At 45.8% G+C, this 72,089-nt stretch overlaps 1 protein-coding gene across 2 annotated transcripts; it reads left to right on the forward strand.

The window, feature by feature from the left end:
- The first annotated feature begins 2,608 nt into the window (after window positions 1–2,608).
- LOC148517670 (protein NDNF-like) lies at window positions 2,609–36,336 on the forward strand. 2 transcript variants are annotated; one of them, XM_088478342.1, is made up of 4 exons: window positions 2,609–2,738; window positions 15,453–15,666; window positions 29,920–30,020; window positions 32,778–36,336. In XM_088478342.1, the coding sequence occupies exons 2-4, from the start codon at window positions 15,491–15,493 to the stop codon at window positions 34,154–34,156; spliced, it is 1,656 nt and encodes a 551-aa protein (XP_088334468.1). In that variant the 5' UTR covers window positions 2,609–2,738; window positions 15,453–15,490; the 3' UTR covers window positions 34,157–36,336. The 2 variants fall into 2 exon arrangements, with proteins under 2 accessions (XP_088334468.1, XP_088334469.1); XM_088478343.1 differs by having other exon boundaries at window positions 2,609–2,729.
- Window positions 36,337–72,089: the final 35,753 nt, after the last annotated feature.

Consider the following 72,089-nt stretch of genomic DNA (forward strand, 5'->3'; position numbering starts at 1 on the left):
GTATATAGGGTCTGATTCAGAGCCACTCGTTAGATGTGTTTGCTCGCACAATGTGTATGCAAATTGCGTAGGCACTGTGCAATCGCACAGCAATGCATTAGCACGCCCAGGATTTCTTAGAGAGCGATCACATAGTGTATGCAGACACCCATCAGCCTGTTTTAAGACGCCCACTTGTGCACGTCATTCCAGGAAGTGTATGCAACCATCGGTACATCGGATGCTATCACAGCGCTTGAGGTTGACCATACCCTGCCGCAAGCACTGCAAGCACTTCAGTGTAGAAACAAGTCAGGTGACGTGTACTATGATGCTGTCTTATAATTATGCACACCTCTAACACGCCGTTGAGATGCTCAGGCCCCTTTCAGACATAAGACCCGGGAAATTTACTGCTCAGACCCGGGAATTTCTCCTGTGCAAAGTCCCGGGTATTTGGTCGAGACCCCCCTTACACACTACAGTGTCTAACCGGGAAATTCCCAGGTAGACCCCTTTCAGACATAAGACAGGTTTTTCAGATTACCTGCCTCTCCTCTGCCGTCTGCCCCATCTAGCCTATCCCCTCTCCGGCTGCCGCTGATGATGTCAGCAAAATGAAGCAGGCAGCCAGCAAATCTCAATGCAGCCATTTTTTAACATTTTATTTTATTATTAAATTATTTGTTTTATTACCTATTTACCCTTGTGGTCCAGCTGGAGTGCGGGCGGTCCGCTGTGGTAGAAACCCGTCGGCGGTCTCCAGCGCCGGCAGGTGTCCCCGGCATCCAGCTGGGGTCCTCTGTGTCTGAGGACCTGGTCAAGGTCGCTCACTCGATCTACAGCAACACAGCCACCGATGCGGGGGGTTGTGAGCGGCAGCGCTGAGCGTCCTATAGGACGCTCTGCGCTGCCCACTCAATGTAAAAGATGCTTGGTGCAGCCCGGGAGTAAATTCCCGGGTAGCACCATTCAGATATGAGCAGGGTAATTTCCCGGGACTTAACTCCCGGGAAATTCCCTGGTCAATTGGAGGGTCGGCTACGAATAGGTACCTTTCAGACATACACGAGATTCCGGGAATCTCAGTATGTCTGAATGGGGTATTAGTGTATTAATCAGATGACTCCTGCTCATTTTAAATAAGTTAAAACAAAATGCTGAGACTACTAGTGTTCTTCAATACTTACCTCTCGGGAGTCCAGTGTTGGCAGTGCACCATTCCACAAATCACCGGGAAAATAGCGTTTTCCCTGCACAGTAGAAAATCTCTGTGAAAATGGCCACCACGACATTTTCCCGGAGACCTTTATTGCGGCAAAAAGAAATGATAGATTCAGGGCCATAGCTAGGTATTTGAAGGCCCCATGGCAAAAGTTTGTAAGGGCCCTTATGTACCACCCAATGGGGAAAAATGTATATAACACTTGTAACTTTGCAAAGAAAATGGGACCCCCTCAGCTCTGGGCCCCATAGCAGCCACACCCCTTGCACCTATGATTGTTACGCCCATGGATAGATCGCTCAGATGTATCATTAAACACATGGACAAACAGGGGAAAGGAGCCCATCCTTGAAGTGATCGCTAAAGCCGGACACGCTACTGCACACGCAGCGTCTGCTGACCACACACGTGTGTGCGCCCATTACCGAGGAGGGATCCTACAGATCCCCCTCCAGGTAAATGTTGCGGAAAGTAGCCTAGATGGCGTTAGCTGCCAGGGCCAAGCTTGGCAAATTCGGCAATAAAGCAGCCCCTATAGAAACCTACGGGGACTGATTTTGCGGTTGAAAATGCTGAACTGAAGACACATAACAGGGAAACTTAATATTTGAGGGTAACCCTGAAAACTGTTTTTCCGGGAGATATCCAGCAAATAATAATTGATAATAGGCCCCTTAGTGACGTTACACATATTTTGCAAAGTGGGGTTTTGCTTTCAAGTACAGTTATAAAACTAATTGGCACTTTACCTTGGTACGAGTGATTCCCCTGGTCTAGTGTGTGTGTAGGAGCATTGAAGTCGCCTTAGGCAGCTGCCTCACAAAGATTTTATGTTGATTGAAACCACTCACCTCACTTTCCATATAGTGTGTATACATTAGTATACAAATGCTTTGTCTTCTGCAGGCTGTACACCCTCCAGCATCTAGTGAACTAGCTTTAGCTCAAATACAACTGTTTAATGTACATAAACATCAAACACACATTTTTTAACCCAGTGCTGTTCAGCAGCCACTGAGCTGATACCTATATTTATCCCTATAATGTCACCTACCACATAATTATCAGCAAGTTCTACCACTGGCCTGAGTGATACCGTGTGTAGGAAATGGTCCTTTTATTAGAAGGAAACGCGTCTAGAAGTCGGTATGAGCTGAAAAGCTACATTTTTTTTTTAATTAACCCAAGACAGCATTATTGACTGGGCCAGTCCTAACTTACTAATACTTGGGTTAAATTGTATCTACAAGGTACAACACATACTTATTATACAGGCAGGCATTCCTGTTTTTATCATATGTAGATTTTCTGATTGCATGCAAACCTGCAGGTGTGTCTGCTTGGGGTGCGGCCGCGTCAGGAGTACATTGCTACATTGCTGTGTGTGCCTCCTGCTCATACAGATGTAGCAGGTAAATAGGCCACACAGGGATATCACCTGGAGATCTGTCACACTTCCAGAGTGTAAGGAGTCGGGAACCCAGTGTTCTGAGCAGGCCAACTGGCCACCAAACCGTCTTCTCAGGTAATATTGGTAAGTATTGGCTGCTTTAAGAAGAAGTTTGCTAATTATATTCTGAACTTTTTGCAAGATATCGCCTTAACATTGCTGACCTTACACAATATATTGTGATGTGTGAGGTGTGTGACGCAAGCACATCATGGCGCTTGTTATCGAAAATAAATGTGTCCCATTTATTTTATATTTAAATCTATCTGTCTATCTATCTAGTGCAGAATAAATATATGTGCATCATGTAGTACAGATGTGTCCTCACTTAACTATATTTTTTTCTGTATATACAGTACACATGGCTTTTTTTGTGATACCTTATTACGAGGTTTGCAGCCTATCACAGACTTGTGACCCTGTATCACCTGCACCTAATCTCACTTCTCCAATCAGTTTATATCCAGCCAGAAGGATACTGTAGTTTAGTGAGGACACAACTATACTGTACTCTACATTGGGGAAGATCTTTTAAGGTGCCATCCACTAGAAGACATGGAAACGACTGCACGATTACGACATTGTAATCGTGCAGTCGTTTGTCAGTCTGTGATGAGCCTGCACTGACTGAGCAGTCATTCAGTGTAGGAACATCAATCATCTGCAAACATGCTGAACTTGACATTATCGTCAGGTTGTCCAGTATGTTTGCCCGATGATAGATGTCTAAACGACCAGCGGGAGCACGCATCGCTGGTCGTTTTAGACATTTTTGCAAACGATTTATGAACGATTGAACGATAACGATATCGTTCAATTAAATCATCTAGTGGATGGGCACCTTTATACTTTATAGATAGATTCAATTAACTAGACTGACAAACCAATGAATTAGACCACTTACCAAAGCTTGGTACACACTAGATGATATATTGGACGATTTGTAATTTCGGGGCGAATCAGAATGACAAATCGTCCACATCATCCAGTGTGTACGCACTATTGCGTTCGTCGTATCTTCAGATCGACCTGCGGTATAAGCCAATCTGAGGATCTGACAGGCGACACCATGATTGTGGATGCGGCGGAGGAACGATATGACAGGCGGTTGTACACCAGATCGTGCAGTGTGTAAGGACCGCCCGATATATCTGCCGTCATTGTCTGCACACATCGTCTAGTGTGTACCCAGCTTAAGAGGCGTAACTCACAGTGGCAATACAATAATTTGGGTCTGGGGCAACCAGGTGCCATAGGTGCTAATACTGCTGCCTCACAGCCCTGGGGTCACATGTTCCATTTCAACGAGGGCCCAATCTGTGTAGAGTTTGCATAGGTTTCCTCCCACAGTGTAAAACTTACTGATCGTTTAATTGTCTGCTGACTAAAATGGACCCTTGTGCATTTGTGTGTTCAGGGATTTAGGGGTCTTATGTACTAAGCCTTAGAGGGAGATAAAGTGACAGGAGCTGATTGGTTGGTACTTTATCCCCATCCACTTTATCTCTCTCCAAGGCTTAGCACATAGACCCGTATGACTGTGAACTCTAATTCGGTCATTAATGATGTGAATGATAAATATTCTTTGCATGGCGCTGCATAATATAGTGACCCCTGGTATAAACAAACAACAATAAATCATCTCCCAGTAAAGTCCACCTGGCCGTCTCGCCATCCGTGCATGCATGGACCATTTTCTGCCAAAGGCCACAATCATACTTGAAAGCTTGAGAGGGCATAGATATCTCCACGCCAATATGCACTGCTTAGTAACCTGCAGCTGTAATAAATGTACTTGCACTGCAAGCTGTGACAGGACCACCAGGGGTGTATTCGCTGACGGCAAGGGTTGGGAACCAGCGGGTGGTCCCCTGTCACACCGCAACACCTGAATGATGCATATTGCAAAAGACCTAATCAGAGCTGATAGTGTGAAAGGCAGCGTGCATGTGTCTAGCAACAGAAAATCCATTTACGCTCTTATCAGGAGTCTTTTGTCACATCACTGACTGATGAGATGGGCTCTCCATTAGCGCTGTGTTATCATGGCAACTGTAACTGTAGCAACAGACACACAAAAAAGCAATACATTTGTCTATAAAATACTCAGAAAATTACACAGGAACTTTCCAATTATTGTAAGATATTTGTAGGAGCTTATATTAGTATTATACATGTCTGAATATTGATTCTCTGTACAAGCCTAAAGGTGGGTACACACCTAGCAGGTATATCTGTAGATGATGGTCGATTATACACACTGAACGACCATCATCTTCCAGGCAGCCGCGGGTCCCGCTGGCCAGGGGGCGGGTAGGGGGCGACTGACCCTGCATGTGAACGGGCGGTTGGTAGACCGCCCATACACACAGCACGATGGACAGATATATCTGTCCATCGGCTGTGCAGCACAGCCGACGCAATATGTCTGTGAACAACGTCGTTCATAGACATATCTCTGGTGCACACGGACACTGACGGGCACCAGATATATTATCCGATCAATTGATCGGCCAATGTATCTGTCAGTGTGTACCCAGCTTAAGGGGACTATTTACTAAGCCTTGGAAGGAAATAAAGTGAAAGGAGATAAAGTACCAGCCAATCAGCTCCTAACTGCCATGCCAGAGGCTGTGTTTGAAAAATGACAATTATCTCCATCCAAGGCTTAGTAAATAGACCCCTAAAAACATTTATCTCTATCATCTCACCATCTCACGCCTTCATCCTACGCTATTTCAACATAAATTCAGTCCATACTTGCTACTCTATCGAAATGTCTGGGAGAATATGGAATTCCGGGGAATTCTCTCAAACTCCTGATGAAGCATGGCACCATACCAGATCCTGCCCTCTTGCCTAGTGAAGTGGGCAGCCGCTTGATTTGCTGTGAATTGCGTCAACATGGTCCTACCCCCCAGCTGCATGATGACGCGATTGCGCTTATAGCTTACTTGTTGGAGAGGTCACATGACATCAGCTGGAGGCAGAGCATAGTAATAGCTTGATCAGGTGAAAGTTTTGAGTAAATTAGTGATGGGCATCAATGGCTCGACCAGTGTCGTGCATGTGCAGACTGTGGCCATCGGTTTCCGTCAATATTTTCTCAACATTGGGCACCGCCATTGATGGCAAAAACATTTGCCATCAGCCATAGACAATGAATGGTTGCAAAACCATTGATGTTCGATGACTATCCCTAGAGTAAATTTATGTTAGGACTGGCAAGGAAGGTAAGTCTTTGATTCGAGTTGGTTAATAATCTGTACTGCAATATAAAGTATAAAACTAGTACAACTAGGTCCCAACCCATGACCTTTTCATCTCTAACTACCTGAATATCCTAGCCATTACTGAAACCTGGATTTCCCACTTTGACACCACTTCTCCTGCTGCTCACTCCTCTGGAGGCCTCACATTCTCTCACGGGGGTTGCCATGGTGGTGGTGTTGGGGTTCTTCTATCCCCCAGCTACTCCTACCAACTAATACCCTCAAAACCATCCCTTACATTTTCTACATTTGAGGTTCATGCCATATGCCTCTTCCAACCAGTACACCTGCGAGTAGCTGTCATTTACCGTCACCCTGGCCCTCCTTCCAAAGTCCTAGACAACTTTGCTGCATGGCTCCCACACTTTGTCTCCTTAGATCTTCCCTTTATTATCTTAGGTGATGTCAATATCCCTACAGAATCCTCTGCCTCTAAACTTCTTAACCTTACATCTTCATTTGGTCTCTCCCAATGGACCTCCTCACCCATGCGGGTGGCCACTCTCTTGATCTGATTTTCACTAACCGTTGTGATATTACTGATTACTCCAACTCCCCATTCCCCCTCTCTGACAATCACCTTCTCTCTTTTAACCTATCACTCTCTCCTCTGCCTCCAAAGGCTACCATTACTAAGCGTAACATTAATGATATTGACTCAGTTTCCTTATCCTCCCTACTTGACTCTCTTCTCTCCCCTATTCTCTCTCTCTCTCTCCTGTCCTGAACAAGCTGCTTCCCTATACAATGCCTCCCTTACTTCTGCACGGGACTCTGTTGCTCCGGCGATCACTACTCGCCCTCGCAGATCCACACCATAACCCTGGCATACCAAATGCACCAGATACCTGCAAAAGTGTTCACGAAACGCCGAGCGACAGTGGAGGAAATCTCGTTCGAAGGCTGACTCTCTCCATTTTAAATTTATTTTCTCATCCTACAGTGCTGCCTTTTCCCTCTCTAAACAGTCATATTTCAAGAATCTCAACTCGTCCCAGCCCTCTAACCCCCGCCACTTTTAACACCCACCTCTATCCATTCCCTTCTCACCCCCCTCCACACACCTACCACTCTGACCGCTCCTTCTCTGTCTCCTCTTCCCATCCGTTTCCACTAACTGTAGGTGTTCCCCAAGGTTCTGTTCTTGGACCATTCCTATTTTTCCTCTATACATCTTCTTTAGGTGAACTCATCAGCTTTTTGCCTCCAATATCATCTCTAAGCTGATGATACTCAGATCTACCTTTCCTCCCCTGACCTCTCCCACTCTCTCCTCACCTGTATCTCCAACTGTCTCTCTGCTATCTCTTCCTGGATGTCCCAGAGCTTTTTTTAAACTTAATATGTCTAAGACTAAGCTGTCACGGCCAGGGTTTCTCGGCCTGGTGGTTGGAGGGTATTACCTGTGAGGTCACTATGGCGGGGGGTGTCTGGCAGTGATGCTGGTGTTTGGCGAGGGGCTTTGGCTGCACGTGGTTCTGTGTGGGCACATTGTCATTCAGGGCTGATAAGGCCTGGCGGTGTTTCCATTCCGTTTGGCATGGGCGCCGCCATCTTGCCTTCTGACCATGTGATTCAACTGCCCAATCCTGGTGAGTCATGTGTTCCCTCCAGCCAGTCATAGCGCGGCACGGGGTATTTATGAAGGTCCAGAGCCTTCCTTCATTGCCAGAGCAACGTGTATCTCAGCCTAGCTGAGAGGGAGTTCTCTGTGCTCACCTCTTGTTACCTGTGTATACGCTACCTGCCAGCCTACTTGTCAACTCCAAAAACCTGCTGGACTACCCTGCATCCTCCACTGCCCTTTCCCCTGCCTGAATGCCTGAGCCTGCTGACATCCTGCACCCTGCCTCCATTTCACTCCCAGCTGGACTCATCACCACTGCCTGTATTTATTTCAGCTCACTAACTTGCATACTGGACTGTTCTTATCTGCCGCTTTCTGGACATTCTTCCATTATCCTCACTACAGTAATCAAGTGCACTTTAGTGCTAAACCTGGACTTTTTGCTTTTGCCATTCCCATGTCTTCTAAGCCACTCATTAACAATTCTACCTTTTTATTTAAATCTGCTTCTGTGTTTGCTCCTGACACCACCCCGTGCCCACAACTAAACCAGAACATTACAGTTTGCACTGGCCACATGGATCCGGCCACGGAACAGGAGTCTGGAGTGGATTTATTCCGGTGCATTTCTGGTCGTCTAGAAAACCTGGAAACTATGCAGCATCAAATTGCTCAATTTCTGCAAGCGATGTCTAAGCGACAGGATAAATTGCAAACTTCCTTATCCACCCCTGGAGTACCAGCAACTACATCCGCTTCAGCGTCTGGGAATACAGGAGGTAGGTCACCTCCCCGCTTACATCTCCCTAAACTCTGTCGCGGATTCCTAAATCAGTGTGATATACACTTCACTTTACAGCCTGATAACTTTTTAACTGCAAGAGCCAAAGTGGCTTACATCGTCTCTCTGCTATCCGGCCTGGCCTTGGATTGGGCTTCACCACTCTGGGAGCGTTCAGATCCGCTGCTGGATAACTACGCAGGCTTTGTGTCATCATTTAGGAGGATTTTTGATGAACCTGGGCGTACTGTATCAGCATTGTCTAGCATCATGACACTGAGAAGGAATCCTTCCTGTCAGCCAATATGCCGTGCAGTTTCAAATCTTGGCATCAGAGCTCAGATGGAATGAGGAAGCCCTCACCTCAGCCTTTTGGCATGGCCTGTCAGATCGACTAAAGGATGACCTAGTCACCCGTGAGCTTCCTACTAACCTAAACGACATGATTGCACTTTGTAATAAAATTGACCTGCGCTTTAGAGAACGTCAGGCTGAAAAGCACAGAAATGAACGGCAAAGGTCATTTACCCCTTCCTTTCCTACCCATCCTATTCCTTCCCCTACAGATGAAGAGCCAATGCAGATGAGTCATACCCACTTCTCCAAAGAAGAACGTCAGAGAAGATTACAGAAAAGCCTCTGTCTGTACTGCGGAGAATCAGGTCTCCTGGTGGTCTCTTGCCCCCGTAAACCGGGAAATGCCAAATCCTAACTGACCCTGGGGACATCAAGTTAGGAGTTATGAGCCTGTCCCCAAATACTAAAGATTTCAAAATTACCTTAGCTTTGGATCTCAAACTTATACCTGTCTTTCCTACTGCTCTACTTGACTCTGGAGCAGCCCGAAATTTCATGACTTCCAGTTTAATCGACAAACTACAGATTCCTTGTACATCTCTCAATCACACAATTTCCCTGACCTCTGTAGATGGACGTCCTCTAACTAATGGAATAGTCACCAAAGAGACTCAACCAGTACTAGTCCGAATTGGGGCACTTCATTCTGAGTCTTTAACGTTCTTAGTGATAACAGAGGATTCTCAAGAAATCATCCTAGGTCTACCCTGGTTACACTAGCATAATTCCAGGATAGACTGGTGTTCCATGCAGATTCTTTTGTGGGGTACAGACTGTCAGAAATCCTGTCTTCCCAAGATACGACCTGTAAGAAAGACAGCTCCATTAATATCCTCAGCCATTCCTAAGGAATACCAGATGTTCGCTGATGTGTTTTATGAGCAACAAGCAAATATCTTACCTCCTCATACAGAATGGGATTGTCCAATCGATCTAATACCTGACAAGATACCTCTTTGTGGTCGTACCTATCCGTTATCCTTGCCTGAGACTCAAGCCATGTCCGAATACATCCGGGACAACCTGGCGAAGGGGTTTATTCATCCTTCCACCTCACCTGCTGGAGCTGGGTTCTTTTTCATTGGCAAGAAGGACGGTGGCCTGAGACCTTGTATAGATTACTGGGGTCTTAATGACATAACAGTAAAGAATCAATACCTTCTTCCCCTGATTACAGAGTTGTTCGATGAGGTAAAGGGCTCCATCATATTTTCAAAGCTAGATCTAAGAGGGGCTTATAATCTCATCCATATTCGTGCTGGCGATGAATGGATGACCGCCTTTAATACCAGGGATGGACATTTCGAATACTTGATGATGCCCTTTGGATTATGCAACGCCCCTGCTGTTTTTCAGAGTTTTGTTAATGAGATTTTTCGGGACCTGTTATACGTCTCTGTTGTTGTCTACCTGGACGATATACTAATTTTTTCATCTTCTGTAGTTAAACATCAAGAACATGTGAAGGAAGTTTTAACTTATCTGAGAAAGAACCACCTTTACTGCAAGTTGGAGAAATGTGTCTTCAGTGTACCCAGTGTGCCTTTCCTTGGCTATGTCATCTCTGGTTCCAGTCTGGAAATGGATCCCAAGAAGGTACAGGCGATTTTGGATTGGACCCGACCTCAGACTTTGAAAGCCATCCAGAGATTGCTGGGGTTCGCCAACTACTATAGACGCTTCATCAAGGGATTCTTGTCATTACTGGCTCCCATTACAGCCCTGACCCATAAAGGTGCCAATCCTGCCCTATGGTCACCTGAGGTAGTGTTTGCTTTCCAGCTCCTAAAACAAGCCTTTATTTCTGCTCCAGTATTTCGACAGCCAGATCTGGATAGGCCTTTGTTATTGGAAGTGGATGCGTCATCAGAAGCTGTGGGAGCAGTCCTATCCCCAGCTTTATGAGGACAATCGAGTTCATCCCTGTGGGTTTTTCTCCAAGAAATTCTCGCCTGCCAAAAGAAATTACGCCATGGGCAAACAAGAACTCCTGGCAGTGAAGTTGGCATTAAAAGAATGGAGATACCTGCTGGAAGGAGCAAAGTTTGCCTTCACTGTGTTTACTGACCATAGAAACCTCCTTTTTCTCAAGAATCTTCAATGTGTAAGTCCTCGTCTGGTCCGATGGGCAACATTTTTTGCCAGGTTCCAGTTCACCCTGACCTTCCGGTCTGGGTCACTTAATCAAAAGGCAGATGCCCTATCTAGATCTCTCCTCTGTGACAACAAATTAGAGAATCAACACAATACCCCTGTCTTGGAGTCAAGAGTGTTCGCCACCTTACAGGTCCAGCCTCCTACTGGGAAATCTTTCGTGGCCCCGGAGTTAAGGAAGCAGCGCCTCACTTGGGCACATTCCTCTCGCTTTGCAGGGCACTCAGGCACCCGGAAGACCTTGGAGTTTTTAAAAAGAAACTATTGGTGGCCATCCATGAATGTGGACGTATTGGAATTAATTTCTTCATGCTCCTCTTGTGCCCAGCATAAATCTTCTCGACAGGCTCCGGCTGGTGAATTGTTGCCACTACCCACTCCATCACGTCCATGGACGCATCTCTCCACGGACTTTGTCACAGATCTGCCAAACTCTCAAGGGTTCACTACTATCTGGGTCATAGTGGACCGATTCTCAAAGATGGTCCATTTCATACCCCTAAAGAAACTGCCTACTGCTCCTGACTTGGCTCACATATTCGTTCAACACATATTCCGTCTCCATGGTCTTCCTGTTGAGATAGTCTCTGACCATGATGTTCAGTTTACTGCAAGGTTTTGGAAGGCCTTATGTTCTGTACTTCAGGTGAAACTAAATTTTTCCACGGCTTACCACCCGCAAAGCAATGGCTCCACTGAGAGGGGTTAATCAAGACCTAGAGACCTTCCTGAGGATTTTTATGACATTGTCTCAAGATAATTGGGCTGTATTGCTGCCATGGGCCGAGTTCGCACATAATGCCTCCTACCACTCTTCAACAAATCAAACTCCATTTCAGATCATTTATGGTCTTCACCCCCGCGTTCCTGAATTTCAAAGTCTGCCTGTCTTTGATGTCCCAGCCGTACAAGACACGGTGCAGGATTTTGCTGCCATCTGGACTCAAGTGCGTGCTGACTTGGTGAAGGCGTCCTCCCATTATAAAATCCAGGCCAATAAAAAGCGTAGGAAGGTACCACGCATGCAAGTTGGAGACCAAGTCTGGTTGTCCACCCGGAACCTTCGTCTTCGAGTCCCATCTATGAAATTTTCCCCACGCTTCATCGGTCCCTTCACCATCATAGAAGTCATTAACCCTGTGGCTTATCGCCTACAGTTGCCCCCATACCTGAAAATCCACAACTCCTTTCACATTGCCTTACTCAAACCCCTGGTGCTGAACAAGTTCCACAGAGTTCTGCCTGCTTCTCCCCAAGTCCAGACGGAAAGAGGAGTTGAGTTTGAGGTCTCCCAGGTCCTGGATTCCCATCTTCGCAGAGGTCGTTTGCAATATCTGCTGGATTGGAGGGGTTATGGTTCGGAGGAGCGCTGTTGGACTGATGCCCGAGATGTCCATGCTCCTGCACTCATCAGGAAGTTCCATTCTGCCCAACCCGGAGAAGCCTGGTGAGTGTCCTGAGGCCACCCAAAAAGGGGGGGGTACTGTCACGGCCAGGGTTTCTCGGCATGGTGGTCGGCGGGTATTACCTGTGAGGTCACTATGGCGGAGAATGTCTGGCAGTGGCGCTGGTGTTTGGCGAGGGGCTTTGGCTGCACGTGGTTCTGTGCAGTCATTCAGGGCTGATAAGGCCTGGTGGTGTTTCCGTTCCGTTTGGCATGGGCGCCGCCATCTTGCCTTCTGACCATGTGATTCAACTGACCAATCCTGGTGAGTCATGTGTTCCCTCCAGCCAGTCATAGCACAGCACGGGGTATTTAGGAAGGTCCAGAGCCTTCCTTCATTGCCAGTGCAACGTGATCTCAGCCTAGCTGAGAGGGAGTTCTCTGTGCTCACCTCTTGTTACCTGTGTAAACGCTACCTGCCAGCCTGCTTGTCAGCTCCAGGAAACCTGCTGACTACCCTGCATCCTCCACTACCTTTCCCCCTGCCTGAGTGCCTGAGCCTGCTGACACCCTGCACCCTGCCTCCATTTCACTCCCAGCTGGACTCATCACCACTGCCTGTATTTATATCAGCTCACTAACCTGCATACCGGACTGTTCTTATCTGCCACTTTCTGGACATTCTTCCATTATCCTCACTACAGTAATCAAGTGCACTTACTTTAGTGCTAAATCTGGACTTTTTGCTTTTGCCATTCCCATGTCTTCTAAGCCACCCATTAAAAATTCTACCTTTCATTTAAATCTACTTCTGTGTTTGCTCCTGTCACCACCCCGTGCCCACAACTAAACCAGAACATTACACTAAGCTATCTTCCCACCCTCCCGCATAACCTCGCTTTCCACAATTTCATTATTTATTAATGGCACAACTATTTCCTTTAGCACCCAAGTGCGCTGTCTTGGAGTTATCCTTTACCTCTCCCTTTGCTTCAAACCACACATTCAGCACCTATCACAGTCCTGCCACTTCCATCTCAAAAATATTTCCAGGATCAGACCCTTTCTCACCCTGGAAGGCTACTTAGGCCCTCATACTCACTGGTCATCTCCAGATTGGACTATTGTAACCTCCTCTTAACTGGCCTCCCAGACTCCCACCTCTCTACACTCCAATCTGTTCTCAATGCTGCTGCTCGGCTTATCTTCCTCTCCAAATACTCTACATCTGCCTACCCTCTCCTACAAGCCCTACACTGGCTCCCCTTCAGAACCCAATTCAAGGTTCTTACACTCACTTACAAAGCCCTCACCCAATCCTCTCCCATTTACATCTCTGACCTCATCTCACTTCACACTCCTGCCTGCCCACTTTGCTCAAGAAATGCATGTCGCCTCTCATGCCAACTGATTACTTCCTCCCTCTCCCGCCTCCAAGATTTTGTCGGTGCTGCTCCCTACCTCTGGAACTCTCTCCCTCTCCCTATCAGACTCTCCACCTCTCTACAAATCTTCAAACGGGCTCTCAAAACTCACTACTACATCAAAGCCTTTCAGCTCTCATCCTAACCTGCAACTCCATGCTTCTTCCTGTCCAAGCCATCTGTGTCACCCCTGTCTGTCTGCCACTCCCCTTTTAGAATGTGTGTGTTATAACTGCTATTGCAGCAATGTATATAAACTATATCCTTGTCCTGCACTGTTCTGTACAGTAAGTCGCTACTTTTGTATTTGCTCATTTATTTATGTACTTTGTTAGGTGCTGCGGAACCCTTGTGGCACCATATAAATAAAGGATAATAATAGTACAAGGTATCTTGAAGTAGCTTTAAATTCCAGATTGGTAATTAAGTTGTTTCAGAATATATATATATATATATATATATATATATAATTTATTATTTTATTTATTTTCTTGTTATTGAAGTGCACTATGTAGTTTCATACCTCCCAACTGTCTTGCATTCAGCGGGACAGTCCCGTTCTTTTGGGACTGTCCCGCTGTCCCACCCGCGGGCCGCAGCATACAACGCCATCTTTGAAAGGCATTGGCTGCAGGGCCATGCTCCAGATTGCTTTGTATTCTGGAGCTTGGTTAATCTGACCGCATTGCATCCCCCATAGAAATCTATGGGGGTTGCGGCTGCTGTTGGAAATGTTGGGACAGCAGCAGATAGATATTTTCTGCAGTCCATTTAGAATATATTTGGGGATACTTAATATTTGTGGCTAGCACCCGTTTTCGGGGAATATGCCATGAATAATTAATGATAAATAGGCCCCAAAATGAGAGCGTGAGGACATTGAGGTGTGTTGGCCGTGAGAGAAATTTAAGGGAAAGTGATTGCATTTACCATGTACTGTAAAATACAATTACAGATGCGAATATACTGTAACATTAAGGGGCATATTTGCCAAAGTTATTTTGTGCAAAATCCCCTGAAAGCTGGCATTTTAGAGGGACCCCTGCAAAAGAGTAGTAACCCCTTCCATTATTTGGCGCCTTCTCTCCATTCCCACCCGCAAAAGCAGCCCCCATAAGTTTCTATATTGCATTTATTTTTAGAAAGAGATCCCCCCAGCCCCCCCTTATGCATGTACAGTCCGCGCCTACCCAGTTTGCACGCCATGCCCAAACCATGCGCGAGGGCAGGGGTAAATGCAAGGGCTTTGCGAGTTGCGATGGGGGCAAACCTCGGCTTTGTGTCCCGGCGCTAGGCTGAAAAAAAAAAAACATTGCGGGGCTCTGTGCCATCAATGGTGGAGAACTATTGGATCTCCACCACCGATGCCAAAACCATCTAGCATCAGTGGTTAATCATCAATTGTTGGTAATCATCGATGGCCATCCCTACCAGTGATACCACTCAGTACATACAGACCCGTAGTGTGTGTGTCCCAGTTAAAGGGTAATAGATAAATTACTTTCTATTCGATTTCTGAACATTTATTTTTCCATTTAGAGAGTGACAGCTGTGAGGCAGTAGAACACAGGATGGAAAACTGCAATTTTTGTTCTTGAATTCATCTACAGTGCCTGAGGGCAGCCCACATTATACATGCAACTTCAAACTTGTAATCACAATGTCTGCCATTTTTGTGCATACATTATAGATGGCTGCCTTTCATGTTCCTCTGCAAAACAAGACACTGCTATTCTGAGATGCAGAGAAATGTGCCCATCCCTGCAATATATTATATCGGCTCTCAGTACACCGCAGGTAAAAGGTTCTTCGCACAAAAGCTCAGAGCTACAGTAACAGCTGTCATTTGTCATTTTCAGAGGACACTGGCCTGTATGCCGGGTGTTACCTGCACATCATGGAGAAGCTGATTCTGATCCTATCCCTCGCGGTTTACCCGTCATCCCAGAGTCAAGTAGGCCGTATGGGTCATGCTTTCCTCCCATTAGACTCTAATCACATTACCGACGTCAGGAGGGAGCTTCCTGTGGGACACAGAGTGGACGGGTTCTTAGCTGTGTATAAGCCGCTCAGGTAAGGATTGTAGGGAAAACGTACGTTATTGTTGCACGTCACTAGGAAGATCCACCACTTCTAGAGTTGTGAGATAATAAGCCATTTAGAACCAGACACATCAGAGCTGGACCATCCATTGGGAAACTAGGCTCCTACCAAAGGCCCAGTGGGCACAAAAGAGGACCAGATTACTCTGACCCATTTTTAGGTGTGTTTTTTTTTTTTTTACAAGGGAAAACCAGTATCTAGCCTAAGACCTCATGGGGTTTAAATCAGACACTGAGCCACATAATGATTTATATGCTATGTGACTATATGACTGTATCACAGCATACCTTCCCCAACCCCCCCCCCCCTGAACCAGAGCAGGGCAGCTCTGCATCAGCGATACCGGCAACGGGGATACTGGCTGCAGGGTGCATGGGCCGTGGGGCAGTGACGGCGCTGCCCTCCCAGGGTCCTGCACCCTAGGCGACGGCACCGTTCACACATCCCTAATTATGGCCCTGCTCCAAAATGTCCCGATTTGAGTGGGATAGACCAGATTTGAGAGCTCTGTCCTAATGTCACGATCAGGGCTGCGTTTTGGAGGGAAATGTCCATTTACTTCTGGCCTGCTTAGTGATAGGAGGGAGACCAGACACAGATAAGGGGCAGCCTAGTGGTATGGCCCTCCGCTATATGACCCCTCCACTCCAATGTTTGGAGATTATGATCCCAGTTATTTCAGATATACATAGCATCATATTTGTTAAACCTTTGAAACTATGTCATAGAACACTTGTCTGTTGAGCAGGTGGATTTGTATAAGGACAGAGCACTCCGCAGAGGAATAGAACATTGTATTAACATATTACTATATTTATATTATAATTATATAAGACAACTTCACAATCTGTGGAGGCACAAGTATCTACCCAACATGAGCTGAGCACACTACATGTGATCATACAATTCTGTGACACCATTGACAGACGCAGAACACTACATCTAACGTGACATGAACATAACGCAATTCCGTTATACTCTATATGGCATAAGGCAGTACAACACTATATCTACCCTACACAACATGACCACTGTACAGGACCATAATGTATTTCTGTTATACTCTATACGGCATAAGGCAGTACAACACTATATCTACCCTACACAACATGACCACTGTACAGGACCATAATGTATTTCTGTTATACTCTATACGGAATAAGGCAGTACAACACTATATCTACCCTACACAACATGACCACTGTACAGGACCATAATGTATTTCTGTTATACTCTATACGGAATAAGGCAGTACAACACTATATCTACCCTACACAACATGACCACTGTACAGGACCATAATGTATTTCTGTTATACTCTATACAGACATAGGGGGTGATTCAGCACTGGACGGAATCGCAAAGCTGCACGCAAGCATCCTTGCAATTATGTTAATGCAACAGGAAGCATCATGCGTTAATGATTCGATCTGCGTCCACGGATTCAGCATCGGATTATATGCATGATCCCTGGCAAGCTGAGTGATCATGGGGTCCCTCCCCCCCAACGGCAGAAACACACCTCCATTTTGCGAAATGAAGGCCGTAGCCACCCAGGGCCATCTCTTCCATTGGGCTTGTTGGGCAGTTGCCCAAGGGCCCGAAGCTTGTAGGGGCCCGCCAACCTGCCCCCCCCTGCAGCCGCTGCCAGTTGGTAAATTTTTTATAAGCCGGCCGCCGGTGCACTGTATTCTGAACTAACCTCCCTCACCCAATCCCCCACCCTAGGGCGATGAGTGCTCACCTCAGTCCCAGTTTCACTTCATATGCCGGCTTCAGACCATTCAGAGTCTCTCTGCATGTGTGGGAGGTCTGATGGGCATGCAGGAGGGTTTAATTTTATTGACCATTTAAATTTTTTTCCCGTGTGTGGGTGGGTAGGGGCCCCAGTGCATTGCTTTGCCCACGGCCCACATTGCTGTTAAGACAACCCTGTAGCCACCCCCAAACAGCAGCAGACTGTTAGTCTGCTACCACTCTCCATGCGAATATGCAAAACCTTTACTGCACATGCTCTCGGCGCCTGCACAGATTGCTGACCATTGGGAATCTGCATTCAGCAGTGCACTGCTCAGTAAGGCCCATAATACTCTATAGCTATATAGCACAAACTAACTAAAAATGCTCATCGATAATCTGTAACAGATAAATCTAATAGATGTCAGTGGACAATCCAAGAGTATTGGAAAACAGTGATTGTTATGAGGTTCGGAAACAGCAATTTTGGAACTGCTGCTGTATATACTGTATCTTGGATTTTCATATTTCTCTGTAAGTGACCACTAAAAAGTGAAACAAATATCACCAGCCCATTTCCCCTATCATATTCAGCCAGACTTGATGTCTACAGCACAAGAAAAAAAATGACCATGCCCAGATATGGGTTACCGTACAAGGTCCAAATAGGATTGTCGAAGTATAATAACTGTGATCACTCCAGGTCGGGTCATCATAAATCACATAGGGACCTGTCCACATACAAGAAATATTGTTCATAATTAATATTTGCATAGATCTCTGTATATATTTATAATCGAATGGATCCATGACACACGTTAAGCTTAGAGCTCAAATAACTAATATTTCATATTCTTGTCATCTGTGTGAAATTGTAATTGCTGTTGATTTTATTATTATGATTCTATGATTTTTTTTTTTTAAGAATTCATTACTAAACTGTGTTCTGTGGTTGTCATAAAAGCTGCTGTAAATCCCCATTAGAATAGACACTGACTTTAGTGACCTCACAGAGAAGGGGAAGTAATGTTATTTTCTATTAAGGATATAATAAATTAGTTGAGCTTTTCTGCTTCTGTATTTTTCCTTTTTATTTTAAGAAACTTGTTCGCATTCTCATGTGTCATATTATTACATCTTGTTTATAGCTATACTGCAATAATTGTGACATATTTTCATTATTTCGAAATCTGTTTAATAAAGTTCTGTGTTTGTGTTCTTAAAGGATCATGTTGTAGATAGCTTAGTTATTATAGATGCTGTATAACTAAAAATGAAGGAAATTGTTTGGTTTACAACAGCTGATTAAATTAAGTTGTGATGGTATTTTGAGTTAAGGGAGCAACTGAAGGCTTTTGCAAACTGTTAGCCTTGGAAACCAATCTTAGATTCAGCAGTATTGGTGAGTGTGTGGTATAACCGGGGTTTTTTAATCCTTTTTAGACAGACTAAGTGGCTTTGTTGTGATTAACCTTTTGTCGCACAGAGAGCCGTAACTAGACTTTTTGATGCCCTGTGCCAGAAAGAGCATTGGCGCCCCCCTCATTTTTCAAAGGGACATAATGCACCCAAAAAAGGGCCATGGCTTCATGGGGAAGGGCCAGGGAAGAGATAGGAGAGGTCAGGAGATGCTGGGGATGAAATAAGAGGAAGCTACAAGCAAGAATGATAATAAACAGAAACTTGACAGGCCCAGACAGCGCCCCCTGACCTGTGGAGCCCTGTGCGATGGCACCGGCCGCACTACCCTAGCTACGGCCCTGGTTGCACACAGATTACAAAGGCTCAGATGAGTGGTGTATGTGATATTACATAATAAGAAACATTTGTGTACATGGGCCCCTCCAGGGGCGGCTGGCGGCCGGCAGCAGACTGACGTGCTGACCGGTGACCACAGCTTCAATAGGCTCCGGGCACTAGTCTGTGCCCTGAGTCTACTGAGCATGTGCAGAGCGATTTCTTCACTGCGCATGCACAAAATGCCGGAATGTCAGCGACTGCCATTTTCCGGCATGTTATGCAGAGTTGAGACACCCGACGCAGGACCTCTGAGAGGTAAGTATTAGATAATATGAGTGCAGGGTGTGCGGTGTGGGCCCCCCTGGACCCAGGGGCCCATGTGCCCCACATACCCTGCGCCCATTATAGATACGCCTCTGGGCCCTTCTGTCACAGATATGACACTTTCTTACTTTTACATATAGGTTTTAACAGAGAGGTTTAGGTACTCATTTGTAATTTGACACATTTAGCGCCCCTATCATACACAAAGAATTCCTGCCAGAAATATGGCCTATGTGCATATGTTGAGTAACCCGTATTTTAAGATACAACCAACTTAAAACCTAGAAACTGTGTTGAAGCAGCCCCCCACCCCAGTCTACTGCACCTGTGACATCATGACATGATAAAAAGGGGATCGGGACTAGTAAGTGAAGGACTCTATAGGGCAGCTCTCCAGGCAGCAGGGTTCCTCTGCTCTGCACCCTGGGTGCTGGCACCTCTCACACAGCCCTAGATACGGCCCTGCCCAGAAGTATTTCAACATCAGGCATTCAAATGCAAAAGTCCCATTATATTGTGTATGAATAGGATAGTCTATTTAGCTGATAAATGTGAGTCACATTTTCTATATAAAGTGTAGTTAAATACAAACCCTCACATCCTGGTGGCTCCATCTTTCAGCTGATGTCTTCGGCGCGTGTGCAGCACTCCCCCCTCCTCTGTGCAGCACTCCCCCCTCCTACCGCCGCCTGCGTCCACCACCATCTTTCCAGTGACGTTCAGGAAGATGGCACCGCATAGTGAATATAAAAATGACTTTGGCGCTAATATGGTGGTTGGGAATCTTAATCCACTACACAGTTAATATCTTCAATTATATTCACACTATCATGACAGCTGTAGAACCTTAATACTGAGCTTGTGATGACTCAACTAAAAAGCCACCAAACTATAATAAGTGATTAATAAAGGATCTGCGCTAATTAATTTATCAATAATATTTGTGAGATGGCAGAAAATATATCAGTCAGGACTCGGTTTCAAATGTATTTAAAAAAGAAAAGTGCATTTAATTACATAAGGCTCGTCATTGGCAGCCATCTTGGCCTTGCGGGAGGTCTGATCTGCCGCAGCAGAGCCGCGCATGCAATCGCAGTGGCTAATTTATGCACGCCCATGTAACGGCGTTGAAACAGACACGCCTGTGTTTCTCAGACCGCCCCCAAACGCTGACAGCCTATCACTCAGTCTGCGATGGACTCCTGTGTGCGTCCCTGATAGCAGTGCGTTTGTTGCGCACGCACAGTGCGGCGTATATGCATGCGCGATGGCAAACAATCGCTCGATTGCGCGCATAGTCGCCTTTGCGTCCGTCTCTGAATCAGGCCCCAGTTTAATTCTCTCGGCAGTCTTTCTAAAATAATAGACTTCAAGAGTCTTATCTCCCTATTGTCCTTACATCACCTCCTGTTAGTGAGGGCGGGTGTAATGAGTAATAGGACTTTTCTGTCTCTCTGTCCCTACAGTAATAGTGCAGACAGCCACAGACAGTTCACTATATTACTCACTGCATGTCAGCAGGCGCTGTGGAATCCGGTTATGGCTGTTACTCTCATCAAATATTTCAGCCTAGTTATAAACAAGACAGAAGAAAACACGAAGCACAAGAGGATCTGTCCCATAACATCGTACAGTGTGCTGATATGGTAACAGCTAGATCCCCTTCTGTAGCTTGACCATGACATCATCAGCCAGTGCCCAACGTCATTCCCTACCATCTAAGTGGGCATAGAGGGGGAATATAACCTTGTGGCGAGCGCAGCAAGCCACCGTGCCCAAAGCGTGGCGAGCGAAGCAAGCCCACGAGGGGCTAACTTTCTTTTTTTTGGCTGTCTGTGTGGGCAGGAAACTACACTTCTGCCCTCAGTGCACTTCACTTCCAGGTACAAAATCTGAAGTGGATATAGTCTGTACCGTGCTGATATCCTACTTGCTTAGAGTTTACTTTACCGGAGAGGAAGACGAAGACCCATTTGGGAGGTGCAGCAGGAGGACTTGACGCTGTGAATCATATCATCATGACGTGGAAGTGATTCACAGCGAATGATATCAATCGCGCCATCAAGCCACTGGACCAATCACTTCGGTGGGGAAGGGTGCGCAAGCCAGGAGGCTGGTATAATTTCTTTGGATTTCGGGAGAGCCTCCCGGACACTGCAGAAGAGTAGGTAGTTATGTCTTAAATATGGTGTAACCCATAGCAATGAATCAGATTACAACTGTTATTTTTAATTTTGTAAAGGTTGACATGTGATTGGTTGCTATAAGTTACAGTAAATTAGGGCACATTGGGCCTGATTCAGACCCGCTCGCGAGCGCTGAGCGCTCGCAAGCGGGTCGATGTTGGCCCAGTGCGCATAAGCACGAAGGAGCCGGCTCAGTTTTGCGCATGCGCGAGACCCGGATAGCGACGGGTCTCGTACCAAAGGGGACGTGCTGTCGATGGTGAGTGACAGCACGCCCCCTTTGGTGGGCGTGTCGGGGGCGTGGCTGCCCAGACGGAGGCGTTCCCATGGGAACGACTGCCATCTGGGGCCGGCACCACTGACATCACAAGTGATGTCAGTGGGAGTGCTCTCGGCTCTGATAGAGCCGAAAGCACTCCAGGGCTTGCGGCAACGAGACCCTACCACAAGGGTCTCGTCGCAAGCCCAATGTTCACGATGGTCTTGACCATCGCGACCATCTTCCTTGCCGCTCGCTGTAGCTGTGGGTGGTCACCCACCACTATACGAGCGGCCAGGAGGCCGCTCTAAAAATTAAGAAGGACGGCCCTGATTCAGAGCAAGCGCTCTGTCAGAGCGTCCGGCTCTGAATCAGGGCCATTGCTCCATATTATATTCTATAAGCCTCAACGTGGTGATCTATGCAGAGCTGCCTCATTGATCACTTGGGCCTTTATCAAGGCAGAATTTTCTGACCCATTTATTTCATTTACCCCATTAATCTCTCAGAATTACAGTACATATGCCTTTCTCTAAACATTAGTCCGGTGTTTGCCCCTTCCCTGAATACTCCCTCTGTGCATGAGATCTGACTCTCCCCCTCCCCTAAGCAGAGTAATAAAGACTCAACCCTAGAATCAGGAGGGTGTATTATGAAAGACTGCCCCTTATGGGAAGAAGGGCTCTTATCACCCAATCAAGAACAGGCTTTTAAATCCATAGATATAGCTCTAGGTCAGTGACTTGGGATATTTGGGATTTTACAAGCATAACAAATCAACAGCTCTCCTGACAGGAATGTATTACAATGTAGTCACATCCTACTAGAGCAGCAGAAATAGCTTGTTGTTATCTAACCACAGTTACAGTACAAAGGAAAGTTCTCACACAGGAAAGAGAGAAGCTGATTTGCAAATAGAGTTGTATCCTAAGGCAAAAATATGGAACTAGATTAGATGCTTAACTTCTGTTGATTTCACATAATAGAATAAAGCAGCACAGGACACGGTATGACATAACAGGCCAGTATATGGTATAACAAGCACTCAGGGATGTATGTTAGCTCAGGCTGGGTCCTATCACAGCTGCATTCCCCAGTAGCTGCATCATTGCAAGGTGCTGAGTGGGGCTGGGGGCAGGTACACAATTGTGTGAAATATAATGTATGGGGGTCCCCGATATGCATGATCGGTGTGGCCATACCCCCGAAACACCATGCCCTGTTAATGTCCCGGGGCCTGGAACCTTTCATGGTGTTCTGCATCCTTCTATACAAAATGTACCAAGTCCATTGTTATAGCATGAATTGGCAGTCATGAGAAATGATGGGCCCCATTACGAAGGGAGATATGGCCATGCCATATAGGTGCGTAACCAGGTCCCGTTGGGAATTTAGAGCTCCAACTGTATATACTACACAGCTTCTAAGAATTGGAGCATTGCTGAAGGGGCGAAACTGCACCATTTTGGAGGCATAACTTCGCGTATTTGGCAGGACCCAGACAACCAGGGCAAGCCAGGGCCCTGGAAATAATTTGTGCTCATCCCAGTCTCTCGGTGCCACTGCATGAAGTCCTCCACAGGCCACAGTATATGGCCTCAGACTCAAGGGCATGGGTTTAATTGTTTGGCACATAGCAAAGACCAATTGGGGTGTGACTGGGCCATCTAGGGACTGGTCTGGGTGACTGATTGCTAGGCCTGTAATCCTCAGTAGATAGTATGCATTCGGACACAGATTTGTTGATAGTCTATACAAAGCCTAGGGTAGAAGAAGTGCAATACAGTTCTGCTGTGGGTGGGGAGAAAGGGTGTTGTGTGTGTGTGTGTGGTAGTGGTTCGGGGCCATGGAGCCCAGGAGCAATCCGGAGGAATGACGTATAGTAAAAGTCACGTTGGTACATATCTATTGGGGCTATTACTGAATGTGCAAATTTTATTATTTGTTGCATAAGCATCTAACACTCTAATGCTGGGCATACACGGCCAGATAAAATGCCTGTCAGGCCGACAGACATTTTATCTGGCCGGCTGCCAGCCGCAGATGTCGCCGGCATACACTGTGAGATTTCTCTCACAGTGTATTAGCCCCGACATCCGCGCTCCGCCCCGGGGAAGGAGACATTTCCCTGTTCCTTCCGTAGGAAGAAACACCGAAAACGTCTGTCTGTCGACCGCGCTGGGCATACACTGCCCAATGCGGCCGACAGTTTACCGGGTAAATATCGCATCGGACGGGCATGCTGGACAATCCTGCATGCCCGACCGAGCAATATTTAACCCTCGGTCGCCAACCCACACGCTACAATTATCAGGGTGATCCGCCGATATCAGGCGGATCGCCCCGATAATTGTAGCGTGTATGGCCAGCATAAGGGGGACTGATTGAGAGGGAGAGGTAGTTTTAAATCTGGGTGCACAATTTGCACTCAAGTAGGCACTGTTGCACTTAAAAGGAAGAAATGCCGCATTATTTCCTACAGCCCAAATAACGTTTGCTGTTAAACGCTACAAATACATACTGCCAAGCTTTGTTTTTAAACTTTAAGCTAGGCCAATGCCCCATTGCCACTCTAAATCTGACCATACATTGTATATACTGTATGACCTCCTCCTGTACAGCAAAAATTGGGCCTAATTCATATTCGTACATAAACCCGATGATTTACTTTTAAATACTCTGTTTGGGAGTCTGCGCAGACGCAAGACCCGTTCTGCGCATTTGCAGAACGGGTCTTGCGATATTGCTCGCAGCCCCCTGTCAGCCGCAGCTGCGCCCGGCACCATTCTTGAAATGGGGGGGGGGCTTCAGCTTACACAGGCTGGCCGGTGCCTGAAACCATCGCGAATCGCAACCGATGGTCGCTACGGTGATCAGCACTCGGATCTCGCAAATGCTAACAGGTGGTGTCTATCCCCTACAGACTCGTCCTGTTGCATTTGAATTTTAATGACACCGAATTGTACAGCTGCTTCCTTGCGACTGCGCTATTCCTAAAAAAAATGAATCAGCCAATTAGCATAACACCCTCAGGACAAAAAAAAAACATTGTATCACTTTCCCTGATGCTGTTTCATTGTTTTGATCATTTAGAATCTAATCTCAGTTACTTCCAAGCACTGCTTACAAATCAGGTATTACAGTATATGTGAATAGCTCTGGGCGCCCCTTGTTACATACAGAGATGTTTTCATGTGATAAAGAGTTCGCTGCCAAGGGCTGTGTTAGGACAAAGTTTGCTCACTTGTTCCGACTGCAAACAAATAGGTGAAAAACTGCCAAGTCTCTGTTAACTGTTTTATGGCTGGATTTGCAGCACAGTTACAGTACATCGCATGTTGCACATGATAAAAAACAATGTATATCCCTCTTGTTAAATATCAGGAGTTTTACTTATTGAGGCCCCGCATGTATTTATTTATGCAAGTGACAGACCTCAATGGCGACTTATGATGTTCCTTATATATCACAGCTGGGATTGGGTTGTTCCTTAAAATACACAAATTTAAATTGGACAGGAAAGCAAGTTGTGTGTAGGAGTTACACATTCCGTCACAGTTACAGGGGCACCTTAGTAGCGCAGTTCCCTCCTGCACTTCTTAGCAGGCTGACCATGTTCCGCCTTCCCTGCTTCTAATGTCCGGCGGGGGTGCGTCATTCCTTTTGGTATAAATTTTCAATATGAGACAAAACAAATTGCTTACATGATGTGTTCCTCATATACAGGTTACTTTTTCATAGTTATGGCTAACAATCACTGAGGACTATTCATCATCACTTAATTTTTACAAAAGCAATTGTAAAAATTAAGTTATCGGGCCATTCATCAAGGAGGTAAAGCAGGAGATATCACAGATATCTCCTACTTACCTTCCTCTCGCGGAATGGCCCGCTGTCCCCATACACTAGTATCACAGATATCTCCTACTTACCTTCCTCTCCCGGAATGGCCCGCTGTCCCCATACACTAGTATCACATATCTCCTACTTACCTTCCTCTCGCGGAATGGCCCGCTGTCCCCATATACTAGTATCACAGATATCTCCTACTTACCTTCCTCTCCCGGAATGGTCGCTATCCCCATACACTAGTATCACAGATATCTCCTACTTACCTTCCTCTCCCGGAATGGCCCGCTGTCCCCATACACTAGTATCACATATCTCCTACTTACCTTCCTCTCGCGGAATGGCCCGCTGTCCCCATATACTAGTATCACAGATATCTCCTACTTACCTTCCTCTCCCGGAATGGCCCGCTGTCCCCATACACTAGTATCACAGATATCTCCTACTTACCTTCCTCTCCCGGAATGGCCCGCTGTCCCCATACACTAGTATCACAGATATCTCCTGCTTACCTTCCTCTCCCGGAATGGCCCGCTGTCCCCATACACTAGTATCACAGATATCTCCTACTTACCTTCCTCTCCCGGAATGGCCCGCTGTCCCCATACACTAGTATCACATATCTCCTACTTACCTTCCTCTCGCGGAATGGCCCGCTGTCCCCATATACTAGTATCACAGATATCTCCTACTTACCTTCCTCTCCCGGAATGGTCGCTATCCCCATACACTAGTATCACAGATATCTCCTACTTACCTTCCTCTCCCGGAATGGCCCGCTGTCCCCATACACTAGTATCACATATCTCCTACTTACCTTCCTCTCGCGGAATGGCCCGCTGTCCCCATATACTAGTATCACAGATATCTCCTACTTACCTTCCTCTCCCGGAATGGCCCGCTGTCCCCATACACTAGTATCACAGATATCTCCTACTTACCTTCCTCTCCCGGAATGGCCCGCTGTCCCCATACACTAGTATCACAGATATCTCCTGCTTACCTTCCTCTCCCGGAATGGCCCGCTGTCCCCATACACTAGTATCACAGATATCTCCTGCTTACCTTCCTCTCCCAGAATGGCCCGCTGTCCCCATACACTAGTATCACAGATATCTCCTGCTTACCTTCCTCTCCCAGAATGGCCCGCTGTCCCCATACACTAGTATCACAGATATCTCCTACTTACCTTCCTCTCCCGGAATGGCCCGCTGTCCCCATACACTAGTATCACAGATATCTCCTGCTTACCTTCCTCTCCCGGAATGGCCCGCTGTCCCCATACACTAGTATCACAGATATCTCCTGCTTACCTTCCTCTCCCAGAATGGCCCACTGTCCCCATACACTAGTATCACAGATATCTCCTGCTTACCTTCCTCACCCGGAATGGCCCGCTGTCCCCATACACTAGTATCACAGATATCTCCTGCTTACCTTCCTCTCCCAGAATAGCTCGCTGTCCCCATATACTAGTATCACAGATATCTCCTACTTACCTTCCTCTCCCGGAATGGCCCGCTGTCCCCATACACTAGTATCACAGATATCTCCTACTTACCTTCCTCTCCCGGAATGGCCCGCTGTCCCCATACACTAGTATCACAGATATTTCCTGCTTACCTCCTCTCCCGGAATGCCCCACTAGTGTATGGGGACAGAATTCATCAAGCTCCGAAAATATTATATTTTAGGAGCTTGACTGCGGGAGCATTCGCCATCTTCACACGGTGAATACTCCTGCTCCAGGCTCGCAACCCGCTCCTTCCCTCCGCCCCTGTTCGGCTCCTTCCACTGGACGTTGGGGCTGTTGTGCGCACGCGTGACCTGTAGGTCACGCATGCGCAGTCCTGTTACTGCTCCGAAAGGAGCAGTGAAAAGATTCACTGCTCCGAAAAGGAGCAATGCAGCCACTCGCGGGGACAACTGATTTCGCATCAGCTGTCACCGCACCGGAGCAATGATGAATTGCATCCCTGACATCACAAATGGGCGGGTATGTGAATTTGTCCGCCCTTTTTAGCTGTTAGCCACCAGCGGTCACTGTAGCAAATGTACGGGCAGTCGGTTGACCGTCCGCACACACGGCCAGATGCGCCAATATATCTGCAGATACATCGGCCATCTGTTGTGTTGCAGAGCAGACATGATATGTCTGTGAACAACATCGTTCACAGACATATCGGTGGTACACTCTCGCCAATGCGCCTGCAGTACATTGGCAATTCGATTCAATGGCAGATATATTGCCCAGCCTATACCCAGCCATGGCCCTCATTCAGAGCCGTACGCTCTGAGCAGAGCGCACGCTCTGAATGAGGGCCGGCCTCCATGAAAATGGAGCGTCCTTCTGGACGCTCGTATAGCTGTGGGTCACCACCCACAGGCTATACGAGCGTGCATTTTGATGGCCGCGATGGTCGAGACCATCGCGACCATCGAAATTGCGAGCCGGAGCCTGCTGTTGAGGTTTTCAACCGCAAGCTCCGGAGTGATTTTGGCTCTATCAGAGCCAAAATCACTCCCACTGACATCACTAGTGATGTCAGTGGGCCGGCTTTTGACGGGAGGCGTTCCCGTGGGAACGCCCCCGTCAGGGAGGCACGCCCCCGGCACGCCTACCAAAGGGGGCGTGCTGTCAATCAACATTGCATCAGCAAATAATGATGCAAATAAGCTCAAACAAGCATGTAGATACCATATAATAGGCAGGATAAGCTCCTATAAAGCAACAGAAGTAGATGATAGTCCCCATACCAGATAGATGAAAAAGTTCAGCGAGTGTTTGCACACAGGGTGTTCTGAAAACACCCTGTGTGTCTAACTCAATGACGTCCTCTGGAATGGGGTAGCATGCAGCAGCAGAGCCGAAGCACAATATGGTCCAGTGGATATGCCACCAGAATGACCAGCAATGTGCGCTCCCGCTGGTCGTTGATGACCTCTTTCATCGCCCGTACTTGCAGGCAGGTCTGCCATCAGGGGGGGACTGCCAAAACTGGAGTCCTAGACCCGGACACTTGGCAGAAAGGGTAGGGGGACCCGCTCCTCCACCCGTTGTAGTTTCTGGCAATTTTTTTTTTTTTTTACAGAGAGCAACGGCTGCTGCTGTCTCTGTCAGATTAAGTTGAGCCGACGGGCACTAGGACCCGCTGCGTTTCTTACAGTCTCGATCCGGCAACACATGCAGGCGCGTCAATGTCCGGGGGCCAGGACTCAGCAGAGGAGACAGCACAGCAGCCGGTAAGTTTAAACGTGCTGTGCTGTGTCTGTAAAAGTGGGGGAGGGGGCCTGGCTTGACACACACAGAAGAGGGGGCTGGTTGGACACATAAGGGGGGCTGGCTGTATGTATGTTCTCCCCCACAGCAGTCTCCTATGCCTGTGGGGGAGAGCGATCATGCTGACCGCGGCTATGCGCCAGGCTGGGGGGCTCACAGTGCCCCCCCCCCCTCCCCAACACGCAGTGACGCGGCACTGCTAAAGTTTTTTTTTTTAATTTAAACAAATCCTAAGGGGGCATGGCCACACCACCCACGGAAAGACCACGCCCCCTCCTTTCACCCGGACCCGCCCGGCCTCTCTACACCCCTGGACATGTGGGTGCTCGATGTTGTTAACGAAATTGAGCACCTCCACTGCCAGGGAAACACTAGACGATATCACTCATGGAGCATATTGTCTAGCGGATACGCGGGATAAGCAGACATATCGTGCGGCCGATTAGTAAGTGTAGATGCTTACCAAATTTGGCCACCCAGCATTAATCCGGGCTGAATCATTACTAATGAGAAAGCAAAACTGTCACTGGTTCCTACTATATTCAAAAGCTGCATTCTCACATGAGTAATGGTTCGGTCCACAAAATGGCTGCCTCTGCAGTTCCACAGTTACATCATTAGCTCCTAGTGAATAAAAGAGACAGAATTTCCATGAAGATTGGTTTACTGCTCCCTGATGCGCCACATCCAAACTTTGCCCTTCACAGATTTATATGTAAATCTGAGTCTATAAATATTGCAACTTATTTTTCATCGTTGGCTGAGGTAAAGTGTCAGCGCTACGCTCTGTGGTACCGTGTATGATTCTATTATCAGCTCACTCCTGTGTCTGTGCTTTCCTTCCGCAGATATTACTTCACTGTGAGCAGAAGTCAGAGGACTGTGACTGTCAGAGTGACGCCCTGCGAATCTCCCATCGTATGGACACTTTCTGTTCTGCCCAATTATGGTACGGTGCATACGTAGCCGCTTATCATCGTCATTGTAAGAATGCAGTCATTAAATAAAGTTAAGGGTAATATCAATACTAGAATAATTATACGTCTCTACTCTCCTGGAATGTCTGGGGGACTCTCAAATTTTTGGATACGGTAACCTCCTGAGACACCCAGAGGAACAGACCACCCTTGCGCGTCCTGCCCACTTCCTATGTAAATGGGTAGGAGAGGGTTACAGGGACACAATTCTTAGAGGGTTGCACTTCCATCCAGACAGACAGACAGACAGACATGGGACATAGGGTAGATATGATATAGGCAGTACTTCCCATGGATATTACAGTGGGCTGGTAAGTGAAGAGTGTAGTTGCCCTGGCATTAAGTTAATTGCTCCCATACATTATGGGCCTGATTCAGACCCACTCGCGAGCGGCTGTCCGCTCGCAAGTGGGTCGATGTTATGGACTGAGCATGCGCACGACGGAGGGAGCTCCGTCGTGCGCATGCGCCAGACGCGACGAGCGAAGGAAAGTCCTTCGCTCGTTGTGTCCGATCAAAGGGGGCGTGCTGTCAATGTTGATTGACAGCACACCCCCTTTGGTAGGCGTTCCGGGGGCGTGCCTCCCTGACGGGGGCGTTCCCACGGGAACGCCTCCCGTCAACAGCCGGCCCACTGACATCACTAGTGATGTCAGTGGGAGTGATTTTGGCTCTGATAGAGCCAAAATCACTCCGGAGCTTGCGGTTGAAAACCTCAACGGCAGGCTACGGCTCGCAATTTCGATGGTCGCGATGGTCACGGCCATCGCGGCCATCAAAATGCACGCTCGTATAGCCTGTGGGTGGTGACCCACAGCTATACGAGCGTCCAGGAGGACGCTCCATTTTCATGGAGCCCGGCCCTCATTCAGAGCGTGCGCTCTGCTCAGAGCGTACGGCTCTGAATGAGGGCCTATATGCGGGTTTCTATATTGTGCATGTGATCATCAGCATGGTCTAACAGGGATGACCACATGCCCAGGGCACTGCAAGCATTATAAATAAAGGAGCCCTGAATCTACAGCTTAGTATCATTTATCGCATTCCGGAGCTTGGTGCATATACTGTAGGGTAAGCGGCCAAACCTCGGAAAAAGTAATTTTCAGAAGTTTGACCACGAAATCTGCATCTATGCTTACTGCCCCTCGTATCAGCTTTTTTTTTTTTCTTTTTATATGAAAATGCCCATGTGTACATATGTGGTTTGGAAGTGGGTGCGACATCAACCAAACCGTATTCTAATATTAGAATGTTCACAGGGTGAGACCCACCTGTAGCTGATCTCTGGGGTAGACCTAAGGGTATTTTTACTAAAGTGCAGGTTTTTAGCAGTGGAGTCGTTACCCATAGCAGCCAATCAGATTGTACTTATCGTTTATCTGGAATGGGATTGAAATACCGGCGGCTGTCGGTTTAAATCCTGGTCGCGGAGGCCCGGCAGGAGGAGATCCCGACGAAGGAATGTAAGCATCTTAGCTCTCCCTTAACCCTAAAACTCCCGGGGTGATGCCTAACCCTAAATCCTCCCGGGGGTATCTATATCTAACCCTCCCTTCCCGTACCCTAAACCTAACCCTCCTGAGGGGGTGCCTAACCCTAACCTCCCCCTGGTGTTGCCTAACGCTAACCCCCCATCTCCCCCCCTAACCCTAACCTGCCCTGGAGGGTGCCTAACCCTAAGTCCCTCCAGGACGAGCCTCAGGGACGGATTAAGGACTGTGGGGGCCCCTAAGCAATAAATGTGTGGGGGCCCCTATCGATAAAAGTTGTGTGTATATATATATATATATATATATATACACACATAACTTTTGCATACATACACATATGAATATATATAATTATATATACATATATTACACATACACCCACACACAGACACAGATACACATACTGTATATACATTACTGCTGCTTACTTCAGTCAGTGGCAGAAGGCCAGCAGCAGAATAAGGGGGCGGGGCTTAATCGTGGGCTGCGGCTCCGTTACAAGTGGCCCCTATGTTTGGCGGCCCCGGGACAACCACCCCTGTCGCCCTCCCTATAATCCGGCCCTGATGTGCCTACACCTAATAGCCCCCCCCCGCCGCGGCTCATACTTCCCTGCCTCCGGTCTCTTATGATCAGGATGTCGGCTGTCAGGATTATGACGCCGGCATCCTGATTCGTGCAAAGATAGCGACGTCAGCATTCTGGCCGGTATATCGCCCGCCGGCATCTCGTCCGACGGGTTATTAACTACATTCCATTTATCTAGCACCTTCTATAACATAATAGCTAGAATCTGATTGTTTGTTATGGGCAACATCTCTACTTCTAAAAACTCTTATTTATTTAATATACCCATCAGAATGTGCAAAATGCAGCAGTCAATAAGAAAAATGCAATAAAATGAGTCTGAAAATATATGTGAAAATTATGGCCAAATGTAATCGGGTGAGAGCTTAGAAAATGTGAGAATTTAGGAGTAAACTCTCTCACTTTTTAAACTCTGGAACATGCAAACTCGCCTGTTTTTAGACTCAAAAAACTCTCATGATTTAAACGCTCATTCAGATGTTTTCCCATTTTGAAGATAAAACTCAACCAATGTGAGAATTTACTGCTAAATTCTCACATTGTCTAAACTCTCACCCTATTATATTTGGCCCTATGGGTCTATATGAAGAAAACTGCATAGATTCAATTATTCAAAAACATTTTTTTATAATTGATGTTTTTTTCCCCAAGATTATTCCGAGCAACTGCTCTCTTTGGAGCAGCACCAGCAAAGGGGCCCTCAGCAAATTTTTTCCTTCAAGGGAAATGGGGAGGAATCTTTCTCATCATCTGTGACATCAGGTGGCTTTTATTTTCTTGATTTCATCTCCCTTGAATCTGACACCAACTTAGAGGTCTTTGTATGGAACCATGCGGACTCGCCTCCCCCATGGCCCCAACTTCCCGCTGACCCACGAGTAGATGTCCTTTCCGTGGAGGAGAACACAGTTGAACTGTCTTGGAAACCCGGCTTAGGACCTGCCGAGGCTGAGCTTGAGTACTGCGTGTTTGTAAATAGAAGACATAACTTCAAGACACTGTGTGCCACCGAGATAAACTCAAAGACAGAACCAGAGAACCACTATAACATTCAAAACGCCAAGTCAAAGAGACCTCTAAATACAAATACAGAAAAGTCCATCAACAAGGTTTACCCATACCCAAAAACCTATCAGAGTTTGAAGGTCCCAAGTGCGGTGGATAAATATGACAACCTATGGTCTTCTAAAACCTTGCCAGGAAGTCAAAGAGTGTGCGTTGGAACGTTGGCTAACGCTACCATCTACGGTCTAAAGCCTAGAAGCCTTTACTACATTGATGTATTTGCAGTGGACCCTCGGGATGGTACAAGTGTGGCTTACACAGGAACCTTTGCCGAGACCAAACCAAAACACAAATCACAAATATTAAAGGTACCCAATGATGAAATGGTGAACATTTTTCTGAAAAGTAAAGGTGTAAAAATAATAAGTGTTGACCCGTCATCCAATGGATACAAATGGCTTTTTGTCCATTCCTGCCTCCATAAAGTCAATGTTCAGATCATGGTAAATGGAAAAGTTCAGGTTTCTCAAAGTCTTCAAGGGGCTCAAAATTTTAAACTTGTCGGAAACTCAAAAGACAACTTTGTCATCAGCCTAAAATCAAGTAAGGGAGGTCCAGGTTTAGTGAAACTCTTCACCACCACTACACACAACCACTTACCGTTTTCCAACCTACCCCCAGACATTAACATGTCAGTTTCTAAGAGGTCATGTTCTTCGGCAACAGTGACTTGGACCGGATGTGGACAGGGGGCCAAGTATTGTGTCTACGTCAGGCACCTGGAGCAGAATTTGGACCTGAGGCTGATACACAAACACCAGAATAGCTGCCTAAGCACCAGTTCCAGATCACGGGCAGAGAAGGTGGTTTGCAGGCAGGAGGGAAGTCAACCCCTTACAGAAGAGCATATAACCGATCTAAAACCTGGAAAATCCTATCTCGTTGACTTGTACTTCATAGGCCTCCATAACAACACAATAAAGTTTCCAAGTCATGTTTTAAAGACTCACGATTGGTGCACTTGACCTCATGTCCTCAATCGGAAGACATCTGCTCTCAAGGTATCTTTTATTCGTTGGAAGAATTCCAATATAGACCTTGCTGATAAAAGTCCCAAGAGTTGGCTTCTTCAAAAAAAAAAACAGAAGAAAAAAAAATTACTAAAGACAGATCTATTCTGTAATAATACAATACCTGGAAGAAGGACAATGAACATCATTAAACAGACCCATCTACATGTCTAAATTGCTAATATAAGAAATATCGTTTTAGACTAGAACATCAGCTGCTTTGTGCTGGGTTCTGCTAAGCTCTCAAGGAGGAAGAGTACTTTGTACATGGGTTTGGCAATAAACGGACATATATTAATGGAAGTATATGAAAGCAAGCTCCTTTGTATGAAAAAGAGGTTAGGACCTTCTGAAGGTGGCCAAATTCCATTTTCTAATCTTCATAAAGGCTGGAATTCCTTTTGTTTACCACAAATAGTGCTTAATGTTCTCATGTACTGTACATGTTAAGATTCGACCAAGGAAATCAAATTAAATATTGTGTGATCATGGCATAAGTTTTATAGTTCGAATCGGAGGGGAGTCATTTATTCAGTTATACATAGACAGTGCTGACCTCAACTCTTTTATTCTTACTATTATCTTCTTATTAAAATAACATAGTCTATAGTGCCATACAATAAATTAGCTTTATTCAAACACATCTGTTTCTGCTGCAGAGGAGTTTACTGTCTAATTCCCACAGGCATAGAAACACACCCTAGGGTCAGATGCAAGTACAGTTTATATATTGCTTTTCAGTTTGGTTTTAGTTTTGGAACTTTTTATTCTTTTTTGTACAAACACAGCTATGGCCAAAACATCAAATATCTGACCAAGGGGATGGGTCTAGTAGATTGTTACCTGTATGATAAGTGGGGGTCAGATGGAATAAACATGAAAAGTGCAGCTAACTAAGGGGGTGATTCAGCAATGCTGAATGCATATTTCCGATAGTCGGGAATCTGTGCGTGTGCAGATCCCATGGCGCACATGTGCAGAACGGGTCCTGTGTGTTTGGACGCAGAGCGGCAGCAGACGGTCAGTGACTGATAGTCTTCTGAGATTTGGGGAAGGGAAAGGGGTGGAGACGGCCTCTGTTTCCCTATGCGGAGGCGTGTTTCCGCCGTTGGGGGGAAGAGGGAAGAGGTCAGGATCACCATCAGCAGACAGAGATTTCCTGGCCGCTTTTTCTCATCTGCGATGGCCGATCCTGCTGCATTAACATAATAGCAATTCTGTCCAGTGCTGAATCACCCCCGAAATCAAGAGTTAAAATGCAAAGCAATGAAGTTACTAATGCAACGGGGAAACTACAAATTAGTCCTTAAATTCCGTAAACAAGCACTAAAGATAAGAGTCCTATATGCAAGTACAAATCACATGAAACATGAAACAGACGCTTTAACTTTAAAGGTGCCCACACACTTGGCGATTTTTTTACACGATTCCGACTAATCGTGACCACAAATTGTGTATAATATGCCCAAATCGTGAGTTTACGATCAAGATGCCGATGCGCGTCCCCGCAGGTCGTACATCGCATCTTCAGATCTGCCGTGCTGTAGGGCAGATCTGACAATCTCAGTCACGATGCACTGGAATAGTTAGGAGGCGCGATAGATCGTTTGTCACATTGGACAGTTTTTTAACGCCAAACCGGGCCCACGACTGCCGGTGAGATCAAGGGGAAATCGGACACATCGTCGGATCGTGAGCACATCGCCATGTGTGTAGGCACCTTAAGATGCAAATTCAAAACCTTGTGTATTAATTTTAATAGTAAACTACTGAAGAATATTTATTCTGTTTTCTCTTCTACAATGAGTACTAACGCAGTGGCGTTACTGGGGGGTGCTGAATGCACTGGGTGTCACCCTCTGAGGAGGTGACACTAAAATGTTGGCTCCTCCCCAGTGACAGAGAGCCAGGCAATGCAAACTAGAGCAGCACCCGGCTCCCAGTCACTGAGGAGGATCCCTTTTCGACCTTGGGTTTAATCACTGCACTGCCCGTCATGGACCCCAGTGCCACCACTGTACTAACATGAAATATAGTGTATGTCGATCAGATTGTTTTTGTGACTGTGTATACCTGTTTATTGTTTGTATGTATAGAATAAATGAATAAATTGTAAATAAAAACATTAAACACAATCATGTGCTGTATCAGCAACCCTCCTGCTCCTGGCCTCTGCCTATGTGGCATATAAGCTAATAAATACTATTGTTACTACATATCCAGTACTGCAGAACGTTGCAGCATGTGCTTCTTTATTCAAGCCCCAAACACGCAGGGAAGATTTCTGTGACCAGAACAGGTAAAGTTCACAACACAACATGTAGAATTAACAAGATAGTGGTAGTGATGGCCATCACCATCGATGAATCATAATCATCAATGGTATATGGCCGATGTCAAATGATTTTGCCATCGATGGGGGAGAACCAGATGGTTTACCTCCATCGATGTCTAAGCATAACCAAATGATTTTTAATTTTTTTACAGGGAGCTAGGACTCGGAGCATAGGCCCTCATTCAGAGCCGGACGCTATTTGCGGTCGTTCGTTTAAAAACAAGGGGTGGCTATTCAAATGATCCGTACGCACATTGCAGTCTGTTCACACCTCTAAGTCTGAACGAACGAGCAAAACATACGCTCGTTTATTTGTTAAAAACGCCCCCTGGCCGCACGCATCCTACGTCATGTCCGCTATTTATTCGATTAATCGAGTACATCGACCAGCGTATGAACTGCTCGCTATTCTTGTGGTTGGTGTTTGCTACCACAAATTTGTGTGCAGTTCTGGCTATAAAATAACCCAGTGACGTGGTCAATGACGCTGCTGTTTTAAATATACACACCCATAAAACGCCCGTTTTGACCTTTAAGCACGCCTGCGTTCGGATCTCCACTCCCCATTTTCAAGCACCTTCCCCTGTTACCACCCACATACGCCTCATTCTGTCACTCAAAATAGCAGGCACTCGCTATATAGCGTACAAAGGATTTTCGGCCACACTGACTGGTTCGCGCATGCGTACTAAAAAGCGTACGCATGCGCAGATGTGCAAACATCGCTCGGAACGAGCGTACTGCCGCTAACGAGCGGCTCAGAATGAGGGCCATAGCTCCATCCCCGCCACCTGCGAAGCCCTGCCCCCAGGTTCTGATTGGTCCCAGGCCAGTCAGTCACAAAACAGGGATGACCATCGGTTGGTGAAGTAGCCATCGATGGCTACTTGCTATTTTGCCAGTGATGGTAACACAACCAATGGCCATCCCTAGATAATAGTACAAGAGAGTACACCTTCACAACAAAGAGGGAACTGCACAGTGATAACCTATGACATGGCGCCATCTGTTGCTCCTCCAGCTCCCGAGCAATAAATTCTTTGTACATTTAGTACTTCGATGTTTATGTATGATATTCGCTGCACGTGTATCTGCGCAAAAACAAAATTGCCTTAATTCATAGTCAACCAGATTATCCTTAAACAAGCAGACAGAAAACTAATCTAATGGCACTCACAGAGTAACCAGCAGAGCCAATTAAAATATATGCAAACATCAACCTCCCAGCTGTTGCTTTAAAAAACAACATACCAAAACACAAACCTGTAGTTCTAAAATTGGCAACAAACAAAAATAAAGCAGCGCTTATAATGATTAACCTCTTCAAATATGAGTCAGATGGTAATAAATTAAAAATAATCTATTTAATGTTGAAAAGAATGTGTGTGCAGGTGTTAATGCTGCAGTTATTTAGCTACACACCAGTGGAGGACCCAAACTATGAACAGCTCAGTTACTTAACTAGTAGTGTTGGTTAACTGAAAGATAAAGCAGGTACAGCCGTACTCACTGTTACATGTACACTGGTAATGGAGCAGAGCTTGAGCTAAGCGGGATTCTATAGAGCTCACCAGCCAGTGAGTATACAGTATGCTGCAAACGGCTAGCAGTGCAGGATGCTGGAACAGCTTCCACATGCAGGTATTATTCAGGATTCTCTCCATGTCTTTCTATATAGTAAAGACCAGATGGCTGCAGTGCAGTAGCACATCAGGATGGAGGTCAGACGTCCATGCAGACTCTGGGTCCTAATGCCCAGCATGTATGCACATTGAGGAGATGGACTGCTTTCTAACATATATTCATACCACCCAAAAAATGGATGCAGGGTGTGCAGTGTGGGCCCCCCCTGGACCCAAGGGCCTGTGTGCACCTGTCATAGATATGACACTGCCCTGGGGGCATACCCCCAGTCTTTTTTTGCACTGCATCTATTAACTGCTCCCAATCTTTCACCCCCCCCTCCCCCCCTGCCCAATGAATCGACACTGCAGACCTGCCGATTAGGATGGCAGGACATGAAAATCAGGACTGTCCTTCCAAAATCAGGATAGTTGAGAGGTACGTTTATTAACTAACATTAAAACAAATGGAGAACGTGTAAACTCCAAACAGATAGTGCCCTGGATGGAATCAAGTCCATGAACCCACTGATGGGAGGCAGCAAAGCCAACCAGTGATACTGCAGCTTTCACTTTTAAATCTGGTCTAGAGGGGCACTTGCAACCCCCTTTGTCATCACCCACGCTTGCCCAGACAGCAGATGCAGATTCATTTATGCTTTACATATATTTGATAAATTATGTGTATAACTTTAGTGAAGTAAACTTTTTCTTGCACTCAAAAGTTAGAATGTAAATGGATGTGCAAGGATTAGTTATTTATATTCTATATAAGGATTAGTTATATATATTCTATATATACGGTTTTGCCAAAATAAAGGTTTCCTGGAACATCTTCCTGTTTGCGCTGTTCGTCAACTGCTGCCTGGTGACAGGTAGGGAAGCCAATCCCGGGATAGGGATCGGAGGGATCCCGGGATTTAAGGCAAAAAACTACGGGATTTCAATCCCGGGATTGGTGCCTCCAATCCCGAGATTTTTGGGATTAAAATGCGCGGCTTGGTGGGGCTTGTCTTCAGCCCGGAGACAGTGCAGACCACTAGTTCAGGGTTGCCGACATTTGGCTCCCTCCTTCCAGGAGGGAGCTGTCGGGCAACCACACGGGGGGCTTGTCGCGGCAAAAAGGGGGCATGGCCTGAAGCATAATGCATCATTAGGGGCGTGGCATAGGGCGTGACAGCACAATTACGTCATCGTGGCCCCGCAATTAATGGCATTGTGAGGCAGGGGGCGGGGCTATGATGAAGCGATTCAGTGCAAATCGCGTCACCGCCCCCCCTCCCCCCCCTGCTGCCGGGGTCTATAAAGCCGGCTTGCCTGCCTCTCTGGGAGGCTCCAAGCCGAATTGGGAAGGTAGGCAAGTATGCACTAGTTCCATCGGCGCAGACACTGCCCCCAGGCCTCCTACGGCTGTGCGGCTGCAAGGGTCATCATAGAGGTCACGCTGCACAGCGGCACACCAGCCCACCCCCTTGTACAGCCGCGTCCTCCTGCACTGGAGTCTGTGGACCTCATTCAGAGTCGGTCGTTGCGGCCGCACGGTCGTACACCACAGATGTTTGCTAAACTGCGCATGTGTAAAATGCACAATGCGCATGCGCAAACTAGCTGTTACGATCGGAAATATCTCTCTCCTTGAACACAGCCAGGTCGTTAGTTTGAGTGACAGGATGAGGCGTTTGTGGGTGGTAACAGGTGAGGGTGCTTGTGAACGGGGGAGTGGAGATCCGAACGCAGGCGTGCCTGACTATGCAAACGGCGTTTTATGGGAGTGCATAATTAACAAAGTAGTGTCATAGCACACGTGACATGGGAGGATTTTACACTGACTTGATCGTAGTGCTTAAGAGAGGGTATGGTCAACCTTAAGCTCTACGACCAGTTCCGATGGTTCCCGATGGTCTCAATTAATCCTTATATGCCCGGAGATGACGTGTAATGTAAACGAGAAGGGGGCGTATTTTTAGTCTTACGGCCGCATCCTCCCCTTGGTCGTCCAGCTAACGATCCCAACTTAACGATGCAACTTGCGAGTGCATCATTTGCATATCCGGCCCCTTTTCCCTTACGACCGTGCGGCCGCAACGACCGACTCTGAATGAGGTCCTGTGTGCTGTGGGCTGCCGACATTGATTAACTCAATCCCTGTAGCCCAAGACTCCCAGGATTGAGATTGCTTTTCAATCCCGGGATTCAAAAAATGAGGCGGGATTGGCCTCACTAGTGACAGGTGAAATATATGTGTGCAAGTCATACTTGCCTACTTTTGAAAAAGCATTTCAGGGAGATTGTGAAAGCAGCACCTATGAGCGCGTGTTACAGTGGGCGTGTACTGATAAATCTGAGAGGCGTGTCCTAAACCTGATTTACATCCAAATGTAAACCCAGCCCAAAAGCAGTTAGTAAGATCTGTTTGTTGGTGAAAACACACTAATACTTTTCAGAAATTTATAGGGATCATTATGCCTTAAAATAACCAATGCAAGGAAATGACACTAATGATCCCATTGGAATGTATATATCTATGTTTTTTAATATAACAGCTTCATAATGGGGGTAAGGTGCAATCAGGGAGATTGCTAGACTCTTCAGGGAGACAGGGAGATTGCTACTATTTCAGGGAGTCTCCCTGACAATGAGGGAGAGTTGGCAAGTATGGTGCAAGTTATTCAGCTATTTTGCATAGTCTTTGGGTTATTTAACACCATATGCCAAGAATATTAATATACTGTAAGAGGGTTGAGTCAAAAGATGCCAACACACTGCCTCTCTATAATAATTACATTTGCAATTATAAGTGTGGGAAGGAATCAATGATTGTTGTTGCCAACCAACTATGATTGTGTCTGTAGTTCTGTGATGCGGTGACACATTGACCTCTAGTGGCTAAAATTGAACTACAGTCAATAAATAGAGGATTTTACTGCAAAATGCCTTTATTTTATTCGGTAAACAAGATTAAGGGGTCTATTTACTAAGCAGTGTTAGGAGACAGAGTGAAAAGGGATAAGAAAGTGATAAGGTGCCAGCCAATCAGCTCCCAACTGTCATCTCCCAGTCTGTGTTTGAAAAATGTCAGTTGGGAGCTGATTGGCTGGCACCTTATCACTTTCTTATCACTTTTCACTCTGTCTCCTAACACCGCTTAGTAAATAGACACCCTAAGGCACTTGTGTGACAAAGTTTGGTCTGACAATAAAATCTACTCTCTGCTTATGTCTCAGGTCCATATACTCTAAAACAGTTGCAGGAAGGGATGTGTTGTTCCTAGGTGGACCCTCATATTTTTTTTGCAGACCCAGTTCCCCATGTGAACTCCGCTCTGTGCTAAATAAGCTAAGGCTATGTTACAGTATGAGAGGGGGACTCCAAGATGCAGGTATCACTACCCTAGTGTCACCAGACCAGCCTGTAATAGCCTAGTGCTGCTTGTGGGTTTTGCAAGGGGGGGGGTCACACCAAAGAGTGGGGAGCAGGCATGGGCGTAACTCAGGGTTGCCGACAATCTGGCTGCCTCTATTCCGAGAGGAGGCAGCCAGATCGGCACAGCAGGGGGCGTGATGCAATTTTGGGGCGGGATGGGGGGCTAGACTGCACAACTGCGTCATCGCGTCAATGCCCCTGCTACACAATGCAGAGATTGCTGGCATTGTGCAGCCAGGGGCGGGGCCACGATGATGCGATTCAGGGCGAATTGTGTCATCGGCTCCCCCCGAATTGCCCAATTATAAGGGGGAGCGAATGACGGGGGGGTTATCGTTTTTCGGTGAGGCTCCGGACCAGTGGCAGACCCAGAGGTGGGGCTGCAGCACAATCCAATAATCAAATAGGGGAGCCACACCAACTGCCCTGCCAAATATCAACAGCCAGGTTAGTGTGTTTCCCCTATTTGAATATTGGGCTGTGCTGCAGCCCCAGCTCTGGAGCCGCCACTGGTCCCGACCGTACTGGGAGAGTAGACAAGTCTGGCGTAACTACCATAGGTGCAAGGGATTCAACTGCTATGGGGCCCAGAGCTGAGGGAGACCCATCTTCCTTGTCAGAGTTACAGGTGTTATATACATTGGGGCCCTTTTTCTATGGGGCCTTCAAATGCCTAGTTATGAACTGGGGTATTGTAATGTGGAAAAATATGAACTGGGGGCACTGGAATGTGGCATATTAACTGGGGGCACTATAATTTAGCACAGTATGTAGCACAATACAGTGTGACTTGGGGTACTACAATGTGGCATAATATGAACTGGGGAACTACAATGTGGAAAAATGTGAACAGGCGGCACTACATTGTGGCATATGAACTGAGGGCCTGATTCAGAACCGGATGCTCTTTGAGAGCGCTCGCTCTGAATCAGGCGTCCCTGTTTTTTAAAGATGACCTCCTCGCTAAGCTGTGGGTGACCACAATCGGGGCTTGCGACGAGACTCTTGTGGTATGGTCCCGCAAGCCCCAGTGAGCTTTTAGTAGACCGGAAGCTCACCCACTGACATCACTCGTGATGTCAGTGGGGCCGCCCTCAAACGGCAGGCGTTCCTTCGGGAACGCCTCCGTTTGGCCAGCCACCCCCCCCTGCCCACCTCCAAAACGGGGCAAGCTGTCAATCACAATCGACAGCTGCCCCGCTTTGGTGCGAGACCTGTAGTGACGGAGCGCCCGTTGCTGGCCGGGTCTTGTGCATGCGCAGTGGGGGACCATCGACCCGCCTGGGAGCGCTGTGCGCTTGTGAGCGGGTCTGAATCAGGCCCTGAGTGCACTTTGTGGTGCAGTGTGAACTAGGGCACATTTATGGGGCATAACATTAACTAGGTCACCACTATGGTACAAACATTAACTAGGGCACTATTATGGGGCATAGAATAAACAACTGCTGTGGTTAGAGTTGTCTCTCTAGAAGCATTGGGGTAGGGGCCCCTTCAAAATGTCGTTATGGGGCCCACAAAGTTCTGGCTATGCCCCTGCCTTTTTCATAGAGGTACTGAAAAAAAAAATAGCAAAAGTAATCTGATGCCCCTAAACGGGGTATCAGCGGTGGGCAGTAGAGGGGGATCAAGCACTGTGGATCGGATACAGAGTTGATCACACATTGGCCGTAATTGCTCCCACATGTCATGCATGGAGCTATATATTTGCCTGTCCCGTATGTAGAGTTATAATCATCTATGGGCCAGACCGCCGTATCCGATGCTTGGTTTGAAACCCGTCATCATCATCATCAGGGTGCACTTGCCCTATACTAGGTGCATAACATCCAGCTAAGAACAAGCGTACAGCACTCATCCATCTGTGCTAATCTGTACAGCCGCAATTGCATCGCCATGCTCTTAAGGTGCCCATCCACTTGACGATTTTGACAGGCGATTGCACAATAACAACGCCGTTATCGTGCAATTGTTTGCATATCGTCTGCGTGCCCGCTGGTCGTTTCCGAAATCTATCATCGGGCAAGCATGCTGGACAACCTGACGATATCGTCAGGTTCAGCATGTTGCCGGATGATTGATGAGTCTGCAGTGAACGTCTGCTCGTTCAGTGCAGGCTCATCACAGACAGAGAAACGTCTGCACGATTACAATGACATAATCGTGCTCTCGTATCGCCGTCGGCTAGTGGATGGGCACATTTAGCCTACATGAGATCGCCAAGCTACAGCCCTGTTACCCATCTTCAGTCACAATTAGAGAGACGACAGAATTGTACACGTCTCTGCATCGCCTGTGGTTGCGCTTGCTTGGTGTCAGAGCATGCGCCCAGTGAAACATGCAAGATACGCCCGCAATCGGTCCTGCATTGGGCTCTGCATTGGGCTCTATTACTGTAAATGGGATATCTGTTGCTGATACAGTCAGCGTCTTCGTCTGTGCCGTTCTCGGGTATAAATCTAAAGATGTCCCATCTGCATTTCCTCAGGCAGAACCCTCCCAGCCTCCAGCCGCTTGCAGTATTTATTATCCTGTGTATGCAGATAACTCAGCGGCATAAACAGGATGTAGATTACTGGTTATTTTTGTCCCTGGGGGCACAGGATACATATAGGAACAATTTGCAAGTATGTGCTCAGTTTTACAGAATACATTTCAAATAACGACATCTGGGGCTAGCGTAATATGTAAGACTGCTACAGGGCACAGCCCCCACTTTATCCACCAGGATAACAAACTTAACGTGATTTCGTACGGATGGTAGCCCTCACATTTAGTCAGGGCTGGTGCAAGGTTTCAGGGCGCCCTGGGCAAAGGTTCACAATGCCGCCCCTGTTTTCCCCCAAACCCTCCGCCCAGCTCACAGATACATACACAGCACCCTAATAATATTCACATGACCCAAATTAAAGGGATGATTCCCCCTGCAGTGCCCCCAGTAGTAAGGACCCTTGTAATGCCCTTGTAGTGCCCCCAGTAGTAATGCTCCCTGCAGTGCCCCCAGTAGTAATGCCCTTGTAGTGCCCCCAGTAGTAATGCTCCCTGCAGTGCCCCAGTAGTAATGCCCCTTGAAGTGCCCCCAGTAGTAAGGGCCCCTGTAGTGCCCCCAGTAGTAGTGCCCCTGTATGATGCCCCCAGTAGTAAGACCCCTGTAGTGCCCCCAGTAGTAGTGCCCCTGTATGATGCCCCCAGTAGTAAGACCCCTGTAGTGCCCCCAGTAGTAAGGCCCCTGTAGTGCCCCCTGTAGTAAGCCCCCCCAGCACACACACATACACACACAAAAAAAAAAATACTTACCTTAGACCCCGCTCCAGTGCCTGCTGCTGTTTGTCCCATAGTGCTGACGTCACTCCCATAGTGCACTGCTGGACCTGGAATCCGGAGCTCAGGAGTGAGCTCCCGTCCTCCGGCTGCCGCTGGCACTGGGGAAGGGGGGAGGAGAAAAGGAGCCGGGCGCCCGCTGGTAACCCAATCTCAGCGGGTGGCCGGCAAATGGAGGGTGCAGGGAGTGCGATCGCTGGGGTGGCGGGCAACTTAAGCCGCCGGGCCCCATAGCAACAGCACCCCCTGCACCCTCCATAGTTAGGCAGACTCAGAAGCGCCCTCTAGTGGCCGGCGCCCCTAGGTAGCTGCCTAAGCTTGCCTAGTGGTAGCGTCGGCCCTGCATTTAGTCAATGTATTTAAAATCATTCAGCAGAGAAATCCATCCAAAGTTTATTGTTAAACCATACTGTGGGTCTGATGCAGCAAGGATCACAACTGCCATTACGCACACAATCAGACGATTGTTGCGATCTGCGTATGCGTCGCATTCCGTGTGCGCGAACACTCTACCGCGATCGGGACTGTGATCGCAGTGACTACGCAGACCCATCGCAGAGTAATTGACAGGAAGTACCATTTGTGGGTGGTAACGGGGGGGTGGTCGGCGAAACGCAGGTGTGTCAGTGTGTTTAAACTCTGTTGCAGGAGCGTGCATAAATTATTCACGGCAGTGCCATGTGCAGCTTGTGTACTCACTGCGTGCGACGAGGTTAGCAATATCTGCGTAAGGTCAGAGCTTGTGCAAGTGTGCGTGAGGCTGCGATGATACTCAATGTTATCGATGGTTTTGCAGTCTTGCTAAGGATTGTGGATGTGTGTAAGGTAAAGTGGGCGTCCTTATGTTTTGCTGTGGCTTAGCGATCGCAGTGGATTAGGATATCATTGCAGTGTGACTGCGTACGTCATCACTATTGCAATCGCAGTTGCGATCTGTGTTTGATCAGGCCCTGTGTCCATTGAGGGTGGACAGTGTAGATTTGGGGCTTATGCCCTACTGCCGTGCCTGCGCTGCGGATACCTTTGTTCTGCTATATTTATATAGCGCTTTTCTCCAAAAGGAATCTGGGCCTGATTAAGACCCGGTCGCAAGCGCTGAGCGCTCGCAACTGGGTCGATGTTTGCCCACTGGGCATGCGCATGACAGAGCCGTCTCCGTCTTGCGCATGCACGAGACCCGGCTAGCGACGGGTGCTCCGTCGCTCCGGGTCTCGCACCAAAGGGGGCGAGCTATCGATGGTGAGTGACAGCTCGCCCCGTTTGGTGGGCGGGCCGGGGGGGTGGCCGGCCAAACGGAGGCGCTCTGCCTGCCTCTCAGCGCCCCCGTGAATAGTCAACAAAAATACCACAATGTTCTTCAACGCAATTGAAATTAAATCAAATGTGTGGAATCTGCGCCCTCTACTGGATAGATAGGATAATGCAGTGCAGAATTTGCATTAAAAAAGGTCACAGGGATCTACTGTACATAAATCAATAAAAAATAATATTATTTTGGAAATGGTGATTATGTCACAAAGTTTCTAATTCAGTGAACAGGCCATCGTGTTCCATGTATTGGCTTTTTCTGCACAGTATTTAGAATAATTGACTGATATAATGTTGTCCAAATACCTTAGAGACGTAAATCAACAATTGCATACAACCGGCAAACAAGCACAGAGCCATTTCCAACTTTCCTGCTATACAGCATCAATTATATTTATCAGTGACTTCTGAATGAGTCATGCGGTCCTACAGCTGCCTGTGTGTGTGTGCTGTGACGTGGTCACTCTACCAAAAGGCCAACTCCCTATAATTATCCAATTCCTGCAAGCCACAGTTTTATTCTCAGATCATGTATTGCATTACATTAAGTGCCAATCAGATATTTTCTGTTTTTTTTATATCAAACATGATTTAGCTAATCCACTCATTGAAATGATCTAATTATTACTGAAAACAGTCTGGTGCGGAGTTGAAGCTTAACAGGGATGTTTCAACATAATCGGTGGCCAACTAAGGATATGGGGCTCATGTAGAGTTGGATATGAGTCCAATTCATAAGCGTAGAATGAGCTTTTCATTACCGCGGATGCACAGTAAATTAGTGTAGTGCCCACCGGAAAGATGGCACCACCCCCGTTATGAAGATAAGGAGAGGGCCACCACATGAGCACAGTGGTGAACATGTCCTGGATGAAAGCAGTCTCTTGCAGAGATAGAGCGGAGAAGTTGCTCATAGCAGCCAATCAATAAACTTCTGGCATATTTCTAGCACAGATTGTAAAATGACAATTAGAAGCTGATAGGTTGATATGGGAACTTCTTCACGTTATCTCTCTGAAATATTTGATAGATATCCACCTTAATCATTTCAAAATAACATATTCTGAAAAAAAAGCTGGAGCATGAGATAGAAGTGAACAAGAAGATGGAGCATGAGGTCAGGCCCACCAAGAACCACAGCTGGCCCGGGTACAAGGGGGCATGGCTTAATCGCGGGAGGCGTGGCCACGACAACCTTCCCGAAAAAAGAAAAAAGTTTTGCAGCGCCGCGCGCTGGGGCGGAGGGCACTCTGAGCCCCCTTAGCCCGGCTCAAAGCCAGGGGGGGCACGATCAGGGTGATCGCTCTCCCTCACAGGCATAGGAGACTGCACAGCAGCCATGAGCAGACTCCCACTGCAGCTCAGCACATGCTGTGTGCTGGGCTGCTGTGAGGGAGATGGGGGCGGCGCCGGACCCGGGTCCCCACTGGGCCCCTCAAGAAGCCCGGGCAATTTGTACCTGCTCCCCCCCTCTCAGAGTCCCTGCATGAGGTAGAAGTGAATAAGAAGATGGAGCATGAGGTAGAAGAGAATAAGCAGCTGGAGCATGAGGTAGAAGAGAATAAGAGGATGGAGCATGAGGTAGAAGTGAATAAGAAGCTGGAGCAGGAGGTAGAAGAGAATAAGCAGCTGGAGCATGAGGTAGAAGAGAATAAGTAGCTGGAGCATGAGGTAGAAGTGAATAAGCAGCTGGAGCATGAGGTAGAAGAGAATAAGTAGCTGGAGCATGAGGTAGAAGTGAATAAGAAGATGGAGAATGAGGTAGAAGAGAATAAGAAGCTGGAGCATGATGCAGAAGTGAATAAGAAGCTGGAGCATGAGCTAGAAGTGAATCAGAAGCTGGAGCATGAGGTAGAAGAGAATAAGAAGATGGAGCATGAGGTAGAAGAGAATAAGAAGCTGGAGCATGAGGTAGAAGTGAATAAGCAGCTGCAGCATGAGGTAGAAGTGAATAAGAAGATGGAGCATGAGGTAGAAGAGAATAAGAAGCTGGAACATGAGGTAGAAGTGAATAAGAAGATGGAGCATGAGGTAGAAGTGAATAAGAAGAAGGAGCATGAGGTAGAAGTGAATAAGACGATGGAGCATGAGTTAGAAGACAATAAGCAGTTGGAGCATGAGGTAGAAGTGAATAAGAAGATGGAGCATGAGGCAGAAGTGAATAAGAAGCTGGAGCATGAGGCAGAAGTGAATAAGAAGCTGGAGCATGAGGTATAAGTGAATAAGAAGATAGAGCATGAGGTAGAAGTGAATAAGAAGATGGAGCATGAGGTAGAAAAGAATAAGTAGCTGGAGCATGAGGTAGAAGAGAATAAGCAGCTGGAGCATGAGGTAGAAGAGAATAAGAAGCTGAAGCATGAGGCAGAAGTGAATTAGAAGCTGGGTCATGAGGTAGAAGTGAATAAGAAGCTGGAGCATGAGGTAGAAGAGAATAGGAAGCTGGAGCATGAGGTAGAAGTGCATAAGAAGCTGGAGCATGAGGTAGAAGTGAATCAGAAGATGGAGCATGAGGTAGAAGAAAATAAGAAGCTGCAAAATTAGGTAGAAGTGAATAAGAAGCTGGAGCATGAGGTAGAAGTGAATCAGAAGATGGAGCATGAGGTAGAAGAAAGTAAGAAGCTGCAAAATGAGGTAGAAGTGAATAAGAAGCTGGAGCATGAGGTAGAAGTGAAGAAGAAACTGGAGCATGAGGTAGAAGTGAATCATAATCTGGAGCATGAGCTAGAAGTGAATAAGAAGCTGGAGCATGAGTTAAAAGTGAATAAGAGGCTGGAGCATGAGATAGAAGTGAATCATAATCTGGAGCATGAGATAAAAGTGAACACGAAGCTGGAGCATGAGGTAGAAGTGAATAAGAAGATGGAGCATGAGGTAGAAGTGAATAAGAAGATGGAGCATGAGGTAGAAGTGAATAAGAAGATGGAGCATGAGGTAGAAGTGAATAAGAAGATGGAGCATGAGGTAGAAGACAATAAGCAGTTGGAGCATGAGGTAGAAGTGAATAAGAAGATGGAGCATGAGGCAGAAGTGAATAAGAAGCTGGAGCATGAGGCAGAAGTGAATAAGAAGCTGGAGCATGAGGTAGAAGTGAATAAGAAGATAGAGCATGAGGTAGAAGTGAATAAGAAAATGGAGCATGAGGTAGAAAAGAATAAGTAGCTGGAGCATGAGGTAGAAGAGAATAAGCAGCTGGAGCATGAGGTAGAAGAGAATAAGAAGCTGAAGCATGAGGCAGAAGTGAATAAGAAGCTGGGTCATGAGGTAGAAGTGAATAAGAAGCTGGAGCATGAGGTAGAAGAGAATAAGAAGCTGGAGCATGAGGTAGAAGTGCATAAGAAGCTGGAGCATGAGGTAGAAGTGAATCAGAAGATGGAGCATGAGGTAGAAGAAAATAAGAAGCTGCAAAATTAGGTAGAAGTGAATAAGAAGCTGGAGCATGAGGTAGAAGTGAATCAAAAGATGGAGCATGAGGTAGAAGAAAGTAAGAAGCTGCAAAATGAGGTAGAAGTGAATAAGAAGCTGGAGCATGAGTTAAAAGTGAATAAGAGGCTGGAGCATAAGATAGAAGTGAATCATAATCTGGAGCATGAGTTAAAAGTGAACACGAAGCTGGAGCATGAGGTAGAAGTGAAGAAGAAGCTGGAGCATGAGATAGATGTGAATAAGAAGCTGAAGCATAAGGTAGATGTGAATAAGAAGCTGGAGCATGAGGTAGAAGAGAATAAGAAGCTAGAGCATAAGGTAGAAGTGAATAAGAAGCTAGAGCATAAGGTAGAAGTGAATAAGAAGCTGGAGCATGAGGTAGAAGAGAATAAGAAGCTGGAGCATGAGGTAGAAGAGAATAAGTAGCTGGAGCATGAGAAGAAGTGAATAAGAAGCTGGAGCATGAGGTAGAAGTGAATAATAAGCTGGAGCAAGAGGTAGAAGAGAATAAGAAGATGGAGCATGAGGTAGAAGTGAATAAGAAGCTGGAGCATGAGGTAGAAGAGAATAAGAAGCTAGAGCATGAGGTAGAAGAGAGTAAGTAGCTGGGTCATGAAGTAGAAGTGAATAAGAAGCTGGAGCATGAGGTAGAAGTGAATCAGAAGATGAAGCATGAGGTAGAAGAAAATAAGAAGCTGCAAAATGAGGTAGAAGTGAAAAAGAAGCTGGAGCATGAGGTAGAAGTGAATCAGAAGATAGACCATGAGGTAGAAGAAAATAAGAAGCTGCAAAATGAGGTAGAAGTGAATAAGAAGCTGGAGCATGAGGTAGAAGTGAATCATAATCTGTAGCATGAGCTAGAAGTGAATAAGAAGCTGGAGCATGAGTTAAAAGTGAATAAGAGGCTGTAGCATGAGATAGAAGTGAATCATAATCTGGAGCATGAGTTAAAAGTGAAAACAAAGCTGGAGCATGAGGTAGAAGTGAAAAAGAAGCTGGAGCATGAGGTAGAAGTAAATAAGAAGCTGGAGCATGAGTTAAATGTGAATAAGAGGCTGGAGCATAAGGTGGAAATTAATAAGAGCTGGAACATGAGGCAGAAGTGAATCAGAAGATGGAGCACGAGATAGAAGAGAATAAGAAGCTGGAGCATGAGATATGCTCCAGCTTCTTATTCACTTCTACCTCATGCTCCACCTTCTTCTTCTCTTCTACCTTATGTTCCATCTTCTGATTCACTTCTACCTCATGCTCCAGCTTCATATTGTCTTCTATCTCATGCTCCAGCTTCTTATTCTCTTATGAGATAGAAGAGAACATGAAGCTGAAGCATGAGGTAGAAGTGAATCAGAAGATGGAACATAAGGTAGAAGAGAAGAAGAAGATGGAGCATGAGATAGAAGTGAATAAGAGCTGGAACATGAGGTAGAAAAGAATAAGAAGCTGGAGCATGAGATAGAAGTGAATCAGAAGATGGAGCATGAGTAGATGTGAATAAGAAGCTGGATCATGATGTAGAAGTGAATAAGAGGCTGGAGCATGATGTAGAAGTGAATAAGAGGCTGGAGCATGATGTAGACTTGAATAAGAAGCTGGAGCATGATGTAAAAGTGACTCAGAAGATGGAGCATGAGGTAGAAGTGAAGAAGAAGTTGGAGCATGAGGTAGAAGTGAAGAAGAAGATGGAGCATGAGGTAGAAGTAAATCAGAAGTTGGAGCATGAGGTTGAAGAGAATAAGAAGCTGGAGCATGAAGAAGTGAATCATAATCTAGAGCATGAGGTAGAATTGAATAATAGGCTGGAGCATGAGGTAGAAGAGAATAATTAGCTGGATTATGAGGAAGAAGGGAATCAGAAGCAGGAGCATGAGGTAGATGTGAATCAGAAGCTGGTGCATGAAGTAGAAGTGAATCATAATCTGGAGCATGAGCTAGAAGTGAAAAAAAGGCTGGAGCATGAATTAAAAGTGAATAAGAGGCTGGAGCATGATGTAGAAGTGAAGAAGAAGATGGAGCATGAGGTAGAAGAGAATAAGAACCTGGGGCATGAGGTAGAATTGAACCATAATATGGAGCATGAGGTAGAAGAGAATAAGCAGCTGGAGCATGAGGTAGAAGTAAATCCTAATCTGGAACATGAGCTAGATGTGAATAAGAAGTTGGAGTATAAGGTGGAAGTGAATAAGAGCTGGAACATGAGGTAGAAGTGAATCAGTAGATGGAGCATGAGATAGAAGAGAATAAGAAGCTGGAGCATGAGGAAGAAGAGAATAAGAAGCTGGATCATGAGATAGAAGAGAATAAGAAGCTGGAGCATGAGGAAGAATTGAACCAGAAGATGGAGCATAAGGTAGAAGAGAAGAAGAAGATGGAGCAGGAGGTAGAAGTGAATCAGAAAATGCAGCATGAGGTAGAAGTAAATCAGAAGCTGGAGCATGAGGTAGAAGTGAATAAGAAGCTGGAGCATGAGGTAGAAGTGAATCAGAAGATGGAGCATGAGGTAGATGTTAATCAGAAGCTGGAGAATGAGATGGAAGTGAATAAGAAACTGCAGCATGAAGAAGAAGTGAATCGTAATCTATAGAATGAGGTAGAAGTGATTAATTAGCTGGAGCATGATGTAGAAGTGAATAAGAGGCTGGAGCATGAGGTAGAAGAGAATAATTAGCTGGAGCATGAGGTAGAAGGGAATCAGAAGCAGGAGAATGAGGTAGAAGGGAATGAGAAGCAGGAGCATGAGGTAGAAGTGAATAAGAAGCTGGAGCATGAGTTGAAGAGAAGAAGAAGATGGAGCATGAAGTAGAAGTGAACCAGAAGATGGAGCAGGAGGTAGAAGTAAATCAGAAGCTGGAGCATGAGGTAGATGTGAATAAGAAGCTGGATCATGATGTAGAAGTGAATAAGAGGCTGGAGCATGATGTAGAAGTGAATAAGAAGCTGGAGCATGATGTAATAGTGACTCAGAAGATGGAGCATGAGGTAGAAGTGAAGAAGAAGCTGTAGCATGAGGTAGAAGTGAAGAAGAAGCTGGAGCATGAGGTAGAAGTAAATAAGAAGCTGGAGCATGAAATAGAAGTGAATCATAATCTGGAGCATGAGCTAGAAGTGAATAAGAAACTGGAGCATGAGTTAAAAGTGAATAAGAGGCTGGAGCATAAGGTGGAAATGAATAAGAGCTGGAACATGAGGCAGAAGTGAATCAGAAGATGGAGCATGAGATAGAAGAGAATAAGAAGCTGGAGCATGAGATAGAAGAGAATAAGAAGCTGGAGCATGAGATAGAAGAGAATAAAAAGCTGAAGCATGAGATAGAAGAGAATAAGAAGCTGAAGCATGAGGTAGAAATGAATCAGAAGATGGAGCATGAGGTAGATGTGAATAAGAAGCTGGATCATGATGTAGAAGTGAATAAGAGGCTGGAGCATGATGTAAAAGTGACTCAGAAGATGGAGCATGAGGTTGAAGTGAAGAAGAAGCTGGAGCATGAGGTAGAAGTGAAGAAGAAGCTGGAGCATGAGGTAGAAGTGAATAAGAAGCTGGAGCATGAGTTAAAAGTGAATAAGATGCTGGAGCTTAAGGTGGAAAGGAATAAGAGCTGGAACATGAGGCAGAAGTGAGTCAGAAGATGGAGCATGAGATAGAAGAGAATAAGAAGCTGGAGCATGAGATAGAAGAGAATATGAAGCTGGAGCATGAGGTAGAAGTGAATTAGAAGATAGAGCATGAGGTAGAAGAGAATAATTAGCTGGAGTATGAGGAAGAAGGGAATCAGAAGCTGGAGCATGTGGTAGAAGTGAATAAGAAGCTGGGTCATGAGGTAGAAGTGAATAAGAAGCTGGAGCATGAGGTAGAAGAAAATAAGTAGCTGTAGCATGAGGTAGAAGTGAATATGAAGCTGGAGCATGAGGTAAAAGTGAATAAGAAGCTGGAGTATGAGATAGAAGAGAATAAGAAGCTGGAGCATGAGGTAGAAGAGAAGAAGAAGATGGAGTAGGAGGAAGAAGCGATTCAGAAGCTGGAGCATGAAGTAGAAGTAAATCATAATCTGGAGCATGAGGTAGAAGTGAATAAAAAGCTGGAGCATGATGTAGAAGTGAATAACAGTCTGGAGCATGAGGTAAAAGTGAATAAGAAGCTGCAGCATGAAGTAGAAGTAAATCATAATCTGGAGCTTGAGGTAGAAGTGAGTCAGGAGCTGGAAAATGAGGCAAACGTGACTAAGAGACTGGAGCATGTTGTAGAAGTGAGTAAGAGGCTGGATGTAGAAGTGAATAAGAGGCTGGATGTAGAAGTGAATAAGAGGCTGGATGTAGAAGTGAATAAGAGGCTGGATGTAGAAGTGAATAAGAGGCTGGATGTAGAAGTGAATAAGAGGTTGGATGTAGAAGTGAATAAGAGGTTGGATGTAGAAGTGAATAAGAGGTTGGATGTAGAAGTGAATAAGAGGTTGGATGTAGAAGTGAATAAGAGGGTGGATGTAGAAGTGAATAAGAGGCTGGGTGTAGAAGTGAATAAGAGGTTGGATGTAGAAGTGAATAAGAGGCTGGATGTAGAAGTGAATAAGAGGCTGGATGTAGAAGTGAATAAGAGGCTGGATGTAGAAGTGAATAAGAGGTTGGATGTAGAAGTGAATAAGAGGTTGGATGTAGAAGTGAATAAAAGGTTGGATGTAGAAGTGAATAAGAGGCTGGATGTAGAAGTGAATAAGAGGTTGGATGTAGAAGTGAATAAGAGGTTGGATGTAGAAGTGAATAAGAGGCTGAATGTAGAAGTGAATAAGAGGCTGAATGTAGAAGTGAATAAGAGGTTGGATGTAGAAGTGAATAAGAGGCTGGATGTAGAAGTGAATAAGAGGCTGGATGTAGAAGTGAATAAGAGGTTGGATGTAGAAGTGAATAAGAGGCTGGATGTAGAAGTGAATAAGAGGCTGGATGTAGAAGTGAATAAGAGGCTGGATGTAGAAGTGAATAAGAGGTTGGATGTAGAAGTGAATAAGAGATTGGATGTAGAAGTGAATAAGAGGTTGGATGTAGAAGTGAATAAGAGGTTGGATGTAGAAGTGAATAAGAGGCTGGATGTAGAAGTGAATAAGAGGTTGGATGTAGAAGTGAATAAGAGGTTGGATGTAGAAGTGAATAAGAGGCTGGATGTAGAAGTGAATAAGAGGTTGGATGTAGAAGTGAATAAGAGGCTGGATGTAGAAGTGAATAAGAGGCTGGATGTAGAAGTGAATAAGAGGTTGGATGTAGAAGTGAATAAGAGGCTGGATGTAGAAGTGAATAAGAGGCTGGATGTAGAAGTGAATAAGAGGGTGGAGCATGAGGTAGAAGTGACTCCGAAGATGGAGCATGAGGTAGAAGTAAATAAGAAACTGAAACATGATGTAGAAGTAAATAAGAAGATGGAGCATGAGGTAGAAGTGATCTGAAGTATCTTCAGTCTCATCAGGCTGGAGGTGTGAATGGTGAATGTGGCACCTGGCCTCCATGACAAACTTTATTATTTTCATCTTTTTATCTTCTCGATCTTTACCAGCCACCATCTATTTTCTGTAAAATGATAAAGGGGCATTAGATAGAGACATATAAGCATAAAGAAAGCAAAATTACTAATTTCGTACATGTTGGACAGCGCCCGCGCTGTAACTGGCCTGCTCACATACAGGATATACACAGCAGTCTAGCACTCTCACATTCTTTCCTGTATATGATGCTCTGTGCAATAAGATAACACTGTAACTGAAGGCGGAGCGGGCACTAGTGTAATAATGAGAAGGGACAGCTGTGTTAGTGGAAACTGCGGCTTCATTTAAGAAAATATTTATATTATGCTGGGAAAAATAAATGACTGTAGATGCTTTATTCTGTAGCTGACAATTATGAAAGGCTGCAAGAATTAAAGCCTGTTAGTGAAAGGACATGTATTTTTTTCTAAGGATAGTATACACAGTCTATAAACATAGAGCATACTTTCAATAGTAATACTTTCAGTGAACACTTTATCCTTGCAAACTAGCATTATGCCTACCATGACTAATAACACATATGTAAACAGTGGTAGTTTCATACTGGATCCATGTTTATTACACAATGCCACAACTTGTGTTTTTTTTTCTTTCCTCATTTTGTGTACTCATAATAAGTAGAAAATATTTTTTTATGTATTACATATGTAGGGGTATATTTAATAAAATAAGAGTTTTTAGAAGTGGAGATGTTGCCCATAGCAACCAATCAGATTCTATTCAACATTGAACTAGCACCTTCTAGAAGATAATAGTTAGAATCTGAATGGTTGCTATGGGCAACATCTCCACTTCTAAAAACTCCCACTTTAGTAAATTTACCCCTTATCGTTACAAAAAAGATTGAGGAAAAAAACGGTACTTGTTAATTATACAGGCACCACACTTGAACAGAGGAGCGGCTCTGACAGAGACTCCTCCCACCTGCCTTTCCGGGCCTGTAAGCTTCATGAGCGAGCAGTGAGACATTGTGTTTCTGATTCTCATGGTGCATACACACGGTTCAACCTAAAAGAACGATATAAACGATAATGATATCGTTATCATTTGAATGTTTATATATTTTCAACCCCTCTAACAACCAAACGATGGTCGATGCGCGGGCACGGATGGCCGATATCGATATCGACAATCGCCCGTACATGCAGGCCAACCTGGTCGATATCGACCAGGTTAGCCTGTTTGTTCTAGGGCTCCGCGATCGTTGATCGCGGGATCATTAAGTTGTTAGGGCTTTGGTGCATATTGCTGATATCGAACATCCAGCACATTCAGGATGTACAGACAACGATGATCGCTCCCGCTGGTCGTCCGTCCCATCCTCAGATCGTTGTCTGATCGACCCGTGTACAGGCCATTAGTCACATGCACCGCCCACATCAGACGCAGTGGAGCCATGTTTCTAAACTGTGCATGCATGCAAATTTTACCGCGCTTGTGTCCCTTTGCCAGCGCACAGAGTCGCTGTATTGATTTAGGCGCACACTGTCTGAAATGCATTGGGCATTCCTGGGCGTTGACACTAGGGTGGCTATTTAGATGCACTGAGATGCTGCATGGGAGTATCGCTGCAAGTGGCTGTGTACAAAGACGCTTCATCGCTCACATTGGAGGCCATACTCTGCTCCTGGCATATGGATGGTAAGGGCCGTCAAGGGCTTAAAAAAATGGCAGCAGCTTCCCTGGACCCTAGGCAGCCAAGTACACAGCAGATTGTGCTGGGCTGTGGAGGGGGCTGCCAATGAGCAGCCTCAGTCTCTTACCTTTCCCTGCCTCACATGTCGCTGCAGCTGTGCGGCTATACAGCGGCCGGCGGTAGTGGGCAAAGCAGAACTGTTACAGGTGGGGGTGATCAAACTGATTTCTTATAGCCTCTGTGGAAAAACAAATAACAGAGAGCAGTGGAAGACACAAGGCGGGATCCTGCACAGCTCATCCCATGTGTCACGGACGGAGCTCTTATAATTAACAAGTACCAAAAGAGATTTCTCTTTTGGATCAAGCCATAGGACTTAGTAGTTTTAATTCTTTAACTAACTCTAAGGGGTCTATTTACTAAGCAGTGTTAGGAGACAGAGTGAAAAGTGATAAGGTGCCAGCCAATCATCTCCTAACTGTCATTTTTCAAACACAGCCTGTGAGATGGCAGTTAGGAGCTGATTGGCTGGCACCTTATCACTTTCTTATCACTTTTCACTCTGTATCCTAACACTGTTTAGTAAATAGACCCCTATGTGTGTAATGTTTGTTATTTGTCTGATTACTAAAAAGTAATCAGACGAATACAGATATGAAAGCCATTATATAAGCAGGCTGTATTCCTCAGCTGCCGCAGACATATTTAACTAATACATTTGTACAATGAGGGTATTCAAATAAGTGTGACTAGTCCTGTATGGGATGGGTATGAAATCCCGGCGGCTGTTCAGCCACCGGATGAAATGCAGACGCCGGAAGTCTGAAATACCAGAATCCCGACGAGGAAGGTAAGTAAACTAACCCTACCCTTCTCTCCCCTTACCCTCACCCTAACCCTCCCTTGGTGGTGCCTAAACCTAAAACTTCCGGAGTGGGGCCTAACCCTGTCCCCCTGGAGGTGTCTAAACCTAACCCTCCCTTCTCACAGCCTAAACCTAACCCTTCTGGGGCGGTGCCTAATCCTACCCTTATCCCGGTGCCTACCCTTCCACTAGCCTAACCCTCCCCTAACCCCCCCTTCCCGCACCCTAAACCTCCCGGGGGGGTGCCTAACCCTAACCCCCCCAGGGCCTAAACCTAACCCTCCCCCCCCCCCCACGGCTAACAGCTAACCCTCAGTCCCCGCTTACCTTCGGGAAGCCGTCTGTCGGGATTCCATCATCGGGCTAAAGATAGGCGTCAGTATTTAGACGCCTATCTTTAGTACTAAGTCGGGATTGCGACGCCGGGATTCCGTCAGACGGCTTCCCGTGTGTCAGTGTTCTAACTACATCCCGTCCTGTACATCAGTTTACCGGTGGTAAAAGTGCCAAGACTGGTTTAGAGCTCAACAATCCTCATTTTTACTCTCATCTCCAGAGGTGACTTTATACAGTTTACAGCTGGCTTAGAGTAGGGCAACCAAAAGTCTTCATAGAGACAACTGCTGTATTCCTGAGAATTTCTTAACACTACATTATCATATAGACTATAGTAAAAACAAACAAAATAAAAGCTGTTTCATACAAAAGATTTCTTCGTATTGTTTATTAGTAAGGATCATTTTCGGGGAAGTTGACAGTACATTTCGTTCCAGAAATGTGATCATGTATAGTGGTATTTTATTTACTAAATAGAACAATTAACCAACCACTAATTGGGTGAATGTTTTCCTCCGGGAAAGAGGACTTTTGAGCTCTGAGGATATTTTAGATAGTTGTGTTGATTTTATGGCAATATCGGAAAATGTCACACTGCACAAAAGACTTTTAAGTAATAAAAAATGTGTTCCATTTTTGCAATGTCGATTCTTGGAATAAAGCAGAAAATGTTAAAACGGTCCATTACCTGCATGTAGTGGACAGTTACCTTGTTGGCTGGATCAGTATTCTGCTTATAATGAATTCACTATTAAATTGTGACATCATCATGGCAGGAGGCATAAAGTGTTACTCGGGTATGTAGTCAGGAAGCTGGCGGTCGAAATGCCGACCGCTGGCTTCCCGACTGTGAAATCCCGGCATGGTACTAATGATAGGCGTGTAAATACCGACACCTATCATCAGCCCCGTGCTGAAATCCCAACGCCTGGCTTACCGAATGTAGGTAAGCCGGGCTTCGGGACCTGTTAGCTGCGGCCCGGGAAGTGGGTTAGGTTTATGGACTCCTGGGGGGAGTTTAGGGTTAGGCACTAGGGGGGGAGGTTAGGATTAGGCACCCCTAAGGGAGAGTTAGGGGGGGAGGGGAGAGTCCCGGGAGGGTTAGATTTAGGCTAGGGGAAGGGGGGTTTAGGGTTAGGCATGGTTTAGGAAGCGGGGAGGTGGGGGTAGGTTTAGGCACCCCTGAGGGGAGCTTAGGGTTAGGCACTAGGGGGGGAGGTTAGGGTTAGGCACCTCTAAGGGAGAGTTAGGGGGGAAGGGGAGGGTTAGGATACTTACCAGGTGCCGTCGGGATCTTCATCTGCTGGACTTCCGGCGTTGGTATTTCATCCGCCGGGCTTAGGTCCGGCGGTATGTCATACTGCTTCCGTTACTTGTGAATATTCCTGCAAGACAGGATATTATTCCCCATCTCCCATTTCCGTGTAAAGCAGTGGTTCCTAAACTGGTTGCCGTGGCATCCTTGGGGTGCCGGGGAGAATTTGCAGGGTTTGGTTTGGTGGTCCAGGAACGAAGCTAATTATTTATGGTCAGCGTGGCTGTCAGTTATAAGATATGTGCACAAGCAGAAGCGCCACCCTGTCCCCCACCACATAACTGACCCTAAAGCTGGGTACACACCAGATGATATTTTGAACGATTTGGCCGATTCCGATGCATCGGAACAATAGATCGTTCAAATCGTCCAGTGTGTACGCACTTTCACGATCCCGACGAGCGCTCCCGCTGGTCGTCAGTCCCATCCTCAGATCTGTTGTACATGCAGAAAGATCTGAGGTTGTCTCTAGCGATGCCATGCTGCCAAATGCAGCATGGCACCCACTACTCCCCTGCTGTCGGCATCGGCAAGTGCGCATGCACTTGCGATGCCTGCACCCCCACCGGGTCCTTCGCTAATGATGTCGTCCTGGGTACACATCGTCTAATGTGTACCCAGCTTAAGGGTGACAGATAAGCATAATTGACTTCATTTAATGCATTTTTCAATAAGTAACTTTTGGTCTAACGGTGCCGTGATACTCTAGGACGCCGTGATTCAGGAAAGTTTGGGAACCACTGCTGTAAAGGAAAACTGCTTCCTGGAAAACTTCCCTTTGCAGCTCCTCATTTTCACTAATCATCGCTTCTCTGATGTTGAATTCCCAAAAGCAACAGTTCCTCTCTGCAAACATGACGGGGCATGTGTGTGCTCAATTTAGAATTCCTGTGAGTATCTCATGCCCGTCTTACATTTCTATTACTGCACTCATCATCCCTCAGAGGATTTCAAACCAGTATCCTACAATTGGTGCAGAATGAGTTTTTGTAACATTTATTTTCAAAGCAGTAAGAAGTTTGTGTCTCATTTTCTAGACACTGGGAATAAACATGAGAGAAGTGTTTTGTGGTTTTTAATCATTTTCCGGGTACGCCAACAGGAGTCACTGCTGTTGTATCATTTGGATATTTTATTAATTTAATTAGCAGAATAAAATATACCTTTTACATTGTTTTGATGACATTATTGTGTGTAGTTTTTAACCTTTTGACCAGAGGCGTCACCTGATGTGCAGTAGATGTCATCCTCTCGCTTATCTTATTGTTAAGCAGGGGGCGGGGCCACAAAGACGCGATTCAACGTGAGTCATCCCCCTCCTGTTGCGGGGGGGCCTGTGTATAGGTGGAGGAGGGGGGTCTGGAAGACTTACCCACCTTTCCAGGCGGCCGGGAAACCCCAACCGGTTTATTGGGAGCCTCCCAGTCAAATAGGCAAGTATACTGCTAGTACACCCCTGTCATAGCCCTCTGAGTCAGATGGTGGCAACCTCCGCTGAGAGCCCCGAGTGGCAGTGCCACTAATGACGAAAAAGAGGCAAAATCCCATACTGGGCCAGTTTAGGCAGCACACTCACCCACGCTTGCCCACCACTGCTGTTTGGCCAGTTCACAATGGCAGCATTCTCTTTTGTGCCATAGTTTCTGAATACATTCAAATAAATAAATAAAAAACCTAGACAGCCTGAACAGAAAAAAAGAGACTATAAAGGAAAGAGAGAGAGAGAGACTGACATAAAGAGAGAATAAAAAGCGGAGATGTATCAAGCCTTGGACAGAGATAAAGTGAAGAAGTTGCCCAGAACAACCAATCATCTTCTAACTGTCATTTTAAACACTGTGCTAGATAAAAGCCAGAAGCTGATTGGTTGGAAGCTTTTCCACCGTATCTCTCGCCAAGGGGTCTATTTATCATATATTATTTGAGTGATATCCATAAAAAACAGGGGGTAATTACAAACTTAAGGATACCCTTGATGTACCATTGAGGGACCACAGCTACGGTCCTTCCATTTCCATCAGCAGAAGCAGCCCCAATCGGTATCTTTTGGGGCTGCTGGGCTTTCTGATTTACCATCGTTGCTTAGAGCTACATTCGCAAAGAGAGAGAGAGACTAAGGAGAGAGAGAGAGACTAAGGAGTAAACTTACTAAACTTACAGATGGTCGATGCTGATTGATTTAGATAGATTTTTAATGGATTCAAATCGACCTTTAGTAAATTTACCCCTAAGGGTCAGCTCTAACTGCAAACCCGATTTCATGGGGCACTAATAAAATAACCCAAGGAACCAACTCATTTGTGACTTTCACATGTATTAATAGCCTGTCTCGGCCAAAATTCCCGGGTCTCCCGTATGTCTGAGAGGCACCAACCCGGGAACACGTTCCAGGGTTGCCGCCTCTGCAATTGACCAGGATATTTTCCGCATCTTAAGTCCCATGAAGGCAACCCTGCTCAAGTCTGAATGGTGCAACCCAGGATTTTACTCCCAGGTTGCATTTTAGCAGCTTCTGATTGGCCGGCTAGGGCTGCCTGCTGATGACATCATCAGCGGCTGCCGGAGAGGAAGAGATGCCGCACATACAACTATACGTGTGGTGTGTGCGCTCTATCCACGGGTGCTGCCTATAGTGAATGTGTGTTGGGTGCCCGGGTGGCTGCTGCTGTTAGTGTGTGTTGGGTTTAACCCTGGGACCCTGGAATTCTAATTAGCTACCTGTGAAAGCGTCAACTTGACAAAACTGTGTAAAACAATAAAATACCCTGCTTGTGTCTGAAAGGGGTGACCCGGGAATTTCCCGGGTCTCAGATGTAGTTTAAGAAGGGGTCTCGACCAAAAATCCAGGATTTTGCAGAGGAGAAAAACCCGGGTCTGAGCAGGATAATTCCCGGGTCGTATGTCTGAAAGTGGTATTAGTGTGTGACTGCATGTGTGTGTATTAGTGTGTGACTGTATGTGTATTAGTTTGTGACTGTGTGTGTGTATTAGTGTGTGCATTAGTGTGTGACTGTGTGTCTGTATTAGTGTGTGGCTGTACAGTATGTGTATCTATTAGTGTGTGAGTGTGTGTGTGTATTAGTGTTTGACTGTATGTGTCTATTAGTGTGTGACTGTACAGTGTGTGGGTATATTAGTGTGTGACTGTATGTGTGTATTAGTGAGTGACTGTATGTATATATTAGTGTGTGACTGTATGTATGTGTGTATTAGTGTGTGACTGTATATCTATTAGTGTGTGACTGTGTTTTAGCATGTGACTATGTGTGTGTATTAGTGTGTGCTCTATTTATTAACATTATTTTTACTAAAATAAAGTGAAAAAGGGTATTTTCACACCCTTTTCACATTATTTTAGTATCACCTATAGTTATTACAGGGCAATTGGAGTAGAATTCGTAAAATTCTACTCCAACCCCTAAGTATCACTTATTTTTAGTAATCAGATCGCATTTCCCATAATTGTAATGGGAAATGTGATCTGTCTGGTAGTTACTAAAAATAAATAGTGAAAAAAAGACCTAGGGAGGCCCTGTGATAATAACGCCACCTGGAGATGGCGTTATCCAGGGTCTCCCCCGGCTACCGGGCTCCTACTCTGCTGTAACGGGCAGAGCAGAGCTGGGAGTCGGTACCAGTAATCAGCTGTGTGGTCTAAACAGACCGCAAGCTGATCTCTGCTAAAAAAAAAAAGTAAAAAAAAAATTTACCTACCTGGCTCCAGGGACCGGTGATCGGGGCTCCGGTGATGTTCTCCCTCCGGTCAGCTGGTCTCCCATAGTGCACTGCGGCCCCATCATCAGGTGACCGTGTCCCAGTGCAGTATGGGATGTCAGCTGACCGGAGGCATGGAAGACATCACCGGAGCACCGATGACTGCAGGTAAGTGCTATTGAGAGAGGGGGGGTCGTGGGGCAGTCCGCGATCGCGGGGGCGGGGCTTAGCACCAGGGGCAGGGCTTAGCGCCAGGGGGGATAGCGACGGTCAGTCGGCACATGCTTCGGCACTTTGTCACAGTATTTTTTGCAAAAATACTGTGACTTGTGTGCGGAGGGGATTCGCAGGGACAGAGCTTTATCGCAAGCTCTGTCCCTGCAAGGGATTTGTAGTAAATCCCAGTGATATTGCCTGAATTCGCAATGCGACTTCAGTCGATAATATCACACAACAATGTGCATTCAATATGCGGATTGTAGTAAATAGAGCCCTATGTGTGTGTATTAGACTAATATGTATTTATGGGTGTGACTATTGGAAAGATGTACTAACAATAAAATGCGGTCAAAACTCTGAAAACTTCTGTTATGACCACATTTCCCATACAGTATGTATCAAGCTCCTGTTGTGAGCTGCCGTTGCAACTCATTACAGACGAGGGTCCATCTGTTACTCTGCTGCTAAGCCCGATGGTCCCCGTGGTTGCATAGCAACCAGGGACGTTGGACGGCCCCAATGGATTGTGGGCCTGATTCAGCACGGATCGCAAATCTGCAATCGCACGCACCTGGCTGCTGTGAAAATATGCTAATGAATGCATACGCACTTCCACCGCACCATAATATGAAGACACCCAGCACTTCATGAAGACGCCCCCTTACCTTCACTCACATCCTTTATAACATAACGACCACAAGAGAGAAGAAAAGAAGGACTCTTTGTGGGGGCACACAATAGGTATGGAGATATGGCTGAAATCAGCGAATTAAAAATTAACTTTTATTCTAACATGGTATTAAAAGGTGAGCAACTTAGAAACAATTAAACAAACAATAAAACAGACAATACTTATATGAATGAATCAATGGAAATAATTTTCCACTCAAGAAGCCAGGCAAAATAATGCTGTGATGCTGTGAATCCTCCTAGGTGCCTAGGACCACAATATGTTTAAATACTAATTTAAGGCGTGCTTAACTATAAAGGGGTAATGCATGTATGCATAATTCAAGGGAGATGCATTCCCTGCAAGGAAGATCACCTCTGACAATAATGTCTCTCTTTGTGATGTTAAAAGAGATAGACAAGACGTGTATAAATAAAACAAGGGAAATACAATGGTGTAACAAGATGATATGAATATTCAATATGTGACTTTGGCCACAATACAATATTTCATACCTGTCTATCCATAGTTAAACCGTGTTTGCATATAAAGCCTGTTTAACGTATACGCTTGAATTGAGGGAGATGCATTCTCCACAAATGAATTAATCTCTGATATCAAGGTTCCTCTTTATAGTATTAAGAAAAATAGGCACACAAAGAGAATTTTAACAGACAGGACAAGACATACATATATATACATAAATCAAAGGAGATACGTATCTCCATTGTGGATTGAAAAGGAGCCAGGCGAGATAATGCTATGATAGCATAAGTATGAAATATGTGCCTATTGGCCAGAAATTATAATATTGTTAACACAGTATGGGCATACTGTATCAGGAAAAGATCACCTTAAATAATAGTGTCACTTTCCTGATGGAATAGATTCACATTAATTATCATACATATATTTGTTAGTATGCCCATGCGCACTGGAGATTGGTATAGGAAAAAGGATTATTTGTCAATAAATTTCCCATAGAGAAAATATACAGAGTATGACAAACAGCAGCACTAAGGACATCAGGACAGACCTCATAGGATATCAATGACTAAACTGTTGACTGCTATTGTTAGATTAGTTGTGTTGCTTAAACATGCATGATTGAAAAAATAAGTCAAAACAGCCAATCGCTTGTCCCCCTGTGAGATAAACTGTATTGCTGCAGAGAAGGAGACATGAGTCCGGTAAGTATATAGAATATGAGGTAAGATAAGCTGTCAGGTTTTAGTGGCCGTCTGCCCTGATGCGTTAGGCAGTGCAGGGGGTATGCGCCACTTACCTGGTCAGCGTGCAGTCCTGATTTGTCATCTGTTAGTGCTGATAGCAGTGCCGGTGCGTGCCGCTGTGTATAGCTGTATATAGCTATACTCATGTCTCCTTCTCTGTAGCAATACAGTTTATCTCACAGAGGGACAAGCGATTGGCTGTTTTGACTTACTTTTTCAATCATGCATGTTTAAGCAACACACCTAATCTAACAATAACAGTCATCAGTTTAGTCATTGATATCCTATGAGGTCTGTCCTGATGTCCTTAGTGCTGCTGTTTGTCATACTCTGTATATTTTCTCTATGGGAAATTTATTGACAAATAATCCTTTTTCCTATACCAATCTCCAGTGCACATGGGCATACTAACAAATATATGTATGATAATTAATGTGAATCTATTCCATCAGGAAAGCGACACTATTATTTAAGGTGATCTTTTCCTGATACAGTATGCCCATACTGTGTTAACAATATTATAATTTCTGGCCAATAGGCACATATTTCATACTTATGCCATCATAGCATTATCTTGCCTGGCTCCTTTTCAATCCACAGAGGAGATACGTATCTCCTTTGATTTATGTATATATGTATGTCTTGTCCTGTCTGTTAAAATTCTCTTTGTGTGCCTATTTTTCTTAATACTATAAAGAGGAACCTTGATATCAGAGATTAATTCATTTGTGGAGAATGCATCTCCCTCAATTCAAGCGTATACGTTAAACAGGCTTTATATGCAAACACGGTTTAACTATGGATAGACAGGTATGAAATATTGTATTGTGGCCAAAGGCGCATATTGAATATTCATATCATCTTGTTACACCATTGTATTTCCCTTGTTTTATTTATACACGTCTTGTCTATCTCTTTTAACATCACAAAGAGAGACATTATTGTCAGAGGTGATCTTCCTTGCAGGGAATGCATCTCCCTTGAATTATGCATACATGCATTACCCCTTTATAGTTAAGCACGCCTTAAATTAGTATTTAAACATATTGTGGTCCTAGGCACCTAAGAGGATTCACAGCATCACAGCATTATTTTGCCTGGCTTCTTGAGTGGAAAATTATTTCCATTGATTCATTCATATAAGTATTGTCTGTTTTATTGTTTGTTTAATTGTTTCTAGTTGCTCACCTTTTAATACCATGTTAGAATAAAATTTAATTTTTAATTCGCTGATTTCAGCCATATCTCCATACCTATTGTGTGTCCCCACAAAGAGTCCTTCTTTTCTTCTCTCTTGTGGTCGTTATATTATAAACTGACTCTGGGGAGCACCACAGACTTTCCTATAGACGGCCTGTTAGACTGACGTCTCATGACCTATGATAGGAATACCATGACACGTACATGTGTGTGTATATAATAAGTCTATTTTTAGGTATACATATGAGATACATCATTTATCATACTTCAGCAGAATTTTCTCAGTGCGGGTCCAGTATGTATTCCCTTATCCTTTATAATGTGCAAGATTGCAAAAAACATCTGTACAATCGAGAACCATCGGACCAAGGCGCAGAATAGTGGTTGACCTGACCCTCCCGCAGGAATTGCTAAACTTCCTGCACGCAGTGAGTTCTCAGGCTACGTATGGGTTCGCTGTGGATAATTTACGCACGCCCCTGCAACGGTGTTCAAACGCACTGACACGTCTGCATTCGCACGACCAACCCCCGACACCACCCGCAAACGGTACTTCCTGTCAATCACTGAGTACTGGGTCTGCATACTGTCTGCAATCGCATTCCCGATCGCAGAGCCTGTTTTGCGTACACGCACTGCGTTTTTTATGCATGCGCAGATCACGAAAATCGGCCAACTGCGTGCGTCTTAGCACTTGCGTTCAGTGCTGAATCAGGCCCTGTGGTCCCACTCCCAGTCGGGACAATTTGCCGGGACTCTCCTCCCTGCACTCCTTGCCGGTGATAGCTTTTACCTTCCTGTGAAAGCCTCTGGTCTGGTCCTGTATTCCTCATCCTGGTGAATTTCCTGAATTGCTTTACTTGGTCTGTGTATTGGAGCCCTCCAGTCTTTTTGGAACCAGTATCTTGTTCTACTAACCGTGAGCCATTGCATATTGCAGCCTCGGCATTTCTTTAAGTGCATTTACCATCTGCAAAGCTGTTATATCCTGCTCAAATTGTATTACCACCTCTGCTTTAACACTGATTGTTACTATACCTGCAATTCATTATCATCTGCAAGTTCATGTATTCTGTTTAAGGGGTCTATTAATTTCAACATGTTATTTATCGGGGTCCGAACAGACACCGAGTATTAACGGTCCTACTCGACGCGAGCGCTGGAGCAATTCATCATTGCTCCAGTGCAGAGACATCTGATGCAAAAATCAGCTGTCTCCCTGAGTTTTTTCACTGCTCCTTTCCTACAGGTCACTCATGTGCACAAGAGCCTCTACGTCTGGTGGAAGGAGCTGGACAGGGGCGAAGGGATCCGAAAGGACCCTTTTTTGTGACCCGGGACCACCCTAGGAGGCGAATGCTCCCACAATCAGAAGCTTCATGAATTCTGTCCCCATACTGAGGACAGCGGGCCATTCCGGTAAGCAGGAGATATCTGTGATATCTCCTGCTTTACCCTGTTTATGAATGGACCGAAAACTTAATTTCTACATTGCACCTGCTTTTGTAGAAATTAAGTGATGATGAATAGAGCCCTAAGTGTGTTACCATCTCTTCTACTTCAATTGTTGTGATTACACCTGCATCCAGTGATATAATCCTTGCCGTGGTTGTTATAGCAAGTTGCACCTTACATATTCAGTGTTTATTTACCACCTGCTATTATATACGTTCAAGTCTTGCTTTGGGCTTGTTCTATAGGTGCTTCCGGCATTTATTTCTGTATACTACCTGAATATACTACTCCAGCCAATATTTCCTGCAATCACCAGAGTATATAAGTCGCTACCGTCCTGAGTTTAAGACCAGGTGGCATCCTAAGTACCAGTGAGTGTGTCGTACTCTCAGGAAACAATGGGTGGCTGTTATAGGCAAAAGACCTCTGTAGTGTGGCTCTAGGGGTCTTATACAAATACTCTAGTGTTTCATAACCGCTCTGGAAAGCAAAACTTTCAGGAACTTGTACCCGATAGACAACACATTCTATAGATGCCGTTAGATATAGAAGCCTATGGGCTTCTTTACACATAACTCCCCAAAAAGGTTCCAATATGATCCCTCCCAGTGTCTCACGGCCACACATGTGCAGTAGGACTCTTGGGTCATAAACCCGGAAGTCCTCACATCACAAAGGACACCTCTTATCAGAACAGCTGTCCTTTGCGTAAATAATCACAAATCTTCATGCATACAGCGTTAATAAATGCCACTGCATATGGTATGCGTCGAGATGTATCGCATACAAAATGCCACGCTTGATAGATCCCACCCTAAGTAATTATGCATACCCCCTCATCCAGGGCCGGCTCTAGGGGTGTTCGACCAGTACGGTCGAACAGGGGCGCCATCACAGAGGGCGCACCCCCCCAACATCCCGATTTCAGCGGGACAGTACTGTCCTGCTGTTCCACCCGTTGGCTGAAGTGGCCCGTGGGTGGTGAAATCAGGAGGTTGGGGAACACCGCCGCAGCTGTGCGGCGGTGCCGGACCCCAGAGTCTGAATGGATGCTGCGCGCATATGAGGGCGCACTTTGCAGAGCTGGCACAATTTTGGCATGACTGTCCTGAATTTCAGGGGGAAAGGTAGGGAGGGAACACTCTCATCTGCTCTGTGAGGCTGGGGAAGCAATTTACACACCTCCAGATGTGTGGCCATGCCCCCTTTTCATGTGTGCACCAAAGGCTTGCGCACAAGAACACAATCCATGTGTCCCAAATGATGCTTTTTAGGGCCCCCCAGTCTTAGGTGGCCTGGGCCCCCCAAATCCTTAATCCAGCTCTGGGAGTGGCCAAATCAGGGAGGTGTTGCCACACCCCCTCCCAATATTTATTTATTTTAAAAATGCTATGCATGGTGCCATGAAGCACCATGGTGCCATGGAAAGAGGGACAATATCCCCCTCAGCAGTTGAATTGGGCCCCATCTGGCCCCTCCAACAAGCCCAAGCCCGGTTAATTAGTGCCCCCCCCACCCCTCTATTGGCAGAAACAGTACTCTGGCACTGTGTGGGGAGGGACTCTCACAGTGCCGTGTGGGGAGCAGTGGGACCTGTACAGTGCAGTACATTCCTGGCCCTCCCACCCCCTGGGGCACGACTTTATGACAGCATACGCGCTGCTTCGGGCTGCTCACGCAAGTGGCCCTTTAAGTTTATCAGGTCGCCCTCACTGACAAAGTTCAACTAATAGGAAAAAAAACTAAAAATATCTAGTGGTGTCTTTTTATTGTATGTATCATATTTTATTGCTTTGTGACTGATTTATCTATTCTGTTTCTTTCCTATTTTTTTATGAGTTATTTTAGCTCCTCACACTGATTATCTTCAAAAAAGTACAGCATGTACCACCAGCCACTTTGGAGTTTTTAACAAGGGTATGCTTTGTTCTCGTAGTAATGCACAGGAAAACGATCTTAAAATAGGATTGAGAGGTCGGTACACACATTGCAGAAAGCGCCCATTAATATCACAAAATAGACTGACTGATGGAAAAGAACAGTGAAATAGCAAATCTCTGATGGAAATTGATTAATTTTGTTCACATACTGCCCGTCCTATGAATTAGCATATATCTGTACAGAAATTTACATCAATTATTTGCAAAACAGGTTACACATATTCCTGCAGGGTACATGCACAAAAATAGTATTCTGGGTTTTTCTCAATTCCCATTAATTCGGTAAAGAGGAAATGTATTTATCTGTGTTTGCCTTGCATAGCTGTTTTTGCAGTAATACTGCCCACACGTCACAATCCAGACATTCAATAAACCCACTCTAAGAACAATTTAACCGCATAAGTCAGTGATTCCCAACCTCGGTCCTCAAGGCACACTAAAGGCCCCCATACATCAGCAAATGATTGCAGCAATCGTGCAATTTGCAATCGATTGTGTATAAAAATCTTTCCCTTTTTCAATCGATTGCAGATTGCAGAATTGCCACAATCGAATGAAAAAGGGAAAGATTTTTAAACACAATCGATTGCAAATTGCACGATTGCTGCAATCAATTGCTGATGTAGGGGGGCCTTAACAGTCCTGGTTTTAGTGATATCCATGATTGTGCACAGATGGTTAAATCAAAATAACTAAGGCACTAATTAAGTCACTTGTGCTCAAGTATGGCTATCCCTAAAACCTGGACTGTTATACCCCTTTTCCACCAAAATTCCGGGGCTGACCCGGAGTTAGAACAGGGTTCCACTTCCTATCCGGAACAGACCCAGAATTTAGCCGGTGCCGACTCGGGATATTCCCGAGTCAGCGCCGTTCACACCGGAGCCGGGTCTGCATAAACCCGGCTTTTCCAGCGTGAAAGTGGACGCTTGGAGATGACGTCATTTCCAAGCGCCACTGAAGCTGGACCAATCGGCCGGCTTGCGGCACACTGCAGGTCATCAAGACCCGGAGTGCGCCGACACATAGCAGGGTTCATGGGTTACTCCCGTGTTAAACCCTGCTATTTACCTGGGTTGGATTGCGGGGCACTCGACCCGGCGATCCAACCCTCACCCCTTTTACACCAGGGAGCTGCCCGGGTTAACCCTGCAATAACCCGGGTTTTAGCTCCGGTGTAAAAGGGGTATTAGTGTGCCTTGAGGACCATGGTTGGGAACCCCTGGCATAAGTACCGTAGTTAAAATTGCTCAAAGCTTGTTCACTCAAAGCCAAGCCACTAGTGCAGAAGTTCCCAAACGCGGTCCTCAAGGCTCCCCAACAGTTCAGGTTTTAGAGCTATCAATGGTGGTTAAATCAAATTGACTGAGATACTAATTAAGTCACCTGTGCTCAATCATGGATATCTCTAAAGCTGCATACACACACAACGATTTTTTGAACGATTATCGTTAAACGATATCGTTTAACGCTAATTGTTTGAAAAAGTCGTTCACTTTCTGAGTCAAACGATGAACGATAATCGTTCATGCGCCTTCACGTTTGTAGTTTGTAGTTCAGTCAGACTTGTCAACTGAACGATTTTCATTAAGGGAAAATGCAAAAATCGTTTGTAGTTCTAAAAAATCGTTTATTACACTTTAAAAAATCTGACAGATAATCTGACAGATAATCGTTCATAAAAATCGTTCAGAAAATCGTTGGTAACAAAATCGTTGTGTGTGTATGCAGCTTTAAACATGAACTGTTGGGGAGCCTTGAGGACCGTGATTGGGAACCTCTGGACTAGTGTGTAATTTAAAGCTGAGCACACATGCAACACTCCCAGTTGGGCTCATGAAATGTTTTCTATTCAGCTACATGAAATCTTTGTTACATCTGCCGGCCATTTCACTGATTCCCAGATCCGACTGGAACCGCCGAAACGACTGTTGGAAATACTGATCGGTGGCCATCGATGGTTGCCGATCCGTCAGGAAATCTATCATTGAAATGCTTCTTGTTAGAAATTCATGATTTGCTGATCGCAATCATATTCTAATCGTGATCGGCAAATCAGTGAAATCCAGCATATTGGTTTTCTCCCATGCCCCGACGTCGGCGTCTGGGGATAGGGGGAATTGGCCTAATCCATCGCTGATGTATGGGGGCCTTTATTTGGAACAATCGTTATTGCTAAATTGGAAAGATGTAGACTTGATCCCATTGGATGATATGGTCATAAGATGAGCACGTGTATTTTATTGCTCCTTGGCCTATATCAGGCATAGGTGAATCTTGGCAGTACAGCTACAAGTTGGCACTCGCGGATGTTTAGATTGGCACCCAGTTGTGTCAGTCTGTCTTCTACTTA

The sequence above is a fragment of the Taudactylus pleione genome, unplaced genomic scaffold (genome assembly GCF_031769625.1).
Source record: "Taudactylus pleione unplaced genomic scaffold, aTauple2 ptg000212l, whole genome shotgun sequence".
Lineage (NCBI taxonomy): Eukaryota > Metazoa > Chordata > Amphibia > Anura > Myobatrachidae > Taudactylus > Taudactylus pleione.

Bases quoted from the DNA above. Each gene is read 5' to 3' on its own strand.
- LOC148517670 (XM_088478342.1), top strand. From the start codon at position 15,491: ATGGAGAAGCTGATTCTGATCCTATCCCTCGCGGTTTACCCGTCATCC. The intron at 15,667-29,919 runs GTAAGGATTGTA...TTCCTTCCGCAG, and splicing joins GCTGTGTATAAGCCGCTCAG to ATATTACTTCACTGTGAGCA. The intron at 30,021-32,777 runs GTACGGTGCATA...TTTTTCCCCAAG, and splicing joins TTCTGTTCTGCCCAATTATG to ATTATTCCGAGCAACTGCTC.